Source organism: Aythya ferina (genome assembly GCF_964211825.1).
Source record: "Aythya ferina genome assembly, chromosome: 7".
In the NCBI taxonomy this organism is placed as follows: domain Eukaryota; kingdom Metazoa; phylum Chordata; class Aves; order Anseriformes; family Anatidae; genus Aythya; species Aythya ferina.
Genome location: NC_140302.1, coordinates 4,561,567 through 4,613,621, shown reverse-complemented (window position 1 = coordinate 4,613,621; position 52,055 = coordinate 4,561,567). Strand labels below are relative to the sequence as shown.

Sequence of the window (52,055 nt, the reverse complement as noted above, 5' to 3'; positions counted from 1 at the left end):
GCTTCTAAAATGCATCTTCTCTTGACGCAGGGTAAAATCACATTGCAAGTGAGACAATGTTTTGGCCTGGTAGTCTCATGCTGTGATTCTCTGAAATACTCTTACATTCTAAGGAGTATCAAAAGCATCTTTTAGGAAGTGATTGTTCTTTCTTTTCCACATACATTGCCTTTAGCACAGGGCTTTCTCAGGCGTGGGTACCAGTTTCAACACTGCCTTAGTGCTGTTTATTTTCCTGGCCTACTTCTATGAATAAACAGACAGCTGTTGCAAAACAAACGAGTCGGATCAGAGCCTGAGCAGCAGGGCTGGTCAAGGTTTACACCTATCGCTTCCTTTTTTTTTTTTTTTTCTCCATAGCGTTGAACGCTAAGGAGCCCTGGCAGTGCAGCCTTCCTGCTACCTCTCCCCCTCAGTCGCCAGAAGCCTGCTACCCGGGCCCTTTTTATTCAGCCAGCGACCACGAGCGGCGCCACCGCGGCAGCTCTGTCGCGCCTATCGCGATGGGAGGCCGGGGGCGGGTCCTCCCGCCGCCGGGGACGCCGTGTGGCGGCGGGGCCGGGCCGGGCTCACGCAGCAGCGGGGCGGGCGGAGCGGCGGGGCCCGCAGGGGGCGGCCGAGGCGGTGGCGGCAGCTCCTCCTCTCCGGCCATGGGTGAGCGGCGGCGGGGCCGGGCCGCCCGGGGGGCGCTGAGGTGCTCGGCCGGGGGGCGGCGGGGGGCGGCGGGGGCCGCGCCTCAGCGAGCACAAAATGGCCGCCGCGGGCGGGGGGCGCTGAGGGGCGGCTGGCGGCGGGCGCTGGTGGCTCTGAAGCAGAGCGAGCCGTGGCGGGGAGGCTGGGGAAACGGGCGCTGCCTGCGAACAGGCCCTTCAGCCGCTGCTGTTTTGGGGTGAGAAAAGCCCTTTTCGCCACGTCCTACGGAGGGGCAGCCTGCCTCATCGAGCGGCAGCTGTCAGAAAGCACGCCGTGTAGAATCCCGAGTCGTGAAGGAAAATAGCTCGATACAGGCAGACCGTATTTTAAAACAGACCTAAAATGTGGTGTTTCTGCATTAGAAGGACCGGGCGGGAGGGCTGCTGATTAAAAGGGCGGTGGGTGTGGAACTTCGTCTGCCTGCGGGCAGGATCAGCTCCAAAGTCAAAATCAGGTCGCTTGCAAAAGGAATTTGTGAGATGCCTTTGGGCAGATGGACCGAATGCGTGGCAAGGGGGAGCTGTCCACCTGAAGCGAGCAAGGCTTTGGCTAAGATGAAGTTTGAATTTAGCACTGTCAGTACCAAACCTGATAAAAAAAGCAGGAAATCTGACGTGACCCATACTAGCAGAAACGCTCGGGTTGTTGCAGGCCTGTGCCCGTTGCAGAAGGGGTACGGATGCTGCTCTTCCTCGGGCTGGCAGGAGACAAACAAGTGAGCAGGGACTGCTGACTGGGGGAATCCTTGTCACAGCGCTGTCACTAGTTGGCTGCTGTGTCTGCCACCAGATCGTAATGCTTTCTGTTGAAGTGCTGGTAAATTGAGAGAATGTAAAAGTGGTTTTTAAGGTTATCTTGGGTATATCGCCTCCGTCAATTAATTTTTTCCCGGAACATTGGCATAGGTCAGGCTGTATGGTAAAATGGTACTTTGGCATTTGATGGGCAGTCATGAATACAGAAAATTAGAATGCAGCTTTCTAAGTTTATATCTAATACCTAAATGCCTAGAGCTATGCTATGTAAGAAATCAGCCAAATGATTACATTGCTGTTTGAGGAATCCACCAAGGAAGTGTGTCTTAGAAAGATATTTCGTTTTGAACACTGCTTTGTGCTTTCTGAAATCCAGAGAGACAAGGATATTAATAACAACATTTGCAGAGGAAGAGGGGAAGAGGTTCGTGCTCCCTCAGACACAAATATATAAGCGTATTTTGACATCTGTGTAGCAATGTTTAAATAGGTGTTCTTCATTTGTTTGCTTTTTTTGGTTAGATTTAATTGCAAATAGCAGAAACCAGTAAATCATCAACATCTTTCTTTGCCTCTTTGCAAGTTCCTTTGATCACGGTGAATAAACAGAGGGTTGCTTTGTCTCTTGTTTCATTTTGGCAAAATAAAAGGTGGCCTGAATGCATGAAATGCTTAATTACGAATGAAATTAACTGAGAATCTTCTGAACACTCTGGTTTCAGTAGCTGGAGCTCTACAAAGAGGAACCTTGTCCATTCTGTCAGATCAGAACGATTTTTAAAAGCTGTGGGAATTTTACTGCCAAGGTTTAATCTCCAAATGTAAATTTTGTGGTGTGCATTTTGTAAAGTGTATCAAGAACATTTTAAAGTGGAACTTAAGGCGGAACCTTTATTTCTTAAATGTTCACATGTAGAAATTAATCTGTAGTTATATGAGAAACTTAAATATTAATTTTCCAGGAACAAAAACAACACACAAATGCGCATATGTAATGTCTTTGTGAAATCACTCCAGATTTACTCACTGAGACTATGTGCAGACTAAAAAGGAAAATAAATGCTTCTGTCATTGGAAATTAGGGCTGCAGTGGAAAATGGCTATATATAGAAGAGAAAGATGTCTCTTTGTCATTAGCGTATTATACTATAATACACCAAGTAGATGTTGGCATCAGTAGAAATGCTGCTTTGATATCATGGTGAGGGCACTGATTGCTGTTGTGCAGCTGAGTGTTTCAGGACAGCAGTGATACCGGTGTTAATTTGCAGTTACGGATTGTTACTGGGAGGTACTGAGACAAGCAAGTAATGGAGAACTGACATTTCTGGCCTCATTTTTTAATTCACCTACTAAAACAATCTGTATGGGCATATGTTCTGGACTGTATGCTCTTCCATAAAGTAGTGTCTTATAGCTCTTACTAAATTATTTCTTGGAATTTATCTAGTTTAAGATAAGCATTTCTTTGAACAAGGCAGCCAAGAACCATTTTAATATTTTGCATCTTTTCTAAAACTTGAACCATAACTTTTTGTTCTCTTTCTTGTCCTAGCTGTAAAAGACCCGACAGCTGTAGAAAGAGCAAATTTACTGAACATGGCTAAATTAAGTATCAAAGGACTCATTGAATCAGCTTTGAGCTTTGGCCGCACTCTGGATTCTGACTACCCTCCTTTGCAGCAGTTCTTTGTTGTCATGGAGCACTGCCTGAAGCATGGCCTTAAAGGTGTGGTAATTATACTAGGTGCATCTTTCTCTTCCCAAACATGCAGTTTTTCTTCCTTTCTTTCTTGAATGAGATCAAAACAAAGTGTTTTTTTTTTTTTTCTTTTTTTTTAATTAAGAAGAGAATCAAATATGAATTGTCAACTGTTATAATCAATACTCTTATTAATACTTTACAACATATATTTCTACATCTGCCAACTTTTTGTTTTGTAAACTGCTGTTGTAAGTGATCCAAGGATTCCACAACTGTATGTGTGTATGTAGCTTATATTTCTAGCTAATCACACTTTTTGTTATTATTTAGTTCTAGCATCAGCAATAATTCTATGTTCGTGGCAAAGTAATTTGTGAGAGGGCTTTGGATACTGGTGAACTGACTAGTTGTTTTGAAGGAAGCCAGTCTATTGTTTAAATGAATTCATACATTTTTCTTCCCCTAGTAAGAAAATCCTTTCTAAGCTACAATAAAACCATCTGGGGTCCTCTGGAACTTGTGGAGAAATTATATCCAGAAGCTGAGGAAATAGCAGCAAGTGTCAGAGATTTGCCCGGCCTCAAGTAAGTTGTATTGCTAAAATATAACAAGAAGATACAAAATCTGATCTACAGATGTCTCATGATTTCATTTGGCACTAATCAAGCCTTTGAACACTAGCACACGATACTGGGGGAGAGTACAGGTGGTTCTTGGTAGCTGCTTAAAAATTTTTACTGTAAAAAGTGGGATCTTTGTGTTCTTTTCTGATATCACTGTGAGAAAAGTCTCCTAAGTGGTAGACAAAAACAGTAAAAAAAGGAATGGGTTGTGTATTGCAGTCTGCAGTCTAGAACTGTGAAGAACACATGCTTCTAGTCAGCAAAAGCTGTATAAAAACAAAAGGTACCATACTGAAGAGGAATGAATTGGGCAGTTCTTTGGATTTTTGTAGGAATATTCTTCAGTACAGCATCCTTCTCTAATGTGAATTTATGCTGTAGACTACAATCTTCTTCCATCTCTCTGCATTCCACTTTTGTGTTAAGCGTTATAATTGACCGTATATTAAATTCTGAAAGGGTTTGCTTACATTGTCGTTGGTTGTATGGCAGCATAAGTTATAATTGGTAGCCTTAGACCTCAACTAAAGCAGATAGGTATATAAATTATTATTTACTCTTGTATCAGGCTTGATGAAATAATACTCTTCGCAAAGTGTGTTGCACTTTCTATCTTGATATAGCATATAGATGTGTGTGTGTGTGTGTGGTATTTTTTCTTTTTTTGGGGGTAGTGTTTTTTTTTATTCTGTTTTGGCTTGGTTTCCTTTTTTTGTTTTTATTTTTTCTTCCACATACGTGCTTATCACTTAGCATGCAAGCACTAGAAGAGGAGGATGTAAAGTTTCAGGTTTAATTTCTTAGATATTAATGTTTGCTATTTACATACATCTTCATTTTCTTTGTATTGTCTCTTCAAGATACCACAGAATTTGTAAAATGTATGAGCTCAAGTTAGAATTCACTGTGTTTTGAGAACAGGATTGAGAAGGCAGACTTGCATGGCAAGTTGTAGTGGACGTTCAGTAACTTTTCTCACAATTTCTCTAAAGTCTTTATAAGTGAGCTGGAGAAAGGAATCTGAATTGTTGCAGACATTTTACTTCAGCTAGAAACTGGACTTTCAAGGTCATTGTTCACGATCATCGGTGTCAGGTTAAGAAGCAGGTCTTTACAGGAAAAAGCACCGCTCTTAAAAATTCTTTCTACTTGGCTAGCCATGCATTGTGTGAAAACAAAGTACAGCGGTGCGTAGAAAGTTGCATGCTTTTACCCTCTTGAGCTAAACAGCTAATTTTACTGGCAGGCTCCTTTGCTTTTTCTACTGTTCTTTCCTGGGTCTGCTTGCAAACTTGGTTGAGCCAATGAAAAATTTTCTTGTATTATCCCAAAGCTTGGAGTCAAAGCCTAGAAATCATGTCTGCACAGACTGTGTTGCTCAATCATTTAAAATAACGTTTCAGAAATCTCAGTTGCTCTACCAGTATACTGATAAGATAGTTAAGAAAATAAACTAATTGCTATATTGTTGATTTTTGAACTGCTTGTCTTCTCTATCACCTTTGTCCAGAACACCACTGGGCCGTGCCCGGGCCTGGTTACGGTTGGCACTAATGCAGAAGAAAATGGCTGACTATCTTCGCTGTTTAATCATTCAAAGAGATCTTCTCAGGTAAACAATTAAGCAAATTCCATTTAGAACTTATTTTGATGGATTTAGTCTCCTGAAAAAAAATACTGTCTTGTATTTACTACTTTTTAATATACCTTTAACGTCGTACGGCATAGTTTCTGGCCTGTGGGCTGATTTCGTCCAGTCCTCGGGGCAGAGGGGACAAATGCTGTCCTCTCATCAAGACTGAGGGACATCTGATGAATAAAGAGATGATATTTCTCCCCATCATGGTAGAGGGGCCTTCTGCAGTGTACCTGCTGTTATTTCACTGGTGAGGGTGGTGGGGAAGGGGTCCTACTGCGTTCCTCAGCCGTACAGAATATGGACTAGAAAATTCTGTACAGGAGGTTAACTCACCACGTGCATGGTTTTCTACCAAGCAGCCATTGCTTGGGGGGCTATTGCCTTGAATTTGCTAGTCCTTTCACAATTCTAAAACTGGCATTGCTCCCTTCTGTCATAAGGTCTGCTTTGTGGTGGGGTAGATGAAGCACAAAGGGAAAAAGGACTTGCCACTTTATTTTCAAACCTGTAACCTATAAATATTTTGAAGAACTGTTATTTCTTGTAGATGATGCTGGTGTCTCAGGATGACACTGTTGGTCAATGGGTGTGGACTTTTCCACTGAAAGAACAGTTTCTTTCATAAAGTCTAAAACTTTATTTAAAAAAAATACAAGGAGGAGGAAGTAAATGTTGATACTCTGTGGCTTAGAGCAGTATTTTTCTTTAAAAAACCCTTTCATAATTTCAGCCCTTTCCATATTTCTTATACCCATTTACTCACTTGAAATTAAAGAAGCCAAGTAAGAGTGTTTTTGTTAAAGTCCAGAGCTTTTTTTTCACCAGATAAAATTTCTATCAGAAGTAGCTCAAAGCAAGTGTACAGGAAAAAGGTCTTTTTTAAGGTAAGATAAGCCGTATCCCCATCTTGTGTACCCTAAGCTTGCAGTTTAGATTTCTGGAGCCAAGGGTAGTAGCTATGTTTTCAGTAGCCTCTGAGACAAACTGCACTTCCTGCTTTTAAATATTCATGAAGTCAAAATATGGGCAGACTTTTTTGTCTTTAAGAATGTTGGAGTAAGGTTAGAATAAGAAACAATTCAAATTTAGATATCACTTGCAGTTAATTTATTGCACCTACATATACTGAATGTATCAATTTAGACAATCTTTTTATTTAACAGTGAATTTTATGAGTATCATGCGCTAATGATGGAAGAAGAAGGAGCAGTTATTGTTGGATTATTAGTTGGCTTGAATGTAATAGACGCTAACCTGTGTGTAAAGGGTGAAGACCTAGATTCACAAGTAAGTCAATACAGGTAACGTAACAAACATCCACTCTGGAAGATTTTGTGTACAATGAATTTCATTATTATAGAGCTGTGACTTGTTAGAAATCTTTCTAGATAGTTTAGGGTGTGATCCAGGTCCTGGATCTGTGGGGCTGTTGTATTAACCTCAATGTTGGTTGGATCAGACCTTTACATGGTGATAATGTCGGAGAGCAAAGGTGAAGTTTTATGGGTTGGTGTCAAATGGATGCAGCAGTAGCAATGGCAGAGTTCTTCCCATTTTAATTGCATAACTCAGCTTCTTTCTTTGAGTATAGTTCACATTATCCCATTCGATTCATTTATTGTTATTCTGGAACACAATAGGAGCAATGTGACCTGAAAAAAAGATAAAATGCTTCACACAGTGTAATAAAAGTCTTTATAAGAGTATGACTGCTTTCAATCTGAACCAAGACTGGTATCAGTAGAGCAGCACTGCATGCTTTGCAAACTGTGTTGACTTTGAACTCTGAGCTTTTCCAAGAAAATCTTGATGAAATCTTTTTTAAAGGCATAGGCACAAGTATTTTTAAGTAAATATAAGATGTGTTCAGCCCTGATTGTGTCCAGATATTTTGTGGAAAAAAATCACAAAAAATCATAATTGTTTAATTATGTCTGATTAGTACTGTATTTCAGCATATGTTTGATGAAAAGCAATTTTTATATTAAAGAAAAGACGTAGCTAAGTGTTTTTGTGTGCTCTTGAATCATAGTTCACTTGTCTTCAGCATTCCTGCTAGTTAATATCTAATGGTTTAGACACTGATATTGACTAACAGAAGACACAATATTGAAAAGCATGTAATTCTAGAAACTTTATCAGTGTGCTTTCCCCAGTACTGAGAATTACACGTGTGTTATTATAAGTTACAAAACAGCAATTGCTAGCTGCACCTTTGTTTCTAGGTCACTTGCTGGCTTTGTTCTATGAGGGGAGAGAAAAGTTGATTTGAGAAGGTGATAGTGGCTGCCCTGGGGAGGTTCTACAGTAATTCTGTTTATGAAGAGCAGTGTGAATAAGGCATCGTCCTCAGAGAAGCCAAAAGCAGCAAGTTGTATTGAGCAGAAAGGGACTTCTGAAGGGTTATGAGAGTCACATCCAGGAGGATGGTTTTGGTATTTCAGAAGAATCCTCTTCAACGGAGAAATGTGTGTATGCGCATACGGAGGATTAAAACAAAGTACATTTTATAGAGATGGCATTTTGCCTTTTTGTAAAGGGAGAATATTTTACTTTAATAAGCAAAATACATTTAAGTGAAAGCTTTTGGAAGAGGGACCTTTCAGAAAAGATGAGGAAAGACCAAATAGAAGATGGTGATAGGAAGTGTGCAGGAAAGCAGTGTACAAACCAAGGAAACGTTAGACTTAGCAAATTACCTGTATTCAAAATCTAAAGGGAGCTCAAGAAGGAAGCAGTGGATCAGAGAAATGGAAATAATTTTATAAAGAGGCTGCTAGAGACCAGAAATAATTGGTTTTGGTAAAATAAATGGTTTAGGTATGCTTGTAGGGGTTCATGAATAGAGTGGAAAGCAGAACTCAAGGTTATGTTGTTCATGGTGTATATGATTGAATTACAATTGAACAGAAAGTATATGAATTGGATTCAGGTTTAGCAAGCTATAAAAATATGAATGGACAGTTGAGTGCACACCTGGGAGTCAGCAAGCGTGGAGAGGTAGTGCTGTTTGGCAAGGAATTTTGAAAAGCTAAACATGGGAGAAACGTCAGTTTTGGGAGTTGTGCTGCAAAGAGAAATGGCGTGAAATGCTATAGACAAATTAATCTCAAGTCTCCTCAATCAGTGATAGGGTTCAGTAGCATCTGATAGTCTCCCAGAAAAAAATCTTCCTATGAACTCTTGGCAAAGCTCCATCAGATGTAAGAAATCATCTTTTCTGAACTTGACTGAAGGATGTTTGTTTCACGGTGTGTTGTTTGTTTCAAAAGTAACATCATTTTTAACAAACACATGAGACTGGGCTTTTGTTTTGTTCTATTTGAAATATTAGTGTTCAATTTTTTGAGCTTCACTTAAACACACTTGAACTGGACCAGTCTTTGGAAGCTGATGTAGCTGAGGTTTTAATAAATGGAGACAAGACCATGTATGACAACAGCAGTTACTTCCATGATATGAAACTGTGTACGTTTGCTTTCCCTTAGGTTGGGGTGATCGATTTCTCCATGTATTTAAAGAGTGATGAAGACATTGGGGGAAAGGAGAGGTATGTCCTCACACCAAATGCCTCAGTTTTTGCATATCAACAAATCTTTTCTCGATTGGTGCCCTGTTCTTTGTAGAAACAGGGTTCCCTGAAGATGAAATTTTCTGATCTCACTGTCTTGAGATAGATGGCACGCCACTTTGGTCTGTGTTACTAGTCAGCTGTCAGATTATTTGCACCCTGTAGCAAGCCTGAGCAACATCACCTGCTGCATTTACCTGATGAACGGTATTGAAAGATTGCAAGGTGGCAGTGTGAAATAACCTGCTAAGCTTTTAGCCCTCAGTTTGTGATGTAGTCAGTATATCAAAGAACCAGAGATATGGCAGAGTAAATAAACATCCTTTTTCTTTTGAGACTGTATATATTTTTACATTCCATGTGTAGAAATTGTTTCCAGTTAAAGCATTGGGTCTTTAGTCTTCCACTGTTGCCACAACATATAAGTTACTGACTTCATGACTGTGAGACAAAGCTGTTTCATCTTATTTTTCTTTAAGCACACACTGGACATTTGCATATGATAATTCATTACAGCATTTTGATACAGCTCACTTTATTATGTTCTTGCTTTAGAAATGTTCAGATTGCTGCAATTTTGGACCAAAAGAATTATGTTGAAGAACTAAACAGACAACTGAAGTAAGTATTATTTTGAAGTATGTCTGTCAGTTCAGGCTTAAAGGTAAAACACCTCTATTTCCATTTCTATTTTCCACCACAGCTTTGGGAGAGAGAACCTCAGGGAAATGGGTGAAAATTCTTCATGCTTAAACTGGGGATGAATTTGGGAGGAAGAGAATTTAGAGAATGGTTTTCATTATATGGGGCTGGGGGAAAGCAAGATGATGATTGCAAATTGCCTTTTAAGGGAACTCATTAAACATTTGGATACGATATAAGCTGTAAGGATAAAGGAAAGGGAGGAATGTAGAATCACATCCAAAAATGAGTTTGTGACAAGGATGACGCTGGGAGTTGGGAAGCAGTTTATAAACATTCAACAAAGGAGACTAATTTTCTTATATTTAGGAAAACCTCAAATAATGGGAGAAGACCTTGTAGCACTTGCTAATGGTTAATCACTCTACCTTGCTTTAAAGCTTTTGAGCTTGGTTGAACGAGTTTGTATGTAATTTTGAATAATGCTTTCTTTCTTTTTCTCTCTCAGTAGCACAGTTAGCAGTCTACATGCAAGAGTTGATTCATTAGAGAAATCAAATACTAAACTGATTGAAGAGGTATTATTTTTTAGTAATATATGATACATATTATTTGCACTCACTATATTTATAAATATGTTTAACTTCTTTTAGTCTACGTCAGTTCTTTATAATATGTTCAGATGCTTTTAATTTGACTTGTAGAAAAGGTGCAGTAGCTGCAGGGGTTTACAGTCAGCTTGCTTCAGTAGCATGCAGCATCAGTAGAGGAGTTCTAGGAAACATCACAATTTCCCACTTGGGACAAAAACAGAAAAGAAGCCTTTCTTAATGCCAGCTGTAAGGACAATTTTGTGCTGGTGACTAGTCCATAATAGATGACACCAGTTGCTACATGGAGACAAAAAGTAGTTCAGCGAGCAATTTCTGTTACTGTTCTCAGCTTTAGCCAAATGTTTCTTTCTCGTTTATTCACCATGCTTATATACAGGTTTTTGATCTGCCTAGCTCTGGTTTTGTATTTATATCTTATATTTTCAGTTATTTCTGTTGCTTTGCTAGATTCCAATATATGTTGCTTTTTAAACGAGAGCACAATTATTTTTTAACCCAAGCTGATTGAAAAATAGTTAATGAAGTATAAAATTTAAATGTCCAAATTGAGTGACTGAAGAGATAGCTAGCTTGCTGTGGGTATTAATGTATCCACAGAGAGGAAAACACTTTTTCTGAGTGCTAATTCTTAGTTTTCTGGTTCCTTTGCAAACCTTCACTTCAGAGGTGTCCATTTGTTTTGATCAGCTGGTTTATATTTCTGTCATTGAGATATATAGTACAGGGCCCAGTTCTAATGTTTTCCTCTTTTGTGTATGTGTTCTCACCACATGGGAGAACTTTTCTTATGTAAATTGCTCCATATGATATATGAAGATGACCAAAAAGAATCAAATTGGATATATTTGAATGCAAATAGAAAGAAAAATGCAGGATGAGAAAAGGGGATTTAAGGGTCTCTGCGTCATAACGAAGCAATGGAAAGAAAGCATGTTCTTCTTTACCAGACATGAAATAATGAAGTATCTTGGATACGTATGGTGTTGTGTAATAAAGGTGACTCATTACTAAATAAGGGACCTTTATGTTTTTTTTAGGAATCCTTTATTTCAGAGACTGCAGGAGTAGGGCAGATAATGTCTAGGTCTTGCATTCATCAGAACATTTTATTTGTTGTTTTTTTACTCACAAACATGGTCAGTGTCTTTTTTCCTTTTTTTTTTTTCAGTTAGCAATAGCCAAAAACAATATAATTAAACTTCAGGAAGAAAACCATCAATTAAGGAGTGAAAATACTCTGATTTTAATGAAAACACAGCATCACCTAGAGGTACGTCATAGCGTGGTTTGTTGTCATTCGACTGTGTTTACGTTGCAACTTGAAGTAAGCAGTACCTGGCCAAACTTAAAACAGATCTTTAGGGAAAGAATCCGTTAGATCTCGGAAGCTTTATTATGGCATAAATATGTTGAAATTATAGGTCACTAGGTTGTTTTATCAATGTTTTTTTCTTTTCTTTTTTTTTTTTCTTTTTTCTTTAAGCTACATCGTAAGGGCATTTAGTACAGTTATCTGAAAATCTTGTCAAGGTAGTATATGTTTTAGTTGGTGAGCAGTCTATTCTGACCTGTCTCATTATAAGAATGTTACATCATTTGGAATACTTGTGTATACAATTGCTAAATGCTTTTTAAGCTGCAATTTGTAACTCCTTACATAACTTCCTACACAGGATAATAGGTAAGCCTCTTTTACAGGAAAAAAAGTAAAAGCACGGGTTAGACAGATAATTGGATTGTTCAGTATTGAAATAGTGTTTTGAAATGATGTACTGAAGGAGTACTGTACTGGAATACAGTTTAGTTTGCTCGTTTACTCACTTTTCATAAAAGTGATGACCACGTAGCAGAACCAAGCTGCTTTCCTATTTCTACTGTGCTTGGGGATTATGCTGTTAATTGCTAAACTTGTAATGAAAAAAGATTCTGCATATCTTCGTAGGTAACTAAAGTGGATGTTGAAGCAGAACTTCAGACGTACAAACACTCCAGGCAGGGGTTAGATGAAATGTACAATGAAGCACGTAGACAGCTTCGAGAAGAATCACAGCTTCGACAAGTGAGTACATTTTTCTAGGAGTACACAGCATTTCTAGAAGAGATTGTACTTGAGAAGAGTCTGAAATTATTTCTAGTTTTGCTTTTGCTCAGGTTAAGCACTGCCTTTAATCCATTGTTGTTTCTCCAACTGCATGTAATAAAAAGGTTTTCTAGAAGAGCAATTTGTACATTAGCATTTCTGTAACAATGTTGCTAAAGCATAGTAAAGAAAATAAAAGTTATTTGGAAAAAAATGTAGATGAATTGTTAGTAGTGCTTTGTACGAATGCTAGGTATTTCTTGCAAAACTAGAAATCCTGTAGTTCTATTTTTGTAATTAATACTTAGTCAACTCTATAAGAAATCAGTATTATAGTATTGAAATGGAACGTATCTTCCAGTATTGAAATGTGAGTTGTCTTCTCTAAGCTTTTTAAAGCCTAAGTCACTAAGCATGTGAGTGTAATGTTTAGATAGTGGGTAATTACTCAGCAAAGTTACAGAGGGGCAGAATCTCTGATGTGGTGAAATAGGTGGTACTGCAGCTCTGTTAGAGTTAGCTTCGTACTTTTTCAAAACGTAGATAAAATGTTGTGTAATTGTTGAAAGGTTTTGTGTTGCATTGTGTTGGTGTGATTTTTGTGTGATTTGTAGGATATGGAGAATGAACTAGTAGTTCAAGTTAGCATGAAACATGAGATAGAACTTGCCATGAAGTTACTGGAGAAGGACATCCATGAGAAGCAGGATACACTCATAGGACTTCGACAGCAGCTTGATGAAGTTAAAGCGATTAACATGGAAATGTACCAAAAGCTGCAGGTAAAGTCTGCTCTCTGATGATATGATTTTGACAGAAGTAAGAAAGATATATTACTGTTTTCTTTAGATACTGCTATTTCCTTAATTTTTAGTTTCTTTCCACTTTTTAGGTCAGTGTGCTTTTCTGGAATGTTACTGATGCAAACGTGATTTCACACAAAGCAAAGTTTAGGGAAGTCACTTAATTTTATTGGGGTTATAGAATAACAGAGCATAAGAATAGGAGCATGAGAATAAGAGCATGGTCTTGTAACATTTTATGTGAAATAGTTATATCTAGAGGTATTCACGCTTCTTGGCCTGTGCTGTATAAAAAACAGAGAGAGAGAACTATAAAAGGTAGAGGCACATGGTGAGGAATTAAAGAGAAAATGAGATGTGAGCATTCGAAGTAGGGCATGGCACTTGAAAACAAGATTCATTGGAGAAAGCTAATTACAGCTTTTAAAAATCTGTTAACAAATAAAGAAAATCTGTAACGGTGCAATGCTAAAAAAAAAATCCTTTGTGAGAATACGGATCTCAGAGGCCCAAAATACATTTAACAAAACACCAGGAAAGTTTAGTATTAAATTATTTATGCACCGAGTAAGTTTTATTTATGGAAGGAATTATCAAAAACAGCACAAGAAAACAGTCAAATCTCTGACAGAATGAGGGGGAAAAAATAGTGCGCTGCTGAGAGTTAAGTGAGATGAAGGACAAAGGATTCTACTCTTCTGCTTGCAACTGTCAAGGAGACTGGACCAGAAGATGAGAAATATAAACAGAGCTAGGAAGAAAAATAAGAAGGGAATGTTATTCACTATGTTAGGATTTGTAGGTTTTTGTTTTTCTTTTAAAGATATACTTCTGGGGACTGTAACACAAATTTCACTTAATGACGTTCAGACCCACTTTCTGGACGATGAAATGAGTCAAGCAGTTTAATCATGCTGAATTTCCTGTTCAGGGACCAGTTTATAGTGTTGATCTGTATAGCAAGGATAATGTTCTCCCTTGCATTTAGATCTTCAAGCTGAGATTGTGATAGCTGTGCAAGCAATCAAAATTGTAAAATGTGCTAGTAAAATACGCCAGGTATTTTTAGGCACATATGGTAAAGTCTGATAGTGTGAGAACCTCAGTGATTTCCAGGCCGAAGCATCTTAGTTCTTGACTGGTTAGGATCTAGTGAGCTACTGAAAAATACGGCCAGTGAATTTAAGTTGACTTGCAAAATGATGAACTAAGAAAGGAAAACAAATAGAAAATACCTACTTACTAAATAGCATCTACACTTGTAAAGTACAAAACTACATGTTTTTAGGCATGAAATTTTGTCTAAGTACTTTGTCAAGTATGCTTTTTAGATGGGAATGTTTAGAAAGAATTCATCTTCAACAAAGATGTTGAAGAGAAAAACTCCATAAGGTAACAGTGCAATACATACCTGCTTCAGTTTTACCCTTTTTTATAACACAGGTCTCTGAAGATGCTATGAAAGAAAAGAATGAAATAATTGGTCGCTTAGAGGATAAGACCAATCAAATTAATGCAACTATGAAACAACTAGAACAAAGGTACAGGTCTATCTTTGTTTTTCTACATTCATTTCTCCATCCCCTTACATTTACTTCATTCTCACACAGTTGCCACTGAAATGTAACTTCCAACTAGAAAATTGAAGACAGCTTCTGAAAGTACTGCTTCACTGTTTGTTTTTTTTGTTTTGTTTTTCTTTTCAACAAATACACTTATTCAAAATAGAAACTTAATCTTTCATTTTTCTTCGTCCACTATCTTTCTTCTGGTCCTATGTTTTTGTGCTGACACCAAAAGCTGTTCTTTCAGCTGTTTCAAAATTTGGATTCATATTACCCTTTTTTTCCCCCCCAAATGAATGAAATGCAATAGAAAGCAAAGCATTAATATTGCTTATACTTAAGCATGGGCTTAATATAAACATTTAATGCCTCCATGGATCATTGCTGAATTTGCTGAAGCTCTTAAAATTATTGTCAGTTGCTTTAGAACTACCGTTGTTCTAGCCATGTAATGAGTTTTTTCACTGAAAGCTTGAAAAGTGAAAGACTAAAATTCCAGTGTATAAACTTCTGTTATGGTTAGATTGCATGTGTAACATAACATTAAAATGTGATGCATATGTTTAATTTAGTGGCCTATATGCAACATCGGTCTTTTTAATTGTAGAATATAACACATCCATAAACATTGTCATGTTGGTGTTTGACATGTCTTTTTTTCATTTAAATCTGATTATAAAAAACATGGTTATGTATTTTAAAAACTAGTGACATGAATATTCTTTTATTGACATCCTTTTTCCTCTTTTTTCTTTTTCTTTTTATCCTTTATCCCAATTTTTGTTTTTACTGTTTTGCTGCCTTCATCTGTCTTTGATTTTTGTCCACTGCATTCATGAAGTGACAAAGATCTGTTAACTCAAACTAGGACTATTGCAATGTCATTCGTCAAATGTGCCAGCCATGAAGCTCAGCACCAGTATAAACTTGTCAAAGATATATCATTCTGAAAGCTCCTCCTGATCTGTTGTGTTTCAATAATTACTGATAAAATACAACTTAAGCATTGTAACAATTTTACATATAAAATGGTATTAGAAATCCTGCACTATAACTGATCATAGCTGGGTTCTATTTTGTTTTCTGAAAGAACATCTTCTCTGATCTCACTTTGCCCCTCTTTGAAAAAATAAGAGAGAGAGAAAGTAAATTATTGCACTATTATTAAGCAAATGTAAGCTAGTTTTCTAATGCTATTTAATCACTTCTTAATTGTGAAAATTTATTTTAAAAGGTTAGCTATCTTCATTTTGACTGTACATATTTATGACATTTGTTGCTAATCTAGCCATTTTTCCTGTTGTTTGCAGTACTAAAAGATTTAAAAAGTAGCCCTTCTGGCTAATATTTCCCTTCTCCCCTGCTTATTTCTTTCACTTTTAGGCTGTGTTTACCCCAAAAGCATGCTCTCAGATGTGGTTTTTTTTTTGGTTGTAACTAGCACTGTTTTCTTGAACAGCACGAACAGGAGATTTGGGGAAGGGGGGCTGAGTGCTGTTTCAGAATAGTATGTTTAAAAAAGGAGGGACGTGTAAAAATATATGCTGAGTACATACAGTTGAAGAATTCGAGGGTTTGGGGATAAAACAGCAAAAGCACAATTCCATTCTGCTGATGTGACGGAGGATAAAACATTTTCCCAGAGGTACATCATGTTTGGAGCCTGGACTTGGGCAGGGCTCCAGAAAGGGAGGGCAGCCTGCTCAAGCACATGAGGATAGAAGCTGTAGCAATAGATCGGATTTACATTTCAGGCACAGATCCTGAACTTGTCTAACTTGTTATTAAGCTGAGTTTCTTGCAGGTCATTGTAATCCTAACCTGTGGCTTTGCCCAGCCCCTTTTCCCTCCCTCCACCCGTCACTAGGCAGTCTTTACAAATCATCTCTCTGCTTTGAGTTGCTGCTTGCCTCCACTGCTGAAATAAGGGAGTTTTAGCTGCTGACTGCTCTTCGTGCTCTTCTTACTGTTTTCCCTGAAGTGTGGAAGGGGAGTTGACTGGGAAAAGAATCGGCAGGAGGGAGTGTGCTTGTGAAAGTGGGGGCAAGACACCATAATTCAAGAAGGGTTTCTTACCTTGTGATTATATGTCTTATTCCTTGGTTTGGAACCAGCGAGAGCCTTTAAAGCGAGCTGGCTACTAAAAAATTAAATAAATAATAATAAAAAAAACTTCCATCCTTGAAGAAAACCCAAAACAGAAACAACGAAGAAACAAGGTAGATATAGCAGAAATGGGAGCACGAACGATCTCATAGTCAATTAATGTGAACAAGTATCTGTCTCAGTATCATCTGAATCTCAAATCCTGCTGTGAACTCGGTCGAACTCAGCATTTGTCTGAATTACAGCTGTGCTGTTGGCCTTGGTGCTAGTCTAGAGGATGGTGCTGTAGCTTGGGTTGGCTAGCATGTTTCTTGGGTTACAAGCTGCCTTTCTACTTTGGCTGTGGAAACTGCATGGCACTTTAATTTGTAATTTAGAGAGGGTTTTAATTTGCCATGTCTTTTCCTGTCTTGTGTAACTTGATTCAGTCTCTTGGCCAGTAAATTGACCCTGCTTTTTCCAAGTATTCTCCTTTCCATGCGTCTGCTTTGGCCCCTTTGTGCACTACCTCTGCAAATGTGACAGGGAACACACAACAACTGGTATAGCTGAGTGAGATAGTACATACTTCAGAAAGTGTTTTAGTTCCAGTCTTTAATCACTTGTTTACTGGTAGCTTTTGGAAATTCCCACTGGTGCATCTTCATCAGTGGAAGCACAAATGTGACGTATTGCTGACTTAATTTCTTTTTAGCTGGGAGTTGAGAGTTACTCTTCATTCAGCTAGGGAACTGTCAAATCAAGCACAGCAAGAGAGTTATCACAGATTTCTCCCACCTCTTACCTGAGCTGGCACTTGAAACATATTTGTTAAACCAAACATACCAGGTGGGGGCATTCAGTGGTATCTTACAGGCCTTTTTACTCTCCTGCCTCATCAAGACAGGTGTAGCCACAATAGCACAAGTTCCATCTTGACACCATCCATCCTTTTTTTGGACTTGCAGAGGTGGTCAAGCAGAGAGAAACCACAAGGAGCTAATGGATTCCAAGGGGAGCTCTAGCTGAAGCAGAAACAAACCCCTAGAATTCAGAAAGGAAAGATTAAATTCAAAAGAACAACAGCCCCTCCCTTCATGATTAATCAGTTTTATTTATTTATTTTGTCTGTAGTATGGAGCTATTTAAACCACTGTAAGAATGTATTATTTTTAATACAGATTATTTAAGTTAATTACTAATGTGATGTAGTTGAGATAGTTCTCTAAATGTAGTGGGACCTGTCAGGGTGTGTCTCGTGTTAGGCTAGTTAAGTGTTTTGCTGTCTGATTGCCGTGCTCTGTGTTCAGCCTTATGCTTGAATTGTTTTAAGCTGCTTTTGCACAACACATGTTCTGCCCTCTCTTAATGGGTGATTAGTCAAGTACTAGCCAAGCCAAGTACTTTTACAGGGTTTATTTTAAAAAAGATGAGAAAAAAAAGGGGAAAAAAAAAAAAAAGCTTCTAAAAATAACACAGGAACATATACTAGAGTAAAAAAAAATAAATTAAGGTATATGCTTCAATTCTAAAATGTATCATCATGCTTTGGCATCTGTTATTGATGAGCATAAAATAAAAAAACTGATTACTTACAGTGATTACTCTGTTACTGTATGAAAAACAGGAGCTAGTTCTCTAGGCATTGTATGGATTTCTCGTTTGAGTTTGTGAGTTTCCCCCAAACTTTGTTTTTATTTAGAAATGTTTCTATTTCCCCATTTTTCTTTTATTTGTCTTCTTCACCCTCTACACCCTAGTTCTAGCTTCAGTTTTACCCAAAGTTGATTTGAATTACACCAGATTGCAGCAAGCAGAGAAGGCTCAAGTGGAAGCAGAGAATGAGGATGAGAAACTTAAACAGGAATATGTGAATAAATCTGAAAGTCTGCAGAAAGAATTCTCCCAGAAGGAGAAACAGCTGTAAGTATACCTGTCCTGTTTGGAAAAATATATAGCCATAAACCTTCTGCAGTGCAGCATGTCTCCTGTGTTAATGCAGGCTGGTGGTTGATAAATGGTTTTGAACAGAATGTAAATACTAAAGATGGTAATGTTAGGCACTGGCAAGGTGACAGAAAATAAGTGCATTCCAGGGAAGTCAGGCTACCTTTGGGCACCTCTGAAATGGCATGCAGCTCAAAAGGAAGAGAAAGAACAGAAGTATTTTTTGGCTAAAGGTGCCGGCGTAATTCATTAGGAAATCATCATAAGCAGGGGAAAATACGTAGTGTAGTAGTAGGAATCCACACTTTTAACAAACCCCATAAGTATGTAATACTATAAACTTAAACAGAAATGGCATAAGAATAGTACAATTGATCAGGCTTATGAATAAGGTAAAAGCCTTAAAAATGGTTTAATTTACCACTCTGCATGAGAAGAAACCCACAGGAATCAAAATACTAAAATGCAACATAAAGGCCAACCCTCTACCCTTTCTCCTGTTAAATTTTTCAGTGCTTATCTAAATAAATATCTAATGTAAAAAGCTCCCTGTAGGGGCAGGTGTTTTCTCTGTGATCAAAATAACAAGTAAACTATTTAAGATAGTTGCAGATCTGTGACCCAAGGATTGGAGCTTAAATATTAGTGAATTCCAATCCGATTACCAGCCCACCCTGCCTCTCGTACAACTCTGAATGTTAATAAACTTGTTTAACTGTCATGACAAATGTTCACTTTACTACCACAGTCATCTTTGCAGATTTTGGGCAAAAGAACATTTCAGACCCCAACCTTAGAATTCTGCAATTCTGAAACCTCAAGGTCATGCTCACTTCTGATCTTTTCCAACCAGATGCTGAGGTAGTGTCCCAAATGTAAGTCTTTCCTTTAAAAATGATGTTGGTTTTAAAACAGGGAAATTAATGTGGATACAGGTTTTCCATCAAAAAACCTTGCATGACTATTCTCAGGCTTTTTTTCCTCTTCTGGTGTGTCGGCAAGATTTAGATGTAGAAGGTTGGGCAGCGTGATTCTGTCCTTTGTTTTCCGTGACATTCTAATCACCAACCCTTCCACAAAACTGATAACAAAACTCTGGCTAGAGTGGATCTTCCATCAGATTAACCCCAGTGCCAATAACTGGCCTCCTATTAAACTAATAGGATTTAGATCCCTCTTTATGTTGAACCTCAGCCATGTAGGAAGCTCAGTTAAAATAGCACTTTAAAGTCCTTCCTTCTTTAGTCTTAATTCAATTCAAATCTCCATAAGCCTTATTCTAAACAAGAAGATTAACACCTGAAGATACAATATTAAATAACTTCTGTGAGCACCAGAGATGTATGTAAACATTCTGTGTATCACCAATGGCAGTGTGGTTTGTTTGTTTATTTTAGAAACAAGGTACATAAAGTTAAGGGAGGGCATTCCCTTATGCATGTCTTTAAAAATGCTTTAGAAGGTTGTGGTTAATCTTCTCTTGTTCATTTATTGGACAGCTCTTCAAAACGATGCCATAGTCTTGATCCTTTTAAATGCATTTCTTTTTAAAAGCACTTCCTAAGTGACAGTTTTTTGTTTATTACAATGAGGTCTAAAATGTTTTGATAGTGCCGCGCTATTTCTGTTTTAAAAAACACATCAGCTGTTTATTATGGTAATAGGATATTGCACCCAGAAATAAACTCATTTTTGTTTTATAAATGGTACTGTTGTGCTCAGTGATTGTTTTCTTTTGTTTGTTTGTTCGGTTTGCATATTCTAGGCTTCAACTGGAAACTGATTTGAAGATAGAAAAGGAGTGGCGGCAAACGCTAGAGGATGATCTTCAAAAGGAGAAAGAAACTGTATCTCATCTACGAATAGAAACTCAAGAAATAATTAACCTTAAAAAAGTAAATTCTACAATATAACTTGAGTAGTAATTTAGAAACTGACTTTAAAGTTAATTATGAATTTAGGCATGGTATTTCTAAGGATTTCTGCAAGTAGATAAGAGAGATTAGACTAATGTATTCTCACAGATCGATTAAGAAAAAAAATGGAAACATTGGTTTTCTTTTTACTCCCCATTTATTCTTCTTATCAGAATCCCCTCCTTTGAATAAGGAAAAATGAAATTCTCATTTTCCTTTCTCAGTTTTACTGAACAGTGTCTCCTTATGATAAGCCAGAAAGTGCTTTAGGTTCTGTCTGACTTGGTACATGGCTATATAGTGATGTTGATCTCTGCAATAAATTGTATTTATTTCCTGGAGAGGACTGAAGAAGCAAAAATGCTTCAACTCTTAGGGATAAGAATTTAATCTTGAATTGTTGCTGTTTGAATTGGATTTAGAAATCTTTATAGAGATTCATAACATCAACTGATATGAATCATCAATTCATTTACTTTTGTCAGTAAGATCAGCTTGGGTTAGGAGCAGTTTTCTAGCCGTTAGGCACATACATCTGTATTTGCTAGGCTTTAGGCATATACATATATAGTGTGTGAATATTTTTTTTTTCTTTTTTTTAAGGAGTTCCTTAAACTTCAAGAAAAAAACAGGCAACTGAAAAGGATATGTCAAGACCAAGAAGCTGCTCTCCAAGAACTGGCATCCAAGCTGAGCGAGTAATTATTCACGATGATTTCATTTGTCATGTTAACTTGGATTAAGAGAAATAATAGGATGGTGGTCATGTGAAGTTCAATGTATAAGACAAGATTACCTAACCAGTTATCAGGAAGAAATAATGTCCAGTTAGTTGAAATCTGTTTATTTTTATTTTTGACTTGTGGCCTAACTGTGGCCTCATATGCAATTGTGCACAGTGCTCTGATAAGGAAAATCCTAGGTAAAAAGGGTATGGGGGGCAGTAGGAGGAGTTTTTCATTGAAATTGGCTGACAAGTTTGCATATCTTAGCTTTCCTAAAGAAGGAACCCAAGCAGAATCACAGAATCACCCAGATTGGAAGAGACCTCCAAGATTGCCGAGTCCCACCTCTGACCTAACCAGTCCCCCACTAAACCATATCCCTGAGCTCTACATCTAAACGTCTTTTCAAGACCTCCAGGGATGGTGACTCCACCACTTCCCTGGGCAGCCCATCCCAATGCCTGACAACCCTTTTGGTAAAGAAGTTCTTCCTAACATCCAACCTAAACCTCCCCTGGTGCAACTTTAGCCCATTCCCCCCAAAAGAAGCACTCACACAACCCCTGAGAATCGCCAAGAGCTGTTTACTGCCGGGACATCTTGCAGGCAAGCCTACGGGATGTCCGTGGTGTTTGGTGGCTCCAAGCTAATGCTTGCGATGGAGCCTGAGCAACAAGTAGGGGGCTCGCTGGGCACTCCTGCACTGCTGTTGGTGCTCTTGAATGGCAGAGCACAAAGACATGCAGCAGTAGTCCCAGGCCTGTCCTGGCAGAGGTGGATCCACTTCCATCCGTTCCTCCACATCTGGTGGATCCAGCTCCATGGGCTCCACGGTGTTGGGCAGAAGGCTAAGCCAGTCCTTGCCTGGGCTATGCCCCTTCAGACTACAATGAGCAATAAGCTCTGAGCACAGTTGTTATCCTCCTCCAGTGTTGTTAAAGTTTCATTTAAAGATGTATCTTCTGAATTGTTTTGCCATAACTAGTGTGGGCTTTCATGCCCTGTGTAAAAACTTACTGTGTATATTGTAGTTTAGGCAATTCTGAGTGGGTTGGCACTGGATTGCTGGGGGAAGGTTGGTTTTCCCAGCATGGCAGTCCAGAAATTTCAATTCCTGGTTCATACCAACGCCATGTGCTAGCTTTAGGTATTTGCACAGAGCTACGCTGGTACAAATTTCTTTTATCCATATAATCCCAAACATATCTGCAGCCATTCAAAGGATTCCGAGCTCTTTGGAGAGAGCTCGTTCTCTTTGTGTAGTACTTAGGACAGCATCTCCTAGATGGTGCTATAATATGAAATACTAAGTAGAAGCTCAGAGTACTCTGCTTAAAAGTTGTTAAATCCTTTTAAAGTTGTTGTGCAGTAACTAACAAAAGTTTGAAATAGCATTATCTTTATTTTTTAGATCAAAGCTGAAAATAGAAGATATAAAGGAAGCCAACAAAGCATTGCAGGTTGGTAGGATTTGGAGGAAAGAGATACTTTTTTTTTTCCCACTGTCCACATTGAACTGTTTTGTAAGCAAGAAAAGGCTCCTCTCCAGCAACAGCTCTACAGGAGACACTCATTGTATGATATCCTCCAAGTGGGAGAGAAGCACGGATTCTCTGTAGCCTTAAGGAAAGAAAATATTCAGTTGTTTCTGATTTTTATTGTTTGACATAAAAGTATGTATTTTGACACTTCTTGCAATAGTACACCCTTTTTATTTTACAAAGTATATCTGGGAAAATCTATGTAACCAACTGAGCTTAAATTACGTGCTACTTATCAGCAATCACTAAATACTTGATCATCCAAAAGGCACTAAAAATACACTTTGTAACGGTGAAAGATTGGGAACTTTCTTAAGACTTGCTTCAGAGCAGCGTTTGTGTCTGCACACGCTGGATCACGTGGCGTGTGACCTTAGGTGTTCTTTCAGTCCAGGTAAAGGTGTGCGAAGTGGTTTTGCCAAACACACTACCGTTTTTCTTAATTGGTGTAGACAGAAGGAAATGAACAGCTCTTGACACTGTCTTTTGTTTTTTTTGCTCCCCAGCATCTTGAGGACTGTTCCTCTGTGATGGACAAGGAAATAGGCTTCAGCTTTGAGACTTGGATAGCTTTCTGCTTTTCCCATCTCAGCCATTGACCATCTTTACTACCTCAAGCATGTTCTCTTTGCACCTGTTCTCTTTCTCTTAGCAGTGTTTTGGAGCAGACTTACTCTGCATTAGTCTCTCTGTGACATTAGAGTAGTCTCAGGGCATTAAGCAATTCAGGCAGTAAATGCTACTCCTATTGATTTGTTTTGTCCTTTGGAACCCAAAAGTTTACCTTTATTGGATACACATATTTATGATCTTTTTTTTTCTCCAGGGCCAGGTTTGGTTGAAGGACAAAGAGGCTACACATTGCAAGTTATGCGAAAAGGAATTTTCCCTTTCCAAAAGGAAGGTAAAACTAAAACAATTTCTTCCAACTTTTTTACATGTATTATGAGAAATGTGTCAGCATCTTAGAGATGCAGTATGAAATGTCAACCTTCAGATGAACGTGTAGATATTTTCTGAGATGGTTTTCTAATTCTTTGATATGTGTAACACAGTCAGGCCCTGCTATCAAAAGAAACACTGCCTTTGGGTAAAGTGTGACAGAGGACCATACTTAAAATTATTCAACCTACTTTCTGGAATCACCATCTCAAGTGCTTGTCAGCTGTGGCACTGTTAAAATTTGACACGTGCAAGTCATCTTATTGCATTTTTTATATAATAAACTTAAAAGGTTGTGAATTTATTGTGGTTTGAAAGTGGTGTTAATTTTCAAGCCTTATTAATGTATGCAGAAATTTTTATTGTACCTATTTTTAATGTTAAATCTCATGAGCTGCTTGACAGAGTTGTCCACTCATGCTTATATTTTTATTTGACAAAATATGTTAGTTCATCTTATTCTTGGGATTGAAAAAAATCTGAAAAGTGTAGAAATTTGGTCCGTGTAGGATTGCATCATAGATTGGGATTTAGATGAATTATCTTTTGAAAACTGATTTCATGCTTGGACCAAAGAATTGGAAAGAATCACAGCTGAGATTGCTCTGTATGTGTGGCTTATTGGTATCCAATTACCAAGTATATTTCCACTGCAATTTTTGATTTTTTTTTCTTGACAAACCCTTCTCCCTTCTCCCCATTATTTAGCATCACTGTAGAAACTGTGGTGAGATCTTCTGTAATGCCTGTTCGGACAATGAACTGCCTCTGCCTTCTTCGCCAAAGCCTGTTCGCGTCTGTGATTCCTGCCATGCAATACTTATACAGAGGTGCTCTTCTAATGTGCCCTAAGATTCTTTTACAAGTAATTTATCACCTTTTGGTATTTAGCTAATTCTGTAAAAGTGTACCAGCTACAGAATGTACAGCACTGTTTCTGGAATTTCAGGTAAGCAGTCTGAGGTTGCATTTTCAAAGCACTGTAGAGGAGTTTATTGGCTGCTTCCTGTTCATAGAAGTAGAGAAAATGGGATCCAAAGATGGAAAACGTGTTAAAACTGAACATGTTAAAAATACAGATCGCAGTGTTAGTCTAACAGATTACTTGTAAGCTTTTCTGGAGGAAGGAGGGCAGTTTATACAGGAGAAGACTCAGTGTTAATATGTATTTGGTAAGTATCTTAGTCGTTTTGATCTTGAAAAACGTGATATATTTACCTGCTTCTACAGGCTAGTCTGCAACAAGTCCAACCTAATTCTGCTGCACAATTTGCCTGCAGTATGCTGCTGTGAAGTAAAACTCTGCAGTAGGTAGTTTTAAATTGTATTTTAAAATTAGTAATGAAATTAATGCAGGTGGTCCTGTAAGTTATTGCCAAATACCGTATTTGTTTGCTTCCCCTCAATTCTCAAGATTTGATGCATCAAAGAATATTGCACTGACAGCTCTGTTCTTTGTAGTCACAGGTGCAGAAGATTTTATCGGACAGGTGAGAAACAGTGTCTTTAGGCACTGGAAGAAAGGAGTTGCATTTTGCCAAATTATTTTGTAAAATGAACTATTAATTTGGCATATCTGTGTTTTCATGGAGAGATGTTCATTCCAGTTGTTTTGCCTTACGTTGTCTGTAGCTTCAAACGAGGATCTGCATTGTTTTCATGTAAGTCAGACTTAGCTCTAGAAGCAGCGTGAATGTGCTGCCAAGAGACACTAGGATTAAGCACTGCAGACCGTGTCCTTTGTTGACAGGAAGGTTATTCCTGATTTTGTCACTACCTTTCTCAAATTTCCAGTTTGTTTCTAAATCGGTCTTTCTTTTCTTCAAGACAGCTTTTGAGTGTTGCTAGGTCTGACACATCTCTCACTCCTCTCGTTGTTATCCCATGGTAATTTCTGCTGGAATGGAAGTCTTTATTCTTCTAGTAGCCAAATAAGAATACAGCCTTTTGGGTTGTATTTAGTATCAGCCTCAGTTTGATGTCACTGCACTAGCATCAAACTGTCTTTCCTTCAGCCCTTCGTGTGGCTGGATCCAGCTGTGAAATCTCTGGTCAGTACTGAGGAGCAGTCAGCAGAATTATCAACTCCCTGGTTCTTTCATCCATGGGCCTGTTATATTCCTACTGACAGGAGCAGGGAGGCTTAGAAACAGGTCTTTTAGTCATTCCTAAATGTTGTTTAGCTTAGCTGTGTCTTTTAAGGATAGGCATTTAGCCAATATTCCAAGAGCTATCCTGTTAATTTTGACACATCAATGTAGTTGCTTATGTAGCTTTTGTAAAGGAAAGTGTTTTTAAAATTACCCAGCATAACTTTTTGTAAAATGTAAAACAAATATTTGTAAATCTGTAAATAGCTTTTGGAAAAAATAAATTTAATTGATCTGCAACTTAATGATGGGAGCAATGTCATATTAAAATTTGCAATTCAGAGTATTCTTGGCATTTTATTGATGTGATCGTTGTTTAGAATGTCTTTGCACATGTTTGACAGAGGGGAGCTACCCTACTCCTTACTTAACAAAGTGCTGCTCACTTGTCTCCTGAAAGTACTGTGATTTGAGGATGTTTGCACTGTCCCATACAGCAGAATTTCATTCAAGACTCACATTCAGTGTACCTTTGGTAACTTACACTTCAAGCTACTTTGAGTAACCAAGTAAATCCCCCTGCTCTCCCAAAGGTAAGTCTTAAACCAGTGTTTGCGTGTTTTTTCTCAGAAAATAGAATGCAGAGCATACTTGATTGAGGAAAGGTTAGAGCTGACACTATCAGACAGTATTCAGACCCTATGCTTTTAGAAAAATCTTTAAGTAGATGTACTTCACCTGACTCTAAGATGCATTGTCCTGACCTGTGTTACCTTACTTTTAGAAGGCAAACCTCAGCAACTGACCAAAGAACCGCTACTTAGACTGTGAGCACCAAGTTAAAAACAGAGCCCTGCACCATCCCTGGTATAATGATTTCAAGCCATCTCTCCTCCCCTTCTTATCCCAAAGTATTTCACTTCCTATGGCCGATGCCCCTTTCAGCTCTTACTTCCAGTCACTTGGACACAAGCACACACTCTCTAGTGAAATAAACTCCATTCTACTCTCTCCCGCAGTAAGACATTTATTACATATATAACACAGTACTGGCAGAACAGGTGACAAACTTTCAATACCCAAGATCACATTTGACATCTTAAGGGAGGCATTGAGGACAAAGCAGTTAGTTTGGGAGATCACACTGGCTCAGAATAAATACCTCGTTACACATCAGGTATGTTAAGTGTCTTCAAACAATTGTTTCTTACACATCTTACATGTCACAAATGCACAAAAAACTTTTTTCAATGTGTTTGGGGTTGTGTCACTTAACAAGTATCGGGCTTACAGTTCTCATTTTAGAAACGTGGCTTATAACAAGCTCATCCATAAAATGGGTTGCCAAGTTTTGAACAAATACAGACAAATCAGCTATATGTACTAAAGGAAAAAGCTCAATGGTGTTGAAATACAAGTTTGGTGAAAGAAACTTACGTCTTGCTTCAAAATCCCCCCGTCTTCCTAAGAACACCCAAAAACAGTTTGTGAAGAAAAAAAGTTAAGCTAACTTGAAATTAAGTAGTATTTGACCTATTTCATGGTAGCTGAAAGCTGTGCTAGTGTTTTAGTACACTTAGCAACTCATTTGCAAGTTAAATGTGTGAAATGCAGCACCTGGAGTTCTACAGCAAAGCAGAGAACTACTGTAGCTTGGTGTTGTGGATGCACACAACTTGGAAACTAAGCGTTTATGCAACCGTGCATTTGAAAAGCACAGTAGGTTGTGATAGTACAAGGAAGGAAGCTGGAACGATGACTTTTAGCCTCCACAGCTTTAGCTTAATGCAATGTTGAGAAATTATTACGTACAACTTATCAAAAGGATTTAGGAAAGATTGTTACCAAATAAACTAGTCTATTAATCTACCTTTTTCCCCTTAAACAAGTGAATTTTTCAAACTCGTTCACTACACCAAGATTACATAGAACTCAGTGTTCATAGGAGTTACAGTACAACCACCTTTATTGAACCATAGTACAACATCTTAAACCGACTGTTTCCTGAATATGTAATACATCCTTAGGAGTAACTAGTATAAAAAGTATCAACATCAGTGGTTTGAATATAAAAATTTATTTAAAGTCAGAGTATGCAACAAATAAAACCTACAGAAAACAGATTTTCCCATCACAATCTGTTGCTTACCAAATAATATTGTGAAAACACATTCCTTCAGTCATTATAAAGTTCTTAAAATACAAAAGAAATTAAATTTTGTAAGAAAGTCTAGTAGACCAGAGACTGTTTCTTCCAGGATATTACGCAGAAGCAAGGCTATCCTTCAATACATTCCACGCCATCCTCCTCCACCCATACTGCCTTGCCCATAGTATCCTCCACTATTTCCACTGCCACGACCTGCAAACAATTGACACAAGGTCACGTATACATACCTTAAAAAAAGAAAAGAACGTGATGGGTAATACAAAACTGTTCAGCACCAACTTAAGTTACACTAGAACAACAATACTTCAGCACTATTTTTCTAAAAAAGCATTTGCTGCAGTAGCCCAAGGTATTAAAAAAAAAAACAACAAACAAAACATGTAATTTATAATCGGAAGTTAAACCAATGTCCTCCTTTCCCTTTCTCCCAGCACATTCTACAGCACCCAGATCCCACCCTTCCAGATAATCTGTCAGAAGACAGATATAGCAACACAGTCAGTAAATATAAAACAGAACGTCTACTTACTGTATCCACCCAAGCCATCAGGAGTTCCGTACCCGCCACTGTAATTGCTACCCATGCCCATTCTGCCAACAGAGCCGTAACCTTGATCTGAAAAGCAGAATATGCCCCGTTACAAGCTGGGAACCCCACTATGATGTTTGGCAAAATGAGCTCAATCTGGAACTGATGCATACCCATGCCATCTCTGCCATAGCCTCCCATTCCAGATCCACCTCCAGCAGTTGAATTCAGGAATAGTTCAATATATCGATGTTCTGTAGGAAATCAATAAACGAGGTTGTATTTTGATTCAGAAAACAGAAAGATTCGAAGAAAACAATCCATCCTGCAGAATTAGTTGGAAGTCCACAGTTTTTTTTTTTTTTTTTTTAAACGACCAATTAGTCGTTATTCTGATAAACAGCAAAAAATACCACGATGTGTGTATTTAATGCAGTGTAACTTTAGTTATACTGAGTTTAAACCCTTACATTCAGTTTACCTAAATATACCACACCAAAACCTGGTCAACAAAAACCTCATCTGAACACAACACTCACGCATGTGATTCTTATCCTTTGACATAGCAGCTACTGCATCCTCATGTGTTACAAATTCCACATCTGCCTCTCCTGTTGCTCGTCCATCTGCCCCAATATCAATGTGAACTCTTATAGGATTCAACGGCGAGAAAAACTAAGAATAAAAACAAAAAAAAGTCATATAAATTTAGAATTTAAGCCAGGTACATTTTTTGCTGTCCCAGGGATTACAGCACTAAGCACTAACTAATGATTTAGTGTGGTAGACTGAGAAATTTAATTACTCATTTCCAGAGCATTACTTACAATCCCTATTATACAACTTGAAGAACTCCAGCCACAGATCTTCAGTAGCTCTCTTTAAAAACAGATACAAACCAAAATACCCGCCTGCAAACATCTCTTTAAGCAATACATTCTAGTAAGATGCCTCACTGGAAAAGGAGTCTTGACTTAATTTTCATAGAAGCAGAGCCAAATAAAGATCCTGAAGTAGGGACATGTTTATGGAATTACAACAAAGAAGCTGTTAACCAGATTTCTCTTCCCACAGAAGTCATCAAAAGATGCAATGGTGTATCTGACCAACTGCCCTTTTAATAGACAGTATGTGCAAATGAATTTTTAGGGTAACTATTGTGGTACTACTACTCATCACGCTTTCAACTTGCAGTAAAGTGCTCTGAATCAAAGACTGAGGTCTGACCCTTGTTTTCAAAGTCTTTAGATTGAAGGAAACAACCAAACTGATGTTACAACTCGATTTCAAAATACAGAAAATGAAGAAAATGAGCACAACCTGATGGAGTTCCACATATACACCATGCAGATACAACTAATAAGGAAGGTACCCCCCTGTACAGAGCCTATGATTAAACCAGGCCCACTGTCCCATGAAAACTTCTCTCCCTGTAATCACAACAGACATCCACACTGACTCAAGATTCCCCAAATCCTGCATGTGTCCCTTTATCTGCCACCCTGATGTCTTATGGGTAAACGTGATACTTTCCCTGCAAACACAGCTCCCTGCTGTTTTCCCACTTTGTCCATCCTAAAACAAGTTTCATGTCAACATACAAACCATCAAAGTTTCACATCTACTATCACTCTTTTACAAAATCTCTCTATCTTCAGTTAAACTTAAGCTTCTGAAAGTCTTAGAATGAAGATACTGATTGTAACAACCGTATCCATCTTTTAAGGAAATTAAAAAGCAGAAAAGTACAGGAATTAATTTTAAAAATAATCTGACTTCTTTAGTAACCTTACCGCAGACATTACCTTTATAAACGCTCGTTTGTTGTGAAGTTGTGCAGAACTTGCATAAGTAACCATGACTTCAGGTAGCAGATGTGTTAAAGCTATCAATCACTCACTGGAGAACCGTAAATTAGTTTGGAATAGGGAAAGACAAGAACATGTAAACTCTTGGTGTTAAAAGGTCAGGTTTTTTACTACTGTACTTACATTAGCAATGTCATTTTCTGTTGCTCGAAAAGGCAGTCCTCTCATGTGAACAAAATGACCACCACCGTGGAAACCTGAACCTGCATCTCCAGCTCCACCATAGCCATGTCCTCCCATTCCTAGAAAAACACAGCCAAGAAAACACACACCTGGTAAGTACATCATGAAAAGCAAGAAAAGCAATTACTATTTTTTTTTCCTGAAAGTGCTGACTTTAGGCTATTGAATTAGGCTACTGAAGAGGTTTACAATCCTAGTGTTATCAACCTAAACACTTATCTGTGTATTATTTCACAGAGATTCCTCAACTCCCCTTTCCTAAGTAACCTTCTTTCTTTACAAAACAATTTAATAAAGAAATCCACTACTTCTGTCTTGAAAATACTAAGTCTTACAATTCAAAGATAAAAAAATCTTTTTAACAGTATTTTTTACCTCTCCCATCTCTCATTCTGTCATCATAGCCATCATTTCCGTAGCCATAGTTATTATAGCCACCATAATCATCAAAGCCACCATACCCTGTACAAGTGAGAGAAAGAAAAAGAATGATTACATTGTAACAGAAAACTCAAAGTGATGCAAAAGAATCATTTTTTCAGTCTTTGGGCACCAAGATGTCTATGTTTGCCTCTACAGACTGTTAAAACTGGGTTTTTGAACAGCGTTCAAGTGCAGAATCCCTTTTATACCATAAAAAGACCAAAACATGCAAACAAAATATCCAATAAAATAAAAAATATAAACAATAATAAAAAATATATAAATAAAAATAGAGTTTTCAAATATTTTCCATTACTCTTAAATAGGAAGCTGCATTTTTTGATATATTACAAGTAAAATTTCTTTTTAGAGAAGTGCATCAAACCTAATGGGAAGCTACTGCCATTTCGTTATTTCTTGACAAAGATGTCAGAAACATGAAACTGACAACAGAACCCCTATCATTAGATAAACATACCACCGTCATATCCACCACCTCCTCGACGCATTCTGTCATACATACTTCCACGCCCAGCTCCATAATAACCCCCTCTTCCTCCTATTGGTCTATCATATGGTCCAGGTCGCTGTTGTCCCATCATTCTTCTTGGCAGGTCACAGAATCCTCTGATTTCACTCTTACTACTTTTGAAGATTTCAATATATCTGAATAAGAGAGGATTTTCAAGGTACAAGTAAGAATACATGCGTAAGCTCTCAGAATATTATAAAAGGCCATACTACGTTTTCTACAACTAGATGTACAATCCAATAAAAATGACTAAAGACACCATACAACTTAATTTTCTTCTCAAAACCATAAGAATCTTTAGTGTATCAAAGAAAAACTTAACAATAGCAAAAATTACTGTGTGAAAATTCTAGCTGTACAAATTAAGCATAGAACATGTCTTTCCAGTATGAGAAAGATACTGGTGAAAAACAATGTCTGGCTATAGTAGCACTTAGCACAAATTACCCTACACATGACACAAATGACTGAAACATTTTTCTGAGTTTAGCAAGCTACATACACAGAGTAATACTGTCTCCCCCACCCCCCAAATCTACCGTATTTCCCCAGTTAACTTAGGATCAGTTACAAAAAAATCTTTAAAATACCCAGTTCCATATTATGATCCCCAACCCCCCCAAAAGCATTACTGACCCACAACCCCCAAAAAATAAAAATTTAAACACCATCCCAAACTCTCCATCCCCACCTGTGCCCTATTCTTTCCTTGTGTTTCCCCAGAGCATTTTCTGCTATCTCCTTTGAAGCAAACTGCACGAAGGCCTCCCCTGTGCTTCTCCCCTGGTAGTCCAGCGTCAATGTTATCCCATTTGGCACGATTTCCAACCCTTTAACCCAAGGACAAATAACCCCATCAAGGGGAACAGTGTTAAAGGCTGAAACATTCCCATCTGCAGCAAATACTTTAAGCATATCTAAACAACAACAACGAAAAAAAAAAAGTTTCCCCCATCACCCAACAATACAAGCCAACGATCTTTCATTAAACATTTATGGAATTAGCCATACTTGTTTTCTGTTTTAGTTACGCAAAAATACAACCACCTAGGTTACATGAAGAGAACATAGCTACCAATCAAGCGATTTAACTGCTCCAAATGCTAACGTATAGGTTATCTCAATATGCATAATACATTTACCACCTCGACAAAAATAGATACATACTCAGGGGTACTACATCTACAGTTAGTTGTACTGTAATTACAGGACATAAATCTTACTGAAAGTAATCTAATCTGGCACAACACCCCCCTCCACCCCATTAATGGGCATTACAAATTAAAGTGTGCAAAACGTTGTGTAAAAAATACAAGAAAAGTCACTCTCTATACTTTGACTATACTAGAGATACCTTGGAAAAACTGAACAATTTCTTCTTTGCTGCATCCAAACGGCAGGCCTCGAAGTCGTACCACTGTTCCATCGTTAGTTGTATCATTTGGCCCGTTGTGTTTTCCACTCCAGTCCATTTTTATTTAAGTTAAACGCTACCAAGAGAAAAAAAACGAAGAAGTTTCTTTAGATTCCATATGTACCTGAGTCTGCCCCCCAAGCATGAAAGGAAATCAAGTAGTTTTCCTCCCGTGAACTACTATTAAGTATTACTATGGATAATACGCTTTATTCCCGTTACGCATTTAAATTTTACTTTGTCCCATCTTAGACACATACGCATCTAAAACCATCCCTGAGTCCGAGAGGGAAAACCGCACGTAGGTAGTGCGGGTCGCGGCAGCGCTCGTTCTTTCCTCAGCGCGCTCTCCGCGCTCATCCTGGCGGCTTTTGTTTTTTAACGCGTGACACTCGGCGGGGCAGGAACCACGCAACGGCTGCGGCGTGGAACCACACCACAACGCTCCCCTTCCCTCCCCTTTGTCTGCGAACCGAGCGCCACGGGCCACGCTCCCGGCCCCTTTTTGTGTGCGCTTTCCCCCCTCCCCTCCCCAGCCACACGGGCAGGGCTTTATTCCCAATTCAAGCAGCCCGGGGCGGCGCCGCGGGATCACCTTGAGGGGCAGGGGGAGGCGGCCGAGCCCCCCCCCGGCGGCAGGTGCCTGCGGGCCGCCCCTTGCTTAAGGAAAGAGGGGCCCGGAGCCCCCCGCGCCGCCTCCCGCGGGCTCCTCACGGCCCCGTCCCGCCGCCGGCCTCCCCCCGCAGCGCCCGCTCCCCGCCCGGCGCCATTTAACGCGCCTCCCCGGGGCCCCCTCACGGCCGCCCCTTCCCCCCTCGCCTCCCCTTTCCCCTCGCCGTCCCCCCGGCACCTCTCTCTCAGCCCCGGCGGAGCCGCCTCAGCCTCCCCTCAGCCGCCGCCGAGCCCCGGGGAGCCGCCGCCCGCCCTCCGCAGGCCCGCTGCCGCCCTCCGCCTCAGCTCCGCAAAATGGCGGCCGCGCCGGGAGCGAGGCGCCGCCCCCTCCCCCCCCGCCTCCCTCAGCCCCTTCCCGGCCGCGGCGAGGGCCGGGGGGGGCCCGGCCGGCCCCGGGGGCGCCGCCGCCGCCTCCTCCCCGTGCGGCCCCGGCGGGCTCCGCTGAGGCGAGCGCTGCCCTCCCGCCGCCCTCCCGCCGCCCCGCCGCTCACCGGCAGCCGCTCGCACAGCCCTCACGCGCGCCCCCGGCAGCGGCAGCTCCGTCCCGCCGCGCAGGAAGCTCCTCCGCGCTCCCGACCGGCCGCCGGGCTCCGCAGCGACGCGAGCAGCCGAGGCGCGATGGCGGCCCCCGAGCGCGCAACTATCGCGACAGCGGCGCCGCGCTCCCCTCAGCCCCGCCCGGGCGGCACGCGGGCATGCGCGGCCGGCGGCGAGCAGCGGCAACTGCGCATGCGCGGCGCGGCAGGGAGGGGAGGGGAGCGCCCGCTCGCTCCTCTCCCGAGGGTGGCTGAGGGGAGCCGGGGCGCATGCGCGCTGCGCCGGGCGGGCTCGGCGGCGGCTTGGCGCCAAGAAGTCGCTCTGAGAGGGGCGCGTGCGCCCCTAACGGTCGCCCCCTAACGGTCGCCGCTAACGGTTGCGCGGGCATCGCCTCAGCGCTGGCGTCGCCTCAGCGCGGGTATCGCCTCTCTCAGGCGGCCGTGGCCGGTCGGGTTCTCGGGTGTGTGTCCCTCCCGCCGTGGGTTAGGGAGGCAGGACGCCACACAGAGGTTAAAAGCTGCCGTCATGAATCCAAGCCGCCGTTGGGCGCCCTCTATGTGCTCGGAAGAGACGAGCAGCACCCTGTTGGCTCCTCCTGTCGGTAGGGAAACATTAACTTCAGAGTTGGGCTCCCTTCACGGGGTAGAACGGGTTAGAAAGCACCCTGAGGAAATCAGCGTAAAGCTAAATAGGCGCAAGCAGCAATGCAGATTCCTATTTTTACGGTTGATGCTTTTACAAACCGGCCGTTTTGTGGAAACCCTGCGGCAGTTTGTCTGCTCGAAAATGTAAGTTTTTTTAAAAAAAAAAGTTAATGTAAGTTAAAAAAAAAAAAGTGTATGAGGGGCTGCAGTGGTTTTTACCACTTCTAACTTGAGTGCTCAGTACCAAATAACAGAATCAATACTCAATAATTTTCTTTTTGATTGAAGTTTTATTATTCGTTTCTTTGCTTTTCCTGTGGAAGAAAAGTGTGTGTGAGGGGAATGTGTAGGACTGGATCTGGGTCACTGAACGTGCCGGGCTCAGCTTTTGGCAGGTCTAAGCAAACAGCTTGCAGCACTTCAGCGCAGCCTGGTAGTTCTGCGGCATTCAACAGCAGTCGTTCTCTTCACAAAGATGTTCTGAACAAATGGTTCAAGTTGATGTGCTGTTGACAAGTTCTACCACAACCTAGTTACTAAATAAGAGTAGAAATTTACACACCTTGTATTTTTGCGTGGTATCACTTGTTCAAAATTTAAGTATAAAAATATAAATAGTCATTCACCACATGAATCCTGCCTAAATCTTTGCAATCCTGTCTAGATCTTGTACCATATAGTATACTTAACCAGCTCAGCTAAAGTTGTGGTAGGGAGTATCTCACTTCAGAAGCATTGTAGCCCTCTGAAATCTAACTGCTCCCTCTCAGAACTAACTTAACTTAAAGTTATAAGCTTCTAATTGCATTTTTATATTAATTTTACTTTATTACATCAATGTATTAAGTGGGCAATTTGCATGTTGCCTTTGGCATGTTGAAGTTTTGACTTTTTTTTACAGTACACAGGGCTAGAGGCTTCCCTGTCATATTATATCTGACATTCTAATTAATAGTCTTATTCTAAGCTCCAAAAACATATGGTGCAGGTAACAGCAGTGTTTCTGTTCCCTTCAAAGGCTCAGCAGGTGCTTTACAAAAACTGTTGCCAGTAAAGCAAGAATGGCAAAGCAAACTTGCTGTGTTTCAGAAGTGCCACAGGATGGCAGTATTTCAATAGAATTTTAATATTAATAAAAAATGTTTTGGTCAGTGTTCTGGTTTGGTATCTTTGGAGTAATTAACAGCAAGAATTATTTTCCTGGAATAAAGGAGACACTTGGTACTGTAAAAGGTTAGGATGTTGTTTCATTGTATAGAATTAATTCTGCAAGGACAGGTCTATTCTGCCCATTGGTAGTTGTTTCATATCTATAATGTGGGATTATTGGTTTAAAGGATTAAAATTATTAAGGGAAATGAGTTAAGTTAGCAGGGCAAAGTTCAACCCGCCACAGTTCGGACTTGTTCAGGTCCATTTAGTACATCATTGTTTGTACTTTGAAGACCAGGTGCTTATACCTGGCCAGTCTGCATAATTGTGGGGAAAGAACAATGGAACAAGGGTTAAGTGAAATTTCATACTGTCACTACAACTCATGTGTCCCAGTATCAATGCTCACTGGTTGAAATCTGCAGGCAGTTAGAGCGGAATGTAGTGAGCCCAGCATTTTTGTTTTTTCAGTTTATCTCCTCTCAACTTCTACTGACTTAGCATGTTCAAAGAGTAATATTGAGGGTACAGCAGTAAGTGCTGATAAGCTGCCTTGGCCATTGCCCTAGCCGTTACTACATACCCTTTGCTGACATTGATTTTTCAGAGTTACAGAAGGAGGTTTTAGTTAGTTTTTGATTGTTCATAATTACTTCAGTGTGACTTACATCATAATTAAGAAAAAAGATGTACTCATTAAATGGCTGAGTTTAGTATTTTTGTAACTTTGTTCTTCATGTTCAAGGATTCAAGGATTCTAGTTCAAGGATTTGTGAACTTATGGAATACATACTGGAAATGCAAAAAATTGAACTAAAAATGAATCTGCTTTATTACAATAAAAAATAGGGTGACTGCATTTATTTGACAGTGTTTGATTTTGTTTTTTGTGGCCTGCTTTTAAATGGATTTGTCACTTCATTGTTAGGACTTGGATGAAGGTTTGCACCAAAAAATCGCAACAGAAATGAATCTTTCTGAAACTGCCTTCATCAGAAAACTGCACCCTGCAGATGACTTTACCAAAAGTGAGTGGTTCTGTTTGAGCACCAATATTGCTTTCAAAAGAATAAGAAGATACTGTGGGTTCATTTATAAGGAATAAGCTAGTTTGTAGGACAGCAAAAGCAAAATCTTGGAGTTGAGTTGCATCTTACAATAATAATAATAAGCTTTTTGCATGTGGATTCTTTAAAGTACCTGTTTTGCATATCAAATTAATTTTATAATATGCAAACACTCATAAATTAGAACATTTGTATTAGTCTCTTTCACTAAGTAAGCAAGTTGTATCCAGAAAATCTCCTGAAAGTGCTATGCAAAGATCCTTCAATTAACACTTCTATTTCTACTAATTATCTCTTGAGATAATTCTATTATACAGCCAGGAGAAGAGAGACAGGGCTTATTCTGTATGCACAGGACTGCAGAGTGAGCAGAATCTGGCTTGGCTGTTCAGGAAATCATCACCAGGGTAACTGTAAGCTGTTCTTTGAGTTTGCACAAAGTCTTAGAAACTGTCTGTGGAGCCAGTACCGGAAAAAAAACAGGTTTCCAGCAAAAACAAGGAATCTGGAATTGCACAAACAAACACTTCAGGCTGCTTATTTGATCAGTTTGAGTGGACAGAATTCACTCTTCTTATTTGGTAGCGCTTGTATATGTGTGGGGTGAGGAAATGGGTAGATGCTGAAAAAGGCAGAAAATATCAAGCACAGAGCCCAGTCAGAATTGCTTTGTGGATTAGTTCTCAGTTTGCTGATTCTACTCACTTTGCAGCTGTGTTATCCTGAAGATAGATTTCAGATTAAGGTACTGAGTTAGCATCTAGTTATCTTTGATTTTTTTGATTTTTTTTTTTATCAACCAATTGAAATAAAATTTTAAATGGTTAGAACACATTAGTCTTTTACCACTGTTAACTGGTAGTTTAAACAAAATAATTCATAACTGCTCTAGCTGAGGTATAAATTCCATTATACCAGCAAAACTCTTTACTGGTGCATTGTGTTTTACTCATGGGGAAAAATCTTGTTTTACACTTGTAAGCAAGGAGCTTCTCTACTCTGCAAATTCTTTGTCCTTATAACAAAGTAGCTTTCCTCTGTAGACTCAAGTTGTAGTCCTGGCTCAAAAGTGATGGCTATTCCAAAAATCAGTACAAAATAGATTCCTAAAAGGGTGTTTGAGACTGAGACTGATTACAGCATGCATGTTAACTTAAATGTCCTTACTGTATATAAAGTTTTTGAAATAAATTGAAGAGGAAAAAATCCTCTTCCACTAAATAACAAACTTTATTTTTAAGGTTCCTGTTTTGGACTCAGATGGTTCACTCCAGCCAATGAAGTTCCTCTGTGTGGTCATGCTACACTTGCCTCAGCTGCTGTTTTGTTTCACATACAAAGTATGTTTACAAGCTATTTGTTACTATAATTTTTCATTAAAATTTGTTTCTAATTAAGAAAATCTCTATTATTTTCTACAATGAAAGCAGTTAAATCTTCAGAACATTTAGAGAACAAATGTGGAGGTACCTTCAGTATTTTATCAACTGCTCTGTAATTGTAAGGTTGTAGTCTGATGTCTGCACTTAGGATTCTGATGTCCTGCCGTCACTCCTGTTAAAGACTAGTGCTAAATATGCAAATGCCATTTCAGAGAGGTACTGTAGAGTTCGATGAATAGGGAATATCTCCATTTCTGATAAAAGGAAATTCCCATTTATTCTAGGTACATACAGGAAAGACTTACTGGCAGTTGCTGTATTCATTAGTCTTGGCAGCTTATTTACTAAGTTAGCTGGGAATTTTGTCCTGGAATACAGGTTTACTGTAGGTATTAGGTTTTTAGCTGTATGTTTTTGAATGTTTTTGAATGTATTAGGCTAAAAGCTATAATAATTTAGATTTAAATTCTTATGCTTGACAATGTTGCAATATTATGTCTCCCTAGAAAACACAAATTCAGTTCTTACTTTTGTCACTCTGAGTGGGGAATTAAAAACGAGACGAGAGAAAGATCATATTGTCCTGGACTTACCGCTTTATTCAACCTACCCACAGGTGAGTCAAAACTTTGTTTATAAAAGGCTTTCAAGGAAAGCCTGTGTTTATGTTTACATGGGTGTATATATATCTACCTATCTGTAGTTGGATAGCTGTACAGCATACATGTTCTATCTTTTACAGGTTTTTTTTTTTTTTTTTTTTTTTTTTCTTTAGGCACTTGAGGAAGTAGGAGGCTTAATAAAGGTAAGTAGAAATACTCTTAGAAATACATTGAAATTAGTTATACTTATTTTTATATATTAAAATTGCTGAATAGTGACAACATCACATTGCTTGAGGTACTTCATAGAGATTAATAAAACCTGAAAACTCTTAAGTTCTGCAGTTCAAGAAATGGAATTCTCCAAAATGCTGCAGTTAACCTTTCTGTCTTCCACTGCCGGTACTTGGCATGTATTTCAGTGAACGTGTGTGAGGGTACTCTGGTGTCCTTGCCCTGTTCTTAGCTTCTGGATTTCTTTCCAAGTTGACAAACATGGAGCTCTTGGCACCTGCCCATATCCATTCATGCACTTAGTGAATTTAATTTTCTTGCATGTGTGTTCTCATGGACTGCGTCAAAGACCTTGTATGAGCCCTATTCTAGCAGAGAATTAGTTTGAGGAATATTTTAAGGAGATATTTTATATTCAGATGACTCTGTTTTTCTTTGATCCTTTAACTCTTTTTTACCAGGCAGCTGTTGGTGACATGATCGTTCAAGATCTCCGTTATTCTCCTGACACAAAGAAACTCCTGGTCCGCCTCAGTGATACTTATGAAAGGTCTGTGATACTTTTTTGAATCAAGCATGCAGAAACTGATTCCTTTCATTTAACCACTATTCCATATAGGCTAGGCTCACTTACATTTTTTTAGAAACAGGTGGAGATTAAAAACTCTTATTTAAACTCTCATGTTAAATAATTCTATAATCTTCCCGTGTGAGCTTACAGAACCAGCAAAGCTAAACAAGATCAATCTGAAACCTATCTTCAAGAAAGGGAAATGTAGGAAGCACTTTTAATAACATTGTTTTTTTCCCCATCCCTCTGAGTCAAATTGGTCCAGGAACCTAGCAAGAAATTGGGAGTCTAGCTTCTCAGCTGAAGAACTATTAATTGTAGAGCTATAGAGGTCTGCATGGTGAGGCAAGACACATCGACAGAATGCCGTGGATTCACATGCCCAATTGACTGTAATCTGCTTACACATTCTTTACAGCATCATAAGTAGCTTTACAGAGGAAATTCCAATTCAATTGATTTCAAAGCATTTGTTAATCTCAGAGACCTGAATTTCCTTGTTGAGTATGTTTTGTGTGTGTGTATATATATACATACATACGTATACATACATGTACATATATATTGTCCAAGCCTAAATTCTTTAATCAGGTCAAATTGCAACTGTTACTTGAAATTTGGCCAAACTACTGTTTATGGAGTGAGGTAATGGGGAGATTAAAAAAAATAATCAGCTGAATACTCAGTATTTTTACTCTTTCAATACTTGAGTTTTTAGGGAGGTATCTGCAGCTTCACAGAGACTGAGAGAATTGAGACTGTTATAGAGTGCTTTACAATTCTCTGAAGATCTGAATAGTATCAGGTGTTTCCTTTTTCTGGAAGCAGGTGGAGTGCTTACACTTTGCATTCTGTAGTGATGAAATATTTTGTCCAGTGATGGAAAAACAGAAACGAAAATGTACACTTCTAGAGCTTTTTTTTCTGGGCATTTTATTTCTGTTTTCAGAAATAAGAAATACATTGCTTGGCCTTTTTTCTCTGCTTACTAGGAGTGTAGTATATTCAGGGTAGTCTTATGTCAAAAGACATTGGGAGAACAATGCTAGGAATCCTTTGCCCCAACACTTTGTTGTGGCTGTTTAGAGATTGTAGAGAAGACAGTTTTGTAGCTTTCTGATGTTTTTCAATACTTGAACTCATGTGAAGTGAAGTTTTAAAATACTCTATAATTAAATTCAAGGTCTGTGTTAGAAAAACTGCAAGTGAACGCACAACAATTTCTATCAGCTGAAAAGACTGGAAAGGTGAAAGGACTCATACTCACTCTTAAGGGAAACTCCAGTGGAAAAGATAAAGGCCATGATTTTTACTCCAGATATTTTGCACCTTGGTATGGAGTTCTGGAAGACCCTGTTACAGGTATGTATTTGCATGATAGATGAATTACTCTTGTTTCAATTCAGTTAAAATGTTCTTATTAAACTTCATTAATTAGTACTTTAGTCTTTCTTATAAATTACTGCTTTCTATGGACAGCAGGAAAACTTTGACTGATGCCAAACTCATTCAGAAAAAATCAGCTTCCTGCTGTCAGGAAGCCAGGTCAGATGTTCCTGCCTCTTTTTTTTCCAGATCTTTTCCCTGAAGTATTACAGTTACAGAAAAGCAAGAGAATGCTTTGGTATCGAGCAAGTACTGCAGAAGTTCATATCCACTTCTTTCAGTGTTGTTTATTTATTTTGTGCTTCACCTGAAATCGCTTCTTGGTTTAAGAATATTTTATTGTGGGTGTTTTCAGTGCTGCAAGTAATAAGAACTTAGCTAGGTATATTTTTAGAGGCAGAGACACTAGTCTGAAGTCTTCCTTTGATGTTCTGTTCCATAGATGTGATAATATTTGCTGCAGAATGATCGAAGTAATATTATTTGCTTAGGTACCCCTTAATCACAGGTTAATTGCTAGTCTGATGAGAACTTAGTCAAAAATACTCATTAAGTGTTTTGCTAAATAGAAGAAGGTCTTTATTGGAATAACGGTAGTCATTCTGCTTTTCTAGCAGAAAGGTTTGCAAGTAAATACAGGCCATGTTTCAGTTATTAAACTTGCAATCCTGCTTTCCTGTTAAACCAGGGGACAGAGTGGTGGATGTATCTGATCCCAGAGCTTGTTTCTTTAGTTTTGTGAGAAGATTGTTATTCTTATGTAGGAAAAGCTACATGTTCCCTGAATCTCCGAGATTTTCTAGGCTTGTAGCTCACAGTTGCTTGTCTTGCATCAGCAATTGCCCTTTCTTTTATAGCAACAAATCTCTTCATTATACTGCTGAATTGTTCTTGTAAGTGTTAAGACTTTGTATTATCTTTCTTCTGTGAGAATTTCTTAATTGTTACATGTCCTGGTGTTCCAGAGCCCTGATAATTATAACTAGTTCACAGCTGGGTTTCCAGCAGAGTGTCTTTGCCCCTAGCTGCTAATGTATACTGAAGCAGCATGTCCAGCTAAAAATCCAATAAGTCATTCTACATTTTTAAGCCATCTGCCACTCAGGAAACAATAAGTTGGTCTACCAGAGGCTGTAGTGAGATCTTAAAAGACCACCGTGAGTTACATCCTGATACTTAGTGTTCAAGACTGAAAAAAAAACAAACCCAGAGGTTTGCTTGTGAAAACTGTTAAGAGAGGGAATTCTTTCTTTTTTGCACATTGACTTCTGTCCACCTATTCTTAAAAAATAAAAAAATCCAAGATTTTATTTATTTTTTTTTCTTTTCCTTATGGGTAGCTGTTGGTGTTTAATTGAATAACATTATGTTTAGATGAATAGTATAATTAAGCTTAATATTTTGAGATTCCATTGTTAGGAAACTTCACTTGTTTACCGAAAGTCAGTATTTTGGCTCAAGTATTTTAATCTGTAGTGTCTGTTGTTCCTACCAATCGAGCCTCATTTTGAAGCCCTTAGGCAAAATTTCCATTGAAGTCAGAGGATGAGGAAGTAATACTGCTTGATCATAAATAAATGAAATGCCAAAGCTTTAGGTTCTGTCTGCTCTGCACACTCCTAGGCATTTTTACTCTTAAGTGCACACAGGTGCCACTTGATTTTTATATGGTTTTTACATTTTGAATGTGATTGCTCTATAAAATAGTGATTCTAATGTAATTCTGTACTTTGTGTTCTAATTTCTTTTCAGGATCTGCCCATGCTGTTTTAAGCAGCTACTGGTCAGAGCAGCTGGGGAAGACAGAAATGCTTGGTAAGAGGGACTGTTTTCTTGGAAAGCTGTCCATTTATTTAAAAGCTACCAACTTTAAAATAAATAAAATTATAACCCCAAAATATAGCAATAACTCCCTATCCATTTTCCCATCATGAGTAGAATATATAATAATTTTGTGTGAGTTTTTGATCTCAGCTTTTGTATTTTAGCTGTCATGACCTTTCAACATGGCTGAAGCTTGGTAAGCTTTAGATGATATCCTAGTAGTCCTCTGTCTCTCTCAGTGGGTGGTGATGACTGTGTTAGAAATACTGTTTTTTTGTGCACTTGGCAACAATTGGTAATACTTAGTCTAATCAGAGTTTGGACCCTTGCTTGTAAATGCTTTTCCAAACAGCCACCTTGAATATAAGCCTTCCTATATTTAGCCAAATGAATCTCAGAGTGGACTTTTTTTGAATGATAATCTCTTGAAAGGATCTGTTAGCCCTCCATAGCTTGGCATGATAATCCACGGTAACTGAGACCTTCTCCATCATGGATTGAAGGAAACGTTTATTAGTGTGTTCCAAGGTCATGTTTGCATTTACATCATACAGATCTGTGATAGTTATCAAAAAGTTGAGGAAAAAATATTTTCTGAAGAACAACTGTCTTTGGTATTGCATCTTTATGGACTGGCTGTTTCTCATAAGATTTGATGATTTCAGGCTTTAATGTCAGGTGCTGAAAGTTTTCCTTCACACCTGTCAGCAGTGTTTCTCTAAACAATCAGACACAAATTCTGTCTGTATTTTTATATGGTACTATCTACTTCTATGTTTTCATTTGTTTCATATGTGCCATGCTGTTTCCTCTTTTAGAGAAACTATCTCAAGCAGCAAAGGCAATTTATACTATAATCTACTCCCCTAGTATTTTTACTGGGGAAGAAACAAGTCCCATCTTCCCATAGGGTAGATTTTTTCATATTTCATGCGTATATGAAAAATACTTTAGTACAGGTGAAAATAAATCGCCACTGGAAAGTCTTCTTATGAATAATAAAGCAAGTATATATGGAGCTTTTTCAAATTATTACCACAAAAGAAAGTATGTGTGTGTTTATTATATATATAAAATAAAAATAAAATCAGTAGTGGCAGTAATCAGTAGCAGCAGTAAATAATATTGCAGCAAATACACTTTAATAACCTTACAGGTTACTAAAAACATCACTAGTAAAGTAGCAAATGTATTTGTGGTTGATTACTGATAGACACAAATATATATTCAAAATGTTACTGATAGCAAGCAAGTACAAATTCCATTTGTAATTTGATTATTTGTAAAAGATAACTTATCACCAAAAATTTATAAATAAAAGCATATTTTGACTCTTTAGAAACTTTCACAACAGCTTTTGTAATACCTGATATCGTTTATTGCAAGAATTATGGCTTTCTTCCAAATGAAAGATCCGTTAGTTCCAAAATAGATTAGATATGAAATGGTATAAAAACGAAGAACATTACATGTATTGTCAGCTCTCTCTGAGTTCTGGGACCTCTAGGAGGAGGTCAGCTACATCTCCGATGAAGTATCAGACATAATATCCTGTGTCTAGGTTCTCTTCTATTTTTATTAGACCAAACTGTCAAACACTGACAACTCCTATCAAATACAAAGAGAATTTTCAATTCTTTTTACAAGGTAAAATGCTTTAATGATTTTTCCTGGAGGTATGTAAATATTCTTGTGTTTAAGCTGTGTTAAATGAGAATTCACTATCAGTCCTTACGTTTTTTCATTTGAAGAGTCCCTGAAATATATATCTATTTTAAATAAAAATAACCTATCATATCAGGTGTTAGATTTTAATTGCTAATGAATACAATATTTACAGTATTTAGCAACTGTCACTGTATCCAGTCTTTCATGTAGCTTTATGATATTTATAAACCTACATGAGCAATATGATATATCCAAACAAATTACAGGAATTTCCTAATTATTTTAAAGATGAGGGGCCTGATCCAGGGCAGTTTTTTTGTGTTTGGTAAAGCTAGAGGAGTCTTTTCTGTACCTCTACATTTGACTAACTAAATTATTTTATTGTGTGGTTCCTGTTGTTGCCTCTAACTTCTGAGATTCCTTTCTAATACAGAACAGGTTTAGAAATTTTAGTTGTGAGATTTCTGGGGGAATGGGGTAGGAAGCAAAGGACCTTACTTCAGTTGTAATATCATCCTTTAGAAATATTTGCCAGAATTTCTTTCAACATAAGGTCCTGTCTTTTAGCTTTTTAGTCTCCTCACAATTTTTGAATAAGTTGCCTCATAAGGTAGAATAAATACGTGTTTATTTTTCTGCTGATTTTAAGTCTCATGAAGTGAAGAGTTCTGCACACTTAAAATCACAGCTTTCATCTTTCCCAGTTAATCTCAGCATACAGACTGATAGAATTCACTGCTTTTAGTTTTAGTAGGTGTTCTCTTTCCCTAGGGCTACATTAGATTTATACAGAAGCGTAACATTTCTGCCAAAGTGTTTTCCTCCATCAGTCGGTAGATTTGTCCACCTTCTTTTTTTAGAGAAAGTCTTAGAGATCTTAACTTCATTTAAGTGATACCTAGAAAAGGCCTAGGAACAAATGCTTTTTCAACAGTCCTTTTGTAAGGGTCAGAATTTTGGCCAAAATACTGGTGATTTCTAAAAACAAATATATTTTCAAGAATGGCACTTGTTGCTGATTCAATGTCATTATCAGGACATCATAAAGAAACTCCATTAGTCCTCAAATTTTGTAACCATTGGTCATTTAGATGCACCTACTCTAAGAAGTTCCTCAAAACAATAGGTTAATATTGGCACAAAGTCACTGGCCTCCTTCTGAAGACAGTGGTGCAGATCAGCATGCTGAAGTTCAGTCTTTGTACATACTCGTGAAATTTTCCCCTCTCTCAGGTGAATCATAAAAGAATTTAAGGCACTGAATTCGGCTGTGATATATTATTTCTACAGATCAGAATGTACATATTTGTATTTATACTAGGAATAGTGTGTGTAGTATGAGAAATCCCTGGTAAATCCACACATGGGAGGGATGTGCAACAACTGCATGTTCCAGAAAGCGAGTGTGTACATCAGAGATGCTTGAATCTCTTTGAAGACAATGCTATTACATAAAATCATCTAGTTAATGAAATATTCCATGCAGGTCTGTTTCCTTTCAGACACAGTGTGAAATATCATTGTTTCTGTGTGAGAGAAAGAAAAGATCAAGTACCATTTACATACAGGCTTGCATAAAATCTTTGTCTTTTTTTCCTTGTATTTTGGAGGTTTCTTTGAAAGTAAAATAAAATGGACCTGTATTAAAATAGCCTCAGTAATCTTGCCATGAAACAGACAGAACTAGTTCCACATTTAAAGAAAGAAAAACAAAAATCAGGCAACCTCTGAAGATATGAAATAATTTAGCTCTTTTCTTTAAATCTGCTATCACAAGGAGGTGGGGAAGGTTTAGCTGTGTATCCTCACTTGGCAATAACAGTTTATCAAATTTATCATGGTATGGAATATTCTAATTGAAGTCATTAGTCCATAAATAGGTATTGCTCTGATAAGTTAAAAATGATAGCCAGTAGTTCTATAAATAAAGAAGACCAGAAAGTATCAGTCGCAATTATTATAGAGCTCCTGTTCTTACTGGTTTTGGAGCCTTGGGAATCTGATATCCTGCTATAAGTAAGAGCGTTCTTGTCAGCTGTGGCTGAGAAACCATCTTAAAGCATACGGTGTATGTGCCGTCTGTTGGAGATCCTGCACTCTGCCAGGAACTGAATGCAATCTCTACCCAATTACAAACTGGGGAATTGTGAGGAAAAGGTTGTTTGCTTTGAGCAACCTTTGTAGTTGGAATTTCATTGAGTAGAGAGACTGTGAACATCAGTGGCTTGTCTCATCCATTTACAGCCTTTTACAAAAACAAAATGATATGAAACTCTAACCTTTGCAAGATGACTTCTTAACGAGAGCATTTGCTGATCAAGTAATTATGCAGCTAAAATTGGACTACTGAAACAAGACTACAGACTCAACATGCTAGCTAAGCGTTATCTTCCCACCTGAATATGGCTTAAACAGCTTCAGCAAAAATGGAGCTTTGTGATTATTCACAGGTGGAAAGCTATTCTCTGTAAATTTTATCTGGCTGTATTAAGTGATATTTTCAGGATTATATAAATCAATATCTGTTCCTGTCTACATAACAATTTGTTCTCAGTTTGTGACAGCTGAAGCAGCATCTATGTTTCTTCGTAGACTTTTCCCACTAGTTACTTCATTTTTATTTACCCTTTAACCCAAAACATGCTTTGAACCTTGTATCTAACTGTAGTTCAGTACTAGAAAAGTGGTTCTCTGTTCTTGCACAGATAAGTGTTCTTCCTTCTTGCTTATGGAAACTGTCTATCCTATGAATGGGTGCATTCAAGACATACCTAAATATGCAAAAGAAACTTAGTTGGCTACACCACAGCAAACCATCCTTCATTGCTTAGTACTATGTAGTACTTCTGTCACATTCTGTATGTGTCAAGTTCTTGTCTGAGATAGACCCTCAGCTAATCTTCATCCATAAAGACAATTCATAGAGGTTGTCTCCGGGACAGTGACTGACTTGATGCTGCTTGCTTTCTGGAGACAGAGGCATCATTGCCTGAATTTTCATGCATTTAAAAAAATAATAATTTATATTATATACTAGAATTTTAACTCTGAATTCTTGTTTCCATTTAGCTTTTCAATGTTCTCGCCGTGGAGGAGATTTGAAGATTTCACTGCGTAATGATGGAAGAGTTGAAATTGCGGGGCAATTTGCTATTGTGTTGAAAGGAAACTTGACTTTATGAAGAAACTGATACTAACAGTTTCATCTCTCACACCTTCATATTATTCCTGTTGTGTTGATTATATCTTAGTTCTAGACACTGAATCACCACGGTCATCAAAAATCTTTGATTACTTACTGTCCGCTTTTAAAAGGTGCTTGAAAATGTTCACTTCTAATCTTCAAGATCCCTGGTATTGTTTTCTTCATTTTCTTCTGATGACTTCATATGTGCACTAATCTCAGAAACTGTCCAAGGACAGCTCTCTCATTTTTCTGCTCTAAAATGATTGTTTCATTTGTTTCTGAATTCCATGTTTTAAAAGTCATTTCTGTCTCCTGGATTGATTTGCAAACTTACCTGATGGATAAAACAATGAATCTTTTTTCTGTATTCAGTTATTCTCCTTAAAATCTGACTATCATCCTTCCAAGAAAAAAATCCTCTCTGCCACATCTTGAGATGTTCCTCATGCTTGTTAATTTACTTGAATTAAAATATGAAGCAAATATAAAAGGTCTAAAAATACGCTTTATGGTTCTCTTTTATGAACAGTATTTTCCAAAGACAAATGCTGTTGCAGTGGCTAATAGTACTGCTGCTTAGTCAATAGTTCAAAGTTTTAACAGAAAGATTTAAGAGATTGACATAGTGATACACTTAAAAGTAGCTGAAATTTTAAAGAAAATTTTATTGGTTAATGTAATATTTACTTTTCAAAGACTGAATACTTGCTTCTAAATTAAAAGTTTCTTCTGTAATGTTCTTCATAGAGCATACTGCTTCAGATTTCACTTTTTCCATTTGTGTTCTCATTTTTCTCAGGATTTATTAGGGATATAATAAGTAACTGTTTTAGTTACTCTAGCTAAAATCTGTTTTCCATTCCAAATCACTTTTATCCTAAACTGAATTAGTTCTTCTTTGTGATCTTTCAGGATAACATATTTTAAATTCAAAGGCCTTGTCATACTGTGGAAACAGCTGGATATTATATCCAGTCATTTATAAATCATAAGGAACTTAGTTGTGCCAAATTACCATCTTTCCAGCTATCTTGAATTTTATCACAACTCATAATTTGCATTTTACTTAAGCCCAAGCAGCTGAAGACAAGTAACATTGTGAGAATCCTAGGATTCATTTAAAATAAAAGTTTCTACTTCTTATAGCTAATCAGCTACATATTGAAAATGTGATTTAAATGTACCATGAAGATTGAGAGCAAGACGGCAAGCAGATTTCCAAGTTGAAATGCATGTTCTTCTGTATTCAGTCTTGCCTGAAGATCAGGGATGTGACATTTGATTTACAAACACGGAATCATCATGTGCAAGACACAGGAATGACGGCAGTTCAACAGCAATGTTGCAATGGCATATTTTGCAGTCACCTTGACCTTGCTTTCTTGTAAAGAAAAATGATCACTTTCCAGCTAGTGACTTGGATTCATTTGAGGAGCAATACTGGAAACTTGTTTTCCTGCTGGCTTATGCAAAGAGTGAATGTCATAATCTGAGGTGCTTTAAAAACACCCCAGCACTTTAAGAATATAAATGAACTAAAGAAGCAATTACTGTTCACATGTCCGCATTTAATAAATATTAATTTTACTTATTTATTACCCAGGGGGACTAATAAAGAACCAAGGCGTGTAAATTTTAGATATATCTGCTATCTAAATTTCCTGACCAAACCAATATACTTGTGGCTTGGCACTTTTTTTTTTCCTTTCTTTTTATACTTTGCTGCTACTTAGTCTTTCTTTGTGGTAAGAGTAGAAAAATCACCAGAGCTCAGGTGGGATACTGTGCAGTAATGTGCTTGTAATCAACAGATTAGTTAATCAGCCATGATTTATTAATGATGAATTAATTATACCTGATTGTGCAGTTCTGCTGCCTAAATGGAGCTTTAAAGGACTTATTTTATTAATCATCATTGTGCTAATTGCAGACACTTACAGAAGGATCACTAATTAAACATGCAACCATATGCAAAATAAGCAAGGCTGCTGAGAGTGGCAAGAAAAAAGAGCATTGATTTTCCGAGTAGCAACTGTATGTTAATATTGTGTAGTTGACCTGGTGATCCTAATTACTCACTAAGACTTATTTTAATACATTGCATGTTTTCAGTGAACAGTAAAGGAAATCAGTTGGAAATCAGTAGCAAATTTTGTCTGTCTTTCCTAATGCGAAAAATGGGTTGTGTGCCCTTCTCTCCCATTTTCATTCAAAGGTTTTCCCTGGTAGTTCTGCTAGCTGTAGACAGTTAATGAAACATAACTAACTTTGAACAAAGTCCTGAATGCTACTTCATAGTTGCTAAGTTACTGTGGCACCACATCAAACGTCCATTACACTTGAAATGAGAACTGTGACTCAAAATTGCATGAATTTAACATCAAAAAGTGAGAAATACAATGATGTTTAAGTTAATTACCAAGGGCCAAATTAAGCATGGAAAAAGCAGAAAGGAAATAGTACATAAGTGTAGGTTTCTGTGAAGAAAATTGATCTTCAGCTTAAGCAGCACAAGTTTCATGTATTTGTAATTCTAAAAACAACGTTTCAGGGCTACAAAATTTCATGCAGATGTCATCATCATGGACTCCCCTTTTTTAATGCAAGTTTTATAATATTATTGCTGTTATCATTATAAAATTTAGGAATGTAATGTTTTTCCAGGAAAATATTTAGCTTCAGTGTAAGCTTAGTGTAATTTTGATTAAATTAAAATGTTGAGTCAAAAGTTAAGTGAAGGTGCTAAATGGGAGGCTGGAAAAATGCAATGTCTCTTTGTTTAGTGTTTCTGCTACCCAAATTTACAGAACTGCTGCTTTCTTAAGTAAGACTGTAGCATAGGGATGCATTGAAGCAAGCACAAATGCTTCAAAGGGAAGATACAATTCTGGAAATTCCTATGTGCTTAAGTATTATTTACCATGAGAGTGTCTGACAGAAAACTATTACAAGTCACTGCGAGTTTTTTGTAAACATCTGGCTGTATCCAGCAGCCAAGACATGAAAATTTTAGTGCACTTCTGCACTTCTTTGGTGCCTGCCTTTGCAGCGACAAAGCTCATGTAGGAGCCAAGAAAAAACTACATACCCTAGAGGAAGGAAGCAAAATAAGTTACAAAAATAAAAATTGAGCAAAAGAAATAATTAAGTCTGTTGCTATAGAGCTGAATGTATATGTAAAAAGGAAGAAAGGGAAATGGAAAGGCATTTTTGTTTATAGTAAACCATCTAATGGATTTGCTTAAAGGATTCCTGAGAATATTTTGCATTTCTTCGGTGTCACCTAGATGAAAATAGACTGCATATATCGAAAAGCTTCCAAAATTGGAAAATTTTTCAAAAATTTGAAATAAATATTTCACAAATATATACACAGCAAGAGGTCACAGACAGGAGCCATGTTTTCCATAAGGGATAGGAAGGAAAATTAGCAACAGAAGAGGCAGTTATTTCTGGGACGTGAAAGATTTCTTTGTCTCTATATTCATCAGAGTGACAGGGAAACATGCAAGAAATGGAGGGAAACTCCCTGGGAGAAAAAATGAAAAATAAAATTAAGGGTGATGCCAGATCAAGTAAAAATTAAATTAGTTTAATTAAAAACTGAGAAATCCCCAAAAGAAGCAGATTGAGTCTGATGTCTGGAATTTTTATTTATTCTTGCAGAAGAGTAGATCTGTCTTTAAAATTATTACTAGTCCTATACAAAAAGACAGAACAAGGAATGTTGTCAGTTCCTGAGTCACTCTCCAACTTTTCTTTCCTAAAACTTATTGCAAGCCATAAGTAAAAAGTTACAAAATAATGGGAGAAATGATACAACAGAAAATGTCATTATAACAGATAATATAAATGTGTAAGAAAATTTGACTAGAGGTCAGTTTTAACATAAAATGTTTAGTTTAGACTTAGTAAGCAGAATACTAAAACATTGAATTATAAACATTTCCAACTTTGTTGGTTTCTTTAGTGAGAGATTCAGTTTGACTGCTGTGGTTTTGCCGTACGTATGGCCAAAAGAGGACAGTACCTGGTTATAATGCCATATAAGCAAAAAATTTATTCACTTTCCTC

General features: G+C 38.1%; 3 protein-coding genes across 14 annotated transcripts; 2 read left to right on the top strand and 1 right to left on the bottom strand.

Moving 5' to 3' along the window:
• Positions 1 to 488: 488 nt before the first annotated feature.
• On the top strand, positions 489 to 28,252 carry RUFY2 (RUN and FYVE domain containing 2). 4 transcript variants are annotated; one of them, XM_084526693.1, is made up of 18 exons: positions 489 to 654; positions 3,004 to 3,177; positions 3,620 to 3,737; positions 5,287 to 5,388; positions 6,579 to 6,702; positions 8,904 to 8,965; positions 9,542 to 9,607; positions 10,140 to 10,206; positions 11,411 to 11,512; positions 12,185 to 12,301; positions 12,937 to 13,104; positions 14,569 to 14,666; positions 18,579 to 18,698; positions 20,488 to 20,617; positions 21,242 to 21,336; positions 22,775 to 22,823; positions 23,731 to 23,808; positions 24,555 to 28,252. In XM_084526693.1, exons 1-18 carry the CDS (start codon positions 504 to 506, stop codon positions 24,696 to 24,698), a joined length of 1,965 nt encoding a protein of 654 aa, XP_084382819.1. In that variant the 5' UTR covers positions 489 to 503; the 3' UTR covers positions 24,699 to 28,252. The 4 variants fall into 4 exon arrangements, with proteins under 4 accessions (XP_084382819.1, XP_084382818.1, XP_084382821.1 ...); XM_084526692.1 differs by having other exon boundaries at positions 10,137 to 10,206; XM_084526694.1 differs by lacking the exon at positions 489 to 654 and adding an exon at positions 1,111 to 1,872 and having other exon boundaries at positions 10,137 to 10,206.
• Positions 26,948 to 34,419, bottom strand: HNRNPH3 (heterogeneous nuclear ribonucleoprotein H3). 9 transcript variants are annotated; one of them, XM_084526700.1, is made up of 10 exons: positions 34,219 to 34,419; positions 32,996 to 33,131; positions 32,333 to 32,471; positions 31,588 to 31,775; positions 31,062 to 31,148; positions 30,627 to 30,745; positions 29,175 to 29,310; positions 28,809 to 28,889; positions 28,636 to 28,722; positions 26,948 to 28,333 (listed from the first exon to the last, which is right to left on the bottom strand). In XM_084526700.1, exons 2-10 carry the CDS (start codon positions 33,111 to 33,113, stop codon positions 28,320 to 28,322), a joined length of 969 nt encoding a protein of 322 aa, XP_084382826.1. In that variant the 5' UTR covers positions 33,114 to 33,131; positions 34,219 to 34,419; the 3' UTR covers positions 26,948 to 28,319. The 9 variants fall into 9 exon arrangements, with proteins under 9 accessions (XP_084382826.1, XP_084382822.1, XP_084382827.1 ...); XM_084526696.1 differs by having other exon boundaries at positions 26,948 to 28,298; XM_084526701.1 differs by having other exon boundaries at positions 31,633 to 31,775; positions 34,219 to 34,402.
• Positions 34,420 to 34,538: 119 nt separating this feature from the next.
• Positions 34,539 to 48,483, top strand: PBLD (phenazine biosynthesis like protein domain containing). The gene is made up of 9 exons (XM_084526705.1): positions 34,539 to 35,052; positions 36,989 to 37,088; positions 38,369 to 38,467; positions 39,016 to 39,125; positions 39,285 to 39,314; positions 39,807 to 39,895; positions 41,100 to 41,278; positions 43,055 to 43,117; positions 47,864 to 48,483. The coding sequence occupies exons 1-9, from the start codon at positions 34,969 to 34,971 to the stop codon at positions 47,974 to 47,976; spliced, it is 867 nt and encodes a 288-aa protein (XP_084382831.1). The 5' UTR covers positions 34,539 to 34,968; the 3' UTR covers positions 47,977 to 48,483.
• Positions 48,484 to 52,055: the final 3,572 nt, after the last annotated feature.

Excerpts from the sequence above, each read along its gene's own strand:
- RUFY2 (XM_084526692.1), top strand. The coding sequence starts at position 504 with ATGGGAGGCCGGGGGCGGGTCCTCCCGCCGCCGGGGACGCCGTGTGGC. Across the intron at positions 12,302-12,936 it reads AAGAATCACAGCTTCGACAA|GATATGGAGAATGAACTAGT; the intron begins GTGAGTACATTT and ends TGTGATTTGTAG. Across the intron at positions 18,699-20,487 it reads TCCCAGAAGGAGAAACAGCT|GCTTCAACTGGAAACTGATT; the intron begins GTAAGTATACCT and ends TGCATATTCTAG.
- HNRNPH3 (XM_084526696.1), bottom strand. The coding sequence starts at position 33,113 with ATGGACTGGAGTGGAAAACACAACGGGCCAAATGATACAACTAACGAT. Across the intron at positions 32,472-32,995 it reads AATTGTTCAGTTTTTCCAAG|GGTTGGAAATCGTGCCAAAT; the intron begins GTATCTCTAGTA and ends CTTGGGTTAAAG. Across the intron at positions 31,149-31,587 it reads AGGTGGTGGATATGACGGTG|GGTATGGTGGCTTTGATGAT; the intron begins GTATGTTTATCT and ends TCACTTGTACAG.
- PBLD (XM_084526705.1), top strand. The coding sequence starts at position 34,969 with ATGCAGATTCCTATTTTTACGGTTGATGCTTTTACAAACCGGCCGTTT. Across the intron at positions 38,468-39,015 it reads TGTTTTGTTTCACATACAAA|AAAACACAAATTCAGTTCTT; the intron begins GTATGTTTACAA and ends ATGTCTCCCTAG. Across the intron at positions 39,126-39,284 it reads TTTATTCAACCTACCCACAG|GCACTTGAGGAAGTAGGAGG; the intron begins GTGAGTCAAAAC and ends TTTTTTCTTTAG.